At 38.0% G+C, this 63,838-nt stretch overlaps 1 protein-coding gene and 2 pseudogenes across 1 annotated transcript; 1 reads left to right on the forward strand and 2 right to left on the reverse strand.

The window, feature by feature from the left end:
• The first annotated feature begins 8,275 nt into the window (after window positions 1-8,275).
• Window positions 8,276-10,656, forward strand: LOC124094365 (olfactory receptor 1-like; annotated as a pseudogene).
• Window positions 10,657-31,372: 20,716 nt separating this feature from the next.
• Window positions 31,373-32,301, reverse strand: LOC124094364 (olfactory receptor 1A1-like; annotated as a pseudogene).
• Window positions 32,302-50,153: 17,852 nt separating this feature from the next.
• LOC124094363 (olfactory receptor 3A1-like) lies at window positions 50,154-51,113 on the reverse strand. Its single transcript, XM_046447039.1, has one exon. It carries the CDS (start codon window positions 51,111-51,113, stop codon window positions 50,154-50,156), a length of 960 nt encoding a protein of 319 aa, XP_046302995.1.
• Window positions 51,114-63,838: the final 12,725 nt, after the last annotated feature.

Below are 63,838 nucleotides of genomic sequence, written 5' to 3' on the forward strand. Positions count from 1 at the left end.
CTTTATTCCGCCATCTTCCCGCCCTCCGCTGATCTTGCATTGCTCTTAAGAGTAATGTAATTACTGTAATCTTAAGATTACATTCCTTTTGAAGGCACAAATATTGCTCTATTTCCTGACCAGCATCTACCTCCACTGTCTCACCTGTCCCCACAGTGACACTTGCAATCCACTTTGAAGCAATGCTGGACTTAATAGCATTTCGTATGCAATTGTTCCTCCTGCCTATCACTTTATCCCTCTGCTCTCTCTTCACCTGGCTTACCCACACTTATTTTCATGCATATTGCATGACACTTGCTAATCTAAAACTCCCTTGTGTCTACTCACTAAGTGAGTCCTGCGGCAGTTTTCAGAGCATCTTGTTTTCATGTAGTACTGCTCATGTCTTGATCACAGGTCGATATGTGGCTTCTCACCAGGTTGTGAACTCCACACATGAAAGGCAATGTCTGCCTCATGCCTGCAGCAGGGCAGCTCCTGGCATGGTGCCTGATGTGGCCAGTGCTTCATCCATATTTGTTGGCTGTCCCTCAGGATGAGACATATCCCTTCAACTTTAAGGAAGTCAAATTCCCTTAAATAGAATAATTGCTACTTTCATCCTTCCAGAATACAAAGTCTCTAGACTTCACCACCTAGTGTTAGATTAGACCAGGATGCAAAGAAAAGACCACTGACTCCAATTAAAATCAAATTAAAGCAATTTTATTATTTCAACCAGCCAGGCTACCTCTCCCAACAAAAACTGCGGGAACAAGACAGCACTGCAACTTTCTTGCAGCCCAGCTTTATAGCCCAGAAAGTTACACAAAGGGGGGGGGGTGTTACAGATAACAAAACTCTGATGAGCATAACACAAAGACTAGTTTACATTTTTGCTGCCCCTGATGTCAGAATTTATGAAGGTCATTAGAGCCTCAGAGAGGGTCATTATCTGGCCAGGGAAGGCCAAGATTTATGAGGCATCACTAAAGTTTCAGAGAGGGCTGCTATCTGGTCAGAGAGAGCCAGTCATGGGTGAGTTCAAGGCATGGGCAGGCATTCCAAGCTAGTTCAGAATTTGCAGTAATTTATAGTAAAGCAAAAATTAGCTTTTCATGTCTTTGTTTCGAGATGGCTCCCAATTTTAAGAGGGAATCAGACTGGATCTATCACCTTAGCACTACATTTCGTCACTGCATTACCAACTTCTCTGATGTAGCTTTCTATTCATGGAAAATATTAGAGTATATCAGATGCCCTGTTCTTTTCAGCAATACTGATGTCGATGAAACATTCTTATGCTTTAATACACAGATTCCATTGAATCAATGTGATTAAACATAAGAGCATTATGTAAATTATTATAAAAGAGGAAAGAAACATAATTTTTAAAGCTCTCCCTTCAGTTCCTCCTCAGATATCTATACCATATATGATGGCTAATTTTATGTGTCAACTTTGCTAGTCCCGAGGCCAAGTTTTCATCAAATGTGACTTTTACATTGCCATGAAGATATTTTGTAATGTGATTAACATTTAAATCAATAGACTTTAACAAAAACAGACTACTCTCTATAAGAGGAGCCTTGTATCATCAGTTGAAAAACTTACAGGAAAGAAAGACTTTATTCTCCTGATTAAGCATTCAGTCTCCAAAAGACTTTCATCCCAGAATGCTCTGCATTCAAGAGTGTAACATCCATTCTTTCCTTCAAAGTCCACTGTTTTTCACTGTAGATTGTGAACTTAGAAATATTCAATATCAATGGACTATGTTCTTAAAATAAAATTGCACACATAATCATACATGTACACATAATATTGATTCTTCTACTTGGCCCTGACTAATAAACCCCAATATGTCAAAAAGCTGTGAATGAAAGCAGAGGGGTGGCTTTAACAGATGTGGGAAGCTCATTTTGCTAAAATGAAAGGAATGAATACAACTGCTGGTAATTTCACCCTGCTGCTGGTGCTCAACACTGCCACATTAACAGTATGTGCCTTGAATATTAGGTGTTGGCATTACAGTGGGAAGAAACATGTAGATTATGTACCTGGTCTCTCAGAATGTTGAATTCCCTGGTGAATGAATGGGTCGATCTCATGTATCAGAAGTACCTACAGGGATTACACTATAGACATCACCTGCTAATGTCATCAATGATGATCCAATGAACTTCTACAGCTGTTAAGTCTATAGTTCTCAATCTATATGAACATAAGAATCACCTAGGGCAGTGTCTCTAGTATTTAATATACATGCAAGTCACCTGGGGGCTCTGTTAAAAACCTAATCTGGTTTTAAAACTTCTACATTTTAAATGCATCCAAGGTAATGTCAGTACTTTTGTCACTGAACTTCACTAAAGTAGCAAACTCATACAATGTCATTAAATTAAGGTTAGTTAGCCCCTTCAGATAAATTTAATCATAATGTATGACATGAGGCCTATGCAAAGCTTTTTAAAGCTCCAGAGGTGAATGTAAACTAAAGAATGCTCAAGAATTATTACAGCACTGAACTCTTATTCATAAGACTATTTTTATCTGCAAATAATACAATCATTGCAAATACATTGTACCATAAGTTTCAGTAATGAAAGTTATTATTAATAAAATATGAAAATATTGAAAGTTAATTAAATTATTTACACTATGTGACAATGTCTTCAGAGGCAAAAAGATGGAAAAGAAGAAACTTAACAACCTAAAAAATTATTCTGCAGAACATCATACAACCTGGGAATTCAAGACAATCACATTTGAAAGACAGATAAGAGCTCATTCACCCACCTACCAACTTACCCAGGGTGGTTGTGATTCCAGGGCCCTGATCCTGCTCCCCTTTATTTGTTAGAGGCAAGGAAGTAAAGGCCTCTGTAGTTTTCACCTACCTGCACCATCCCTTCTCATTCTTCCCTTCTACACACAGGAGGCTGAGGAGCTCAGCATCCCAGAGGAGTATGAATGCCGGAGGAACTCATTAAAAACAAAATAATAAGCCAGGACCCATCAGGGACAAATTCTCCCAGAGTCCTGTAGTGGTGACTCATGACAGCCTCTGTTTACACCTGACCATCCTTTGGGGAAGTGAAAATGCCAAGCATCTCAGGACAGATGCTTTCTCATTGCCTGTGTAGGGAAGGGTCAGGAGACTTGTGTGGCTGCAGCCTACATTTCAAGATCTGAAGGTGGATGGCTGCAGAAGCCAGCAGGATAGTCAGGGATCATATTGTGAATGTCCCAACCTATCTTAGGAGTTTAAGAGTTTAGGCTTTATCCTGTGGATAACAGGGATCCATATTACCATACAGTGGTCTTCGAGTAGAGTACTGCCATGAAACTCATGTTTCAGAAACATTGCAAGGATGGCAGAACCTGTTATTTCTCCCTATCTTGCTGCTCACAGTCAGTAAGAGAGGAAGAAATGCATTTAACAAGGCTCAGACTTCTTTGATTAAGGCACATGCAGATACAAAGAAATCAGAAGAATAAGAAAAAACAAACTATCCAGACCATGTCCAATTCTTCCTCATGTAGGGTTGAAAAATTAATTGACTTTTGCACCACATTTGGCTCATTTTCTATGGAAATCATTGAGAGCACCCAGCACAACCATCACCCCTTCCTCCATCTATATCATGTCACTTCCTAATGCCAAGATTATTCTCTCCTAGCATTTGATTGAGAAGGCAGGTTTGGCATATATAATTCACTTTCTCACTGTCCACTCCTCCTTGGCCATCATCAGCTGGAGGATCTTCACTTAGTGACACGTTGCAAACTTCCTTCTTAGGGACCTGCATCCTTACTGATGTAACCTTTATTGGGTTTTATAGTTTTCATTATGTTTATTAATGGACTTAGAAATATAAAGTGTCACCGAAAGTATTCACAGGATTGCAGACATCACGTTCTCAATCCCAGTTGTGTAGAGTAACCATGTTTCCCCTTGGTGATCAATATAAACTACCCCATGTGCACCAGCAACCCAGCTATTTGCAACATTAGCTTGCAAATGAATCAGAGAATGGCCAAATGGTAGACTAAAAAATTGTTATTTGCATAACAACATGTCCCTTAAGAACTACACACTGATGGTGCACTGTTCTAAGTTTTCTCAGTCTCTTATTCCAATCAATCTCAACTGACTTCAGTGGCTACCACTTGAAAGCACTGCACATCCATCCTGTTCCATCCTCACTTTTGCTTTGAGACATCTCTGGCTCCACACAGCAGGATGTCATGGGAAATCTCCTCAGCACTCAAACAAACATTAAGATCTAATCATTTTCTATGAACTGTTGTACAGAATGTGAGGTGAAGATCAAAATTTTAAAATTTTGACTATGGAAATTCAATTTTTCCAGTATTATTGATTAAAGAGACTACTAGATTTAAACCAGTAAAATGAAATATCTTAGTACAATCAACTTAGAAATAGGTTCATTAGCTCACAGTTTGAAGGATTCAAATGCCAAATGGCTTAGTGCAGCCTTGGCCAGATCACCTCTTGCATTATCTGCTCATGGTGCAGGATAGGGATGGCAGAGCACATACAGAGGAAGGATCACATCTCAAACTAGAATGGAGTTCTATAATCCTTTTCAAAGTCATCCTCAATGACCTAAGGACTTTCTATAAGGTCCTGCCTCTTCACCATAGCAACTATTAATCCTGCAATCTTGAGTCTAGGCCTTTAGGTATGGACCTTTGGGGAACAGTCAACATTAAAACAGTAGTAAATTATGCACAGGGAAAGATCAACAACAATATTTATTCATAAAACATGCACACTGTGCTACTTTGTGCAGGCCAAGCAGGTGTTCTTGGTGTCACACTGTATTATGATAAATGCCTACAGGGTGAGATTAAGTGAGGTGAATGACATATGCTTTGTTATGTAGCATTATCTCCATAATATAATGCTCACTTGAAGGTTCACTTGAACCTTACCAAGTAAGTTTTATTATGTAAGGTTCACTTATTGCACAGCAGTGCAATAACATGGAATCGGATGCCACTTGTATAAACTGCTATCCTCCTAAGATATTTTAAAACATTCAGAGTCTAGTACTTGATTTATTTTTATGGACTGTCCAACCATTTTTCTTCAAGTCCCCAGTGTAGGCCCCACTAGCACAGGATTCCTGTCCATTCCCTAAATGGGAAATGAGTGATCATTCATGCCTGGGTTCTTCAACCTCACCTTTTCCCAAAGTACACTCAGGTGTGATCAGAGGCTGTAAAGAGTCACCCTACAGTACTTTGAGAATTTGTCTTAAACAAGTCCTGGATAATTAGTTTGTGCTTAATGAGTTATGCCTGAATCAAGACTCTCCTGGGATGCAGAGCCTCTCGGGTCCATGGTTGGCTAGAAGGCAAGACATGAGAAGGGATGGTATAGGTATGAGATGACTACAGAAGATGTAACTTCATATGTTTATAATGAGTAAAGAGGAGAAGGATCTTGGGTCAAGGCCCCAGAGTCACCCTCAGACACTTTGGGTAAGTTGTCAGGATGGAAAATGATCTGGTATCTTTTCAACCTGAGGGTCTTGATTTGCCCAGTTGTATGATGTTGTGCAAGGTAATTTTTCAGGTATAATGACTTCCTCTTTCCATCTAGCTCCCTTCCAAGACTTTGCCATATTATAGAAATATTTTGACTAATGAACATTCATCACTTATAAATTTTTTATTGATAACAGTGCTCATTAATGTTACATACTCTGCAGTGAATCCTCAAAGATCATAACATTTTGACATAACAGGCCCTTAAAGTAGGGTTCAGGGCAGTAACAGTTCTTAACTTTTCACCTAAGGAACTTTAAAAAACTTTGTACAGGAAACTTCTCAGAGATTCCAATTAAGTTATCTGAAGGTGCTCAGATATCTGAGTTAAATGGCAATGTGTGTATTTGCTATTCAAGTGCAGTCCAGTGATCACAGTATTGACACCACTACTACAGCACCAGAACGAATGTCTTAATGATAGGCAATCTGTATTTGTGTTAAGTGTAGAAACACTGCCCACATGATCCTTATGTGCTGCCCAGAGTGAGGACATTGGATTTAATGGCTGAAGAAGAGGAAGCTCAGTGGATTATCTGTGAAAACGTCTGCAGCTGCTATCTCTGGTTTTGTGATCCCTGCACAGGTTCTTGACACAAAGATAGTCCCACAAACTCAAAAGGTAAGCAAAAGGCTGAGAAACCAGGTACATGGTTTTCTCCACATGTTTCTTCCCACTATGATGCCAACACATGGTGTCCAAAGGTATGAACTGTTAATGCGGTTGTGTTAAATACCATCAGCAGTGGGGTGAACTTCCCAGCAGTGGGACTCATTTATATCATTTTAGTGAAGGAGCTTTTCACATCTCTTAGTGCTCCTCCTCTGCATTTTTGATGGCTTTGAGACATACTTTTTTAAATTGTTTTGTTTTGTTTTGGGTACTAGGAATTGAACTCAGGGGCGCTGAAACACTGATACACATCACCAGCCCTTTTTATATTTTATTAGAGACAAGGTCTCACTGAGTTACTTAGTGCCTCTCTAAGTTGCAGGGGCTGGCTTTGAACTTGCAATCCTCTTCCCTCAGCATCCCGATCTGCCACGATTACAGGCAAATGCCATGGCATCTGGCCATACTAGGCTTTATGAGTCAGGTTATCCAAAAGAAAGTAGTGTGTGTGTGTGTGTGTGTGTGTGTGAGAGAGAGAGAGAGAGAGAGAGAGAGAGAGAGAGAGAGAGAGAGAGAGAGAGAGAGAGATTTATTTTTAGGATATAGCCCACAGAAAACTAAAACTATTAAGTCTGAAATCTGTAGGGCAGTCCTGTCTATAGGAGTTCCTGGGAAGAGTAGATAGTACAGTCTTGAGACCACAGCATATTGGAGGTAGAATTCCTCCTCTGCAGGAGAGTGAAGTCTTTTCTCTTATGAACTTCTACTGACAGTAGCAAGGCTCATCACATTTTGGGGGGCAATCTACTTCACTCAAAGTCTACTGATTTAAATTTCAATATATTATAAAAAACCTTCATACCAACATTCAGAACTGGTATTTTACAAAAGCCTGATAGCAGAACCTAGCCATGTTGACACATAAAACTAATCATCACATGTGATATGAACATCTGAGGAAGACCTCAAGTGAGACCTTGAAAAATATGTAACATTTGTTTCCCCCATACTTTATAAAATGCTCATCATATTTTTTTATCATACTCTTGAAACACCCTAATATTTTTCATAAATATAAAATCACATCTGAGAAGTTGGTAATGGAGTGTCAAAATTTAGTGTTATATGGTGAAGTCTAGTGAGTTTGTACTCTGGAAGGATTTAATAACTGTGGTTATTTTACTTAATGGGAGTTTTCTGACTTTAAAGTTGAAGGACTCTGTCTTTCATCCTTATGGACAGCCAACAAGTACTAATAAGCATTGGTCACATCAGACACCATGTCAGGGGCTGCCCTGCTGCAGGCAAGAGGCAGCCATGGCCTTTCCTGTGTGGAGTTCACAACCTGGTGGGAAGTCAGCCATCTACCTGTGATCAGGACATTTACTACTATGGGATGAGAACAGGAGGCTGTGCAGACAGCAACAGAACTCACTGAGGGTGGGGATACAAGGGAGTTGTTGGTTTCACAAGTACCATCTAATGTCCCTGAAAGATAAGTCAGGATAAGCTAACAAAGAGGAAGCAGAGGGGAGAAGGTAATAGGTTGGAGGAACACCATGTATGAAATTCTAGAGGCAACAGATTATGATTTGCGATCCAGCAGTGTTGGAGAATGGAAGACTTGTATCACTTGGGGGCCAGATGAGACTGTGGAGGGAGACGAAGTTCAGATAATGAAGCACCATTTGTACCCTTCAGAAGAAACTTCACCTTGATCTTAAAAGCAATGAAAATATCCCAGATCATGAATCAGAAGAGATGATCCAATTTCCATCTCAGAATGACACAGTGTGAATGAAGCATATTGAAGGAGGATATTTAAGGTATGGAAAACAGGGAACTGACTTGAATCTTGATATAATTAAGAAGATTAACATTAAACAGGGACGAAAGGTGGGAGGGAAAGGGAGAGAGAAGGGAAATTGCATGGAAATGGAAGGAGACCCTCATCATTATACAAAATTACATACAAGAGGAGGTGAAGGGAAAGGGGAAAAAAACAAGGGAGAGAAATGAAGTACAGTAGATGGGGTAGAGAGAGAAGATGGGAGGGGAGGGGGGGGGAGGGGGGATGGTAGAGGATAGGAAAGACAGCAGAATACAACAGACACTAGTATGGCAGTATGTAAAAATGTGGATGTGTAATCGATGTGATTCTGCAATCTGTATACGGGGGAAAAATGGGAGTTCATAACCCACTTGAATCAAATGTATGAAATATGATATGTCAAGAGCTATGTAATGTTTTGAACAACTAATTAAAAAAGAATGATGGGGCTGTTAGGGTGATGGGAACTTTTGTTGTTTTTCTCTATTTTCTACGTTTGTGTGACGTGCTTATATTACTTTTAAAACACAAATGCAATTAAAGTTTTTGATTGTGGAAAAAAATAAAATAAATAGTCCAGATGAGATTAGATATCACAAAGGTCTAGGAATGTGGTTTTGTGATAAGAAGTAGAGGAAGTAGCAGAGGAATAAAATGTAGAATATATGGGATGTGGTAGATTCAATTTGCATTGATGGTGACAGAGAAGAATGAAAGAAGTGAAGTTCACAGATTTCTGATTGGATCCTGCATTCCTTTTACTGAAAAGTGAGAGATTAAAAGAGGAGGAGAGTAGTATGGATGCAACAACACAACATGCTGTTTCATTAGGAACCTGTTGAGCCTAAGATGCTTGTGATGATACATCCAAGGGAAGAGGACCATTAAGCAATGGCATACAGAGTTCTGTGGGTGAAACATCTCTGTCTTAATTTAAATGGTAATCTACATATTTGGCATAAATGAGATGTTCTTAGGGTTACACATAGAATTACAAGAAGATAGGGTTAACAAAATATTTGAGGACTATCACTCTAAGATATTATAAATCAGAAACCAATTATAGTTCCTTAGGATGAAAATAGAGGTAAGAGAAAATCCAACACTCCTTTTGTGATAGAAGCAAATAGATAAGTGTTTAGGAAAGAATGACTACTTGGACATGTTTAAAAGAGGGTGAGATGCAGTAATACATGATCATAGAAATTAAGGACACTTGTAAGATGATACTTAATATGATGATGGTGAGATCAACTAGTGTAGAACACATAAAGACTGTGTATGAGAAAAACATGATCATTTTCACTGGGTTTTTAAAGGACCTTATTATTTCTCTTAAAGGTATTGGAGACAGACAATAATGAAAAAAAACCAAACTCACATCTCAGAGTTCCTCCTCCTGGGCCTGCCCATCCAGCCCGAGCACCAAAACCTATTCTATGCCCTGTTCCTGGCCATGTATCTTACCACCATCCTGGGGAACCTCCTCATCATTGTCCTCATTTGCCTGGACTCCCATCTGCACACACCCATGTATTTGTTTCTCAGAAACTTGTCCTTCTCTGACCTCTGCTTTTCCTGTGTCACCATGCCCAAATTGCTACAGAACATGCAGAGTCAAGTTCCATCCATCCCCTATGTAGGCTGCCTGACCCAAATTTACTTCTTCATTTTTTTGGACACCTTGGGAATTTCATCCTTGTGGCCATGGCCTATGACCGCTATGTGGCCATCTGCTTCCCGCTGCACTACACCACCATCATGAGCCCCAAGCTCTGTCTCTCCCTGGTGGTGTTTTCCTGGGTGCTGACCACATTCTATTCCTTGTTGCACACCCTGCTTCTTCCCAGATTATCCTTCTGTGCAGACAATGTGATCACCCACTTTTTCTGTGAAATATCCGCCCTGCTCAAGCTGGCCTGCTCTGACACTCGTGTTAATGAGTTGGTGATATTTGTTGTAGGAGGAATTTTTGCTGTCATCCCATTCTTACTCATTCTTTTGTCCTATACAAAGATCGTGTCCTCCATCCTCAAGGTCCCTTCTGCTCGTGGTATCTACTAGGTCTTCTCCACCTGTGGCTCCCACCTCTCTGTGGTGTCACTGTTTTATGGAACAATTATTGGTCTCTACTTATGTCCATCAGCTAATAATTCTACTGTGAAAGACACTGTCATGGCTCTGATGTACACGGTGGTGACTCCCATGCTGAACCCCTTCATCTACAGCCTGAGGAACAGACATAAAGGGGGCCCTCAGACGGGTCCTTTGTAGGAAGAAAAGTCTCTTCTGAGTATAAAACAGTTTTATCATAATTTTTCATTAGCATTAACATTGATATGAATATTGAAATATTTTCCTAGAATTTTCCCTCACCATGGGAACTTCAGTTGAAGTAACATAGTACATTATTGTTCAACAGGCAAAAGAAAGAAGATTTAACTGAGTGCTGAACTATGAAAGGTCGTTTTGGGACCTGACTTTGCCTTCTTCCTTGTCTTTCCCAGGTGATGCTGTGAAAAGCCTAGGTGAAAGCTACATTTTATGTGCTTTCCAGTTCTTACATTCCTTAAATTATTCCTAGATCTTTCAATGTTATCTCAAATCTGGTTTGACTATGGTACAATTTTTAAATAGTGCTCCATAATCTTATATTGATACTCAGTAACTTCTCTATATCTCAATCTCCCAGCAAAGCTCTAAGATCTTGTACATAATATCCCTGCACAAATTCTGTCATCATTTTATCTCCTAATTTTTCTGTACCCCTTATTTATTTTCATGTCTACCTTGTCTTTTATTCCCTGTCCTGACAATAAATTTTTTCTAATCTGCTGTGCAATAGTGTCATTGAACAATTTTGTGTTCCCTTGTAATTAACTAATCCAGGAACCCTAGAATTTATTGACCCAGGATGGGGCAAAAAGTTAGAGGCTTTGGGAAAATTTTAGTTTTTAAAGTTACCTCTGTTTTGTTTGGTAGTTTTACTTTGCAAAGGATCCTTCTATGTTTTATTGTACCCCCGTGACAATTCAAAGGAAACAGAGAAGATATTATCACTTATTTTCAAACTAACATCTATGAAGTTCAACACTTTCCAGGCCATGCAGTGGGTCAGTTATTAAGGCTGTGTAAGATTAGAGACTGAAGATCCTTTTCATTTTCTCTCACTTCCAAATGAAGGATAGCATCCATTGTTTTTTTTTTTTTTTTTAGTTTTAGCATAACCATGACATGGACTTTTTCTGGCCTTGGTCCGTTCCTTTTCTTAATTGTCTCCTCTGATGATTTTCAAATCCATTCCTTTCATATAGTCTCCTGACCTCACTAGTTTATCTGAAGGTCAGATCTTTCTCCAAAACTCTCAGCTGTCCTTAAAAAAAAAAAAAAAAAAAAAGGTTTGATGCTATATTATTTATTCACTTATTTTAATTTGTTCTTTTTAGGTATACATGACAGTAGGGTATATTTTGACATATTATACATGCATGGAGTATATCTTAGGATTCTATTCTTGTGGTTGTACATGACATGGAGTTTCACTGGTTGTGTATTCATATATGAACATAGAAAATTATGACCAATTCATTCTACTGTCTTCCCTCTTCCTATTCCCACTCCTTTCCCTTCATTCTCCTTTGACTAAACCACTGAACTGGTATTCTTTTATTGTGTGTTAAAATTTACATATCAGAGAGAACATTCAACTTCAGTTTCTTAGGAATTGGCTTATTTCTCTTAAGCATGATAATCTCTAGCAAATTTAATAAAGTCTCCCGGGCATATCTCTGGCTCTGGGGACCACCTTAGTAACAGAAGAAACTATACTTTGCAGGTGCTATTGGGCACCTAGATGTCTCTAGCTCCACTAATGCTCGAAAACAGCGGCAGAAAAACTTGAGATGGAAGGCCTTATCAAGAGTTTCTGTCTATGCTAATGAATGTCAAATGGCATTTCTTAGAAAATATTATATGGTTCAGTTTTTTGGGCATAGTCTTGATGCACAATCACTCTGTCCTCTTTTAGCATCTTATTCAACCATGTCATGAGCCAAATGTGAAACCTTAGCCCCAGTAGAGCCACTGCCAACTAATGGCAAAGCTGAGACTAGAACTCACAGACTGGGGTTTTTTCCTTTGCACTGTTTTTTTTTTTCCTTTGTATGACTGAAAGAGAAAGTGACTGTACTTCCAGGGATCCAGGTTTGGGGGAGGCCAGGTGGCTGGGCCTTGGCACTGGCTGGAAGGTGCCAGCAGCCAAGGCTGCTGGTGAGTCCTTGGTCTATGCTGTTTTCTGTCAGGAGGGCTTGTCTCTTAGGTTGGACTGCAAGGACTCTAAGATCGGTGATGAAGCTTGAACAAAGAAAACAGAGAGGGAAAGGGATTCCAGGGAACTGCTCCTCAGTGCCCTCTGCTCTTCAGCTCCAGTCTATAAGGTGGCAGAGGCCAGGGCACAGATGCAGTTCACCACCCTCAGCTTCGTTGCTGCAAATTAAGACAATGTGGCAAGAGAAAACTCTCTCACAATTTTCTCCTATTCTTAAAGAAAAATGGTTAATAAAAACCTAAGTTTAAATGATGAGCCGGGACATGGCCTGTTCCACTTTCCTTACCTTGACCCTAGAAGGTGCCAACTCAAACGCCACCTTTTTCATTTGTTTCTTAATCTATAGATACGGCTGTATTGTGGGGAATGGTGGGGGATTCAAGTTGATCTTACAGCTCCAGGGGCTGGAAGGGACCAGACCAGTCAGCCATGCTCAGGACCCCATGGCTCCTCCCCCACTCCAGCTATTCCTTATCAAAGTCAAGGGCAGGACAATGAAGTTTGCCAAGGCTGCCCCTGCAGCTTGGTGGGGGCCTGTGGGGGCATTCCTCTACCCAGTTCCAGTATCTGTTTTACCATCAGCCCCTCGTCCACCCCTATTCCCACCCCTCTCCTTTCAGCTGGGCCATGTACCCCTTTGAGAGGAAGAAGATACCCCCACTTAGGGCCACAGGCAGCAGAGTCCTGCCTACTGAGAGGCTGTTGGGAAAGTGGCTCTGTCCTGTACCTTATCAGGATGTTTGGCTGGAAGACTGGAATTTAATTGCCATCATCTTTGATTTTGTGATATTTCTTCTTGGAGGGGTGAAACCCCCTTCCCACTCTTTAGCATGTGTGCCAACTCTCCCCTGTCATGGGTGTTACCCTTCGACACTCCAGCTCAGGGAGTGCTGATGTCCTCATGTGAAGAGATTCCTGTGTGATAGAACCTAAGAAATGTAGCTTGGAAGTGACCCCTGTGACGATGATGTCTCTTTCTTTCCTCTTAGTGAGGAGGTGATTTGTAGACCCTGACTACCTATGTAATGTAAATAGTGTACATTTAATTTATTGCTATGGTAGCATATTGTATTTGTTAATGTATAAAACAAATTCTAAAATGTTGACAAATGTATATTTTGTTGCTTAAATGTGTCTTTGCAGAAACTGACAATAAATAACATATTTTGTGTCCATCAGTATTCAAACTTCTTTGTGTGGGGCCCCAGGCCTGGGTATCACCTTTCAGTTCACTGGAGGTTGCATATTATAGTGTTAACTTTGGCCTGAAAAGCATTTAAATTTTTAAAAAATGAGTCATCAATTTTAAAACTAACTACAACTTTCAAAAATACACCTAGAAATTTTAAGTAAAAATCTCAATTTTCTGTTTCTCTTTAAAAATCAGATGCTGGATCCATTTTTCACGCATAAATTCATCAGAGCTCACTGGAGTCTGTCTTTTTTGGGCGGGACATGATTACGCCACAGTTTTCACTACTCCTTTTTGTCTACCTCTGGAGAATTTTACTCATTGTTTGTTTGCATCTCTAGATATGAGTTTAGATCACACATTTGACTTCATTGTGTCATTTTTTTCCTCTTCCCAAATTCTGAAATTACTGATTTTTTCCTCTTCCCACTTATTTAAGGATTCTTTCATAACTAATAACTTTCTGATTCTATCCTTCTTTGACTCCTAAATTGCCACACTCTTTTTTATACATTGCTTTATACTGTTTGGGTCTATATTTAGAAGTAATATAAAAAATACATTTTTTTCAGAAGTTTGAAGACAAGGAACAAATCTTTGAATATCTGACAGGGATCTTGGGCAAATTACTTCACACAATTTGCATTTTCTTTTATGTATTATCAGAAATCTAACCCACATGCCAAGCATGAGGATAAAAATGAGTTCATAATTGGGGAAGAGCTTTTAAAAAATGGCAAGTATTATTTAATCACCAGAAATTCAATAATATCAATGGTAGCAGATGACATTTATTGCAACCTGACCATGTGGTAATTGTTTTACATATATAGTCAATTTTTTTATAACATACTAGTTCCTAAAAACAACACTGTTTGAAGTCATGCAACCACAGAACTTATAGAAAAAATGGGGATAGACGCATAACACTCAAAAACTTTATCAGTGGCACATAAACATAAAAGGTTATATTTATAACATACTTAATAAAAATGCTAATAATTTTATACATATTTATGATTAAAAATACATAAATATTATAATACACAGACATTTGAGCTTGAAAAAGTCTTGAAGTTTGCTTGTGGAAATGGGTGTTAAAAGGGTTGCCATTTATGAATTATATGAAGACATGGAGGGGATATATTTCTGAAATTGGATGTGTGCCATGCATCTCAGTTTAACTAGGTTCAGTTTTCTACTTCTACACATTTCTCATGGGTTAATTATAAAATCAAAAGTACACTTTGCATTATACTCCAGTCATTCCCTATTGTATCGATTGTGTTGGCATCAATTTCTATTTTTGTTTTTATTTTTTTTGTGGCATTAAAGATTAAACCCAGGAGATCTTTACCACTGAACCACAATCCCAGCCCTTTTTATTTTGAGGCAGGTCTCACTATGTTGACTAGGCTGGCCTCAAACTTGAGATTCTCCTGCCTCAGCCTCCTGTATAGTTGGGATTAGAGGTATGCATCATCATGCTCAGAGAAACCCCTTCTTAAAACTGACTCTATTCTCATTTAGTCATCCAAACAACCCATTAAGATGTGTTATTATTTCCATTTAATGTAAGGGCTCAGAATCAGTTCAGTTTGGGACCCAAATTTCGTAGGCTAATGTCAACATGAAGGTAACAGAGTGTTGACAGTTCTGGATGCATAGAATGCCCCAGTTAAAGTGCATCCCAGTTTTCTCTGGTTTCCCTGCCCAGCTGGCAGTCCCTGTCTTGGAACCCATGTCTGTACCCTTCTGGGCAGCACCCACATTAAGCAGCACCTCTCTGAGCCTGTGGTTTAAGGCTTCCTATTTCTCAGCATTTTAGATTCCTGCTGTTCTGTCACCATAGCTGCAAGTGAAGCATCATCTTTCACACAAATACCCCAGATCTGGCTGTACCTCATAGTTTGGCTGCTTCCTGGGTTCAGCCTTTCTTTCCAGAAGCTGAGATGTCACTTACAGCTGGAGGATTGTGAGGACTAAACAGTTCCTGTCTGTGTGGAAAAGTGCTGTAGGGGCATGGATGCCATTCAGCTGGGCCAAGGACTGTCCAAATCTTCAGACCCTTTCAATGCTCTGAAAGCTCACTTGCTACTCTAGGTGTCTGTGTTCAGATGTTCTCTCCCACCAGGAAGGCACTCCTCTAGGATGAGGGCTCAGTCTTAAGACTCTGAAACCTGCTCACCCACCTCAGGGTCCAACAGCTTGCAGCAATCATTGGACATCTTGTGTGTGTGTGTGTATGTGTGTGTGCATGTGGGGGGTGGTGTGGAGAGGCAATTATTCTACCTACTACACAGGGGAAGGCTTTACTGAGGAGTATGGTCAGGTTGTGCTCAGGTTTCCCCTGAGTCTTATTTTTTTGAGTGTCTATTGGGTCCAAAGATGCTACTGACCTGCTGAGCAATGATGAGCCTTTCTCTGCCCCCTGGGCTTCTCATTCCAATAATGACTTCACAGTCTAATTCTGTAACGTTGCACTATCAGTTATTAATATAATCCCATTTCATTCAGGCCCAGTCTTGTTTGTTAAACGTCACATTCAATTCAGAGCTGTCCCCACCAATCCTTTGGCGTAGGCTGGCCTGGTAGGACCAGTCTTTTGCTTTGGGACTCCCTTGTTTACTGAAGTTTACTCAGGCTCCTCTGAGTTCTCTTTTTGACTCAGTCTTACCCTTAAGTCCAGTTTTAGCTGAGACTCCTACTAAACCATTTTGAGAATTCCCTACCCTAGATATCCAAATCAGGTACCCACCCTTCACTCTTGATACCTAACCAAGTTCCTCTTAGTAATTTTCCACCTTAGAATTACCCTGAAAATTGGTTATAAATCCTCACTTGTCCCTGTCATGTTTCAGGTTGGGTTTAATCTCTCACTGCTGTCTCAACAGTTTTGAATAGAGTCTTCCTTGCCTGTTTAACTCTGGTGACATTTCTCTTTCCTGAGTGGCTGGAAAAAAACAACCTTTGTCTCCTCTGCACTTCCACATTAGAGAGGAGAGGAGCAAAAGAGACCTCTCATTTTGTGACTGTCCCTGGAAAAGTCACAGGTTATTATATGAGTACTCTGAGAAGCAGACACCAAGAAAAGAGTGACACATTTATTTAGGGAAAGGCCCATGAGAGTGAGGAAGGAGCTGGGGAAGGTGGAAAGCTGTCTCCTGTGAGGAAGGTCTAACCTTGAGTGAAGGAGAGATGGAGGATGGATGGAAGGTTGGATTGAGGTGACTGGGTTCTAAGATAAGTTCAGCAAGGTCACTGGGGTGTCCTCTAGCCAGGGTTCTCCAACTGAGGTTTCCCAAATATTTCTAAATGGAGCCTAAAATAACTACTTCTGCTACACTCAGTCATTGGGTGGGAGCAGCAGGAAGCCTGGCTTTGGTGGAGTTCCAACCCAAATCCAAGGCCCCAGAACTGGCAGGCTGATGTTATAAGTCCTGGTCTGAGTCTGAAGCCCTGAGAACCAGGAGTGTTGTTTGATAGCAAGAAAAGATGGGTGTTTATGCAGTTTTAGCAGAGACAGCAAACTGCCCTTCCTCCCCCTTTTGTTCCTTCCAGGCCCTCAACAGATTGCTGATGCCCACTTGCATTGGTGAAGGTGATTATTACTCAGTTTACTGATTCAAATGCCAGCCTTTCCTGGGAGCATACCTCATAGACACACCTAGAGATAATGCTTGCCCAGCTCTTTAGGCACTCCTTAGTTAAGCTGATACATAAAACTATCATACAAGTAAGATTCAATCCCTTCTTCATAGAGCCAGTCCTCCTCTTGTGTTGCCTGGGGAATGAGGGGGGAGTATGGCTGGAGGAGGTGGGCATTGGGGACATGCCTTTGGGATACATATTTTGAATCTTGTGAGTGGAGTCTCTGTCTGCTTCTTGATCATCATGTGAGCGACTTCCCTCTACCACACTTTCCCCCCTTGATGTCCTGCCTCACCTTGAGCCCCAAAGAATGGAGTTGTTTATAGACTGAGACCTCTGAAACCCTGAGCCCTCAAATAAACTGTTCCTCCCCTAAAGTTGTTTTTCCCCTACTACAGAATCCTATTCATTAAACATAAAAAGGACATATGGGAAACTTTATGCTCATAAACTTTATGCTCATAACCTAAAAAATATCTGACTGTTTGATGAACATGGGGACATTAGTGGTGCTAAAGTAATACTGATGGTATAGCCTCCTACTGATTACTGTTTTTCCCGATGACTTTGTCTTTTCAGTTCTGGAGATTGAGCCCAGGGACACTCTACCACTGAACTATAGTCCCAGCCCCTCCCCCTATTTTACATTTTGTAAAATTTAGAGACAAGTTCTTGCTAAGTTGCCCAGGCTGGCCTTGAACTTGTGATTCTCCTGCCTCATATGGAGTCACTGGGATTACAGGCATGCAACACTGTGCCCTGCTGCCCTGATATCTTTTTTTTTTTTAATTTTTTTTATTGGTTGTTCAAAACATTAAAATGCTATTGACATATCATATTTCATACATTAGATTCAAGTTGGTTATGAACTCCCAATTTTACCCCAAATACAGATTGCAGAATCACATCGGTTACACATCCACATTTTTACATAATGCCCTATTAGTAACTGTTGTATTCTGCTACCTTTCCTATCCTCTACTATCCCCCCTCCCTCCCCTCCCATCTTCTCTCTCTACCCCATCCACTGTAATTCATTTCTCTCCTTGTTTATTTTCCCATTCCCCTCACAACCTCTTATATGTAATTTTGTATAACAATGAGGGTCTCCCTCCATTACCATGCAATTTCCCTTTTCTCTCCCTTTCCATCCCACCTCATGTATCTGTTTAATGTTAATCTTTTCTTCCTGCTCTTCCTCCCTGCTCTGTTCTTAGTTGCTCTCATTATATCAAAGAAGACATTTGGTATTTGTTTTTTAGGGATTGGCTAGCTTCACTAAGCATAATCTGCTCTAGTGCCATCCATTTCCCTGCAAATTCTATGATATCTTCAATAGTTGCATGGATGCATGAGAGTTTATTTAACTTGTTTCATCCAGTCTTTTGTAATGGCAAGAAGTACAACAAAGAACTTTCCCTTCCATAATGTCTTAGTTCACACAGGCAAGTATATCCATAAGATAAATGCCTAGAAGTGGTACTACTATGACAGAGGACACCTGCCCTTAAATATTTTTAGGTTTTTGACAACTTATCCTTCAAACTAGGTGTGTTAATTTATCCCTCTATAACAATGTGTGAAATTCCTTATTTCTTTACCCTCAATGAACTTTAAAATTCTAGTCTGATAGGTGATATAAAGTATTCCATTGTAGCTTTAATTTACACTTTTCAAAACTTATGGGGACAGTTGGATATATTTTTTGTATTTAAAGGATATTTGCATTTCTTTTCCTGTGGAATTGATAATACTCTTTGTCATTTTGTATTGGGTTGTTAGTCTTCTTACTGGTTTGATTTTTAATATTAGGGAATTATCTTGTTGTTTAATTTTGTTGAGACTATTTTTTCAGTTAAAAATATTGAGGTCTTTTTGGATTTTTGAATTCCGTGTAACTGTTTTAAAAATGTATATAGCAAAATTGATCAGTTGTATCAGGAAGGAAGATGTTCAGGTACAGGAAATAAAAACACAGCTCACTATGCCCTTTTTAAAATTAATTGATTTGTTCTAATTTTTCATACATGACAACAGAATGAATTTCAATTCATAGTACACATATGGAGCTCAAATTTTCATTTCTCTGATTGTACACAAAGTAGAGTCACACCATTTGCATATTTACGTATGTACCTAGGGTAATGATGTCCATCTCATCCCACCATCTTTCCTACCTCCATATCCCCTCCCTTCTCCTCCCTCCTTTTCCCCCTATCCAAAGTTCCTCCATTCCTTCCATGCTCCCCCTACTCACCCCTATTATGGATCAGCATCCACTTATCAGAGAAGACATTGGCCTTTTTTTTTTGATTGACTTACTTCACTTAGCGTGATAGTCTCCAACTCCATCCATTTACCTCCAAATGCCACGATTTTATTCTCTTTTAATGCTAAGTAATATTCCATTGTGTAGCCATTGTGCTTTGGCTATTCTGGGTCCCTTATTTTTCCAGATGAATTTCATGATTGAAATATACCAGTTTCTTTATCCACTCATCTATTGAATGGTATCTAATTTGGTTCCACAATTTAGCTAAGGTGAATTGTGCTGCTATAAACAACAATGGGCTGTGTCACTGTAGTATGCTGTTTTTTAAGTCCTTTGGTTATAAATTGAGGAGTGGGATAGCTGGGTCAAATGGTGATTCCATTTCTAGTTTTCCAAGGAATCTCCATACTGCTTTTCAGTTTGGTTGTACCATATTGTAGTCCCACCATGAGGTCGGAGAAGACCACTGTGGGCAGCCCCTAACTTTCTGTCCCCGACTAGGCGGGCTGGAGTCAGCCCCAGCCAGGAGCTCCCAGCCAGAGCAGAGATCTTCTAAGGTCTCTTAAGTGCTCACTGTTGGAGACCCAACCCCACGTAATGTCAAACATGGATGGAACTGGAGGACCTCAAGCTAAGCCAAATAAACAATTCAGAAAGACAAGGATCGTGTTTTCTCTCACGTGGAAGATAGAAAAGCGCAGCAGCGGTGGCGGGGATTGGATCTCCTGAAAATAGAAGGAACACCTTAGAGTACAGGATGAGGATTAGGGGAAGGGTGAGGAGAGGGAAAGGGGGGGTGGGATGGGAGCTGCAGGGGAATGAAATAGACCAAACTGCTATTCAAACTATTATCATGTATCATTATGTTAATAATATATTAATAAAATACTTTAAAAAATCAAGCACATTAAATGGCAGCTACACTCCAGAGTAAACATTATTGGTTGGTGATGCTCTAAAAGATTTGAGTTGCTATCGACAAAACTGCCTTACTAGTTTTTGTATACATGGAAAACGTCAGTGGCGTGCAGCCTGTCTGTGGAAACACAAAGATGAAATTTAAGGACGGTTCTCCCTTCAACAAATTTCCATTCATTGTAGGAAGTGTGGTCAGCAGATCGCCCAGGCATCAGGGTTTGCTTTAGCCTCCTTTCCCAAAGCCATACCTTTTCCAAGGTAGCTCAAGCTGACTGAGCGAGGCAGGTGTGTAAAGACTGTCCATTTGGGCCTATATGGAATAACTCTGATGTTCACTATTCACTCCAGATCTCCCTGTTAGTTTGATTCCTTCGAAAATTCATGTGTTGAAACTCAATGGCCAATGTGATAGTATTAAGAGGTGATTAGGCTTTGAGAGTTCCTCCTTTTAATGGTGTCAAGGCCCTTATAAGTGAGGTGTCATGTTAACTTTCAGCTCTCTTTCCCTTCCACCTTTTGCCATGTAAGGGTGCAGCATTCCCCTGTTCTGAAAGATGCAGCAACAAGGCACTATCCTGGAAACAGAGATCCAGCTCTCACTAAACAGCCCTTTATTTAGGATTTCCCAGTATCCAAAATGGTGAGAAATAAACTTCTACTTTAATAAATTACACAGTCTTAGGCATTCTGTTATAGCTGCACAAAATGGACTAAGAAAGTTGGCCAAGGCTCCTTTATGCTTGCCTGCAATTGCACTTGACTAGACATGTTCTATGTCTGTTAAGTGCATTTAGTCTAAAATGTAACTCAGGTTCAGTGCTTATATTAATATTCTATCTAGGTGTTGAAAGAGAGGCATTGAGGTCCCATAATGTCATAGCATTGAGATCTATCCTTGCACATCAATTAATGATGTTGGGTGCACATTCACAATTGTCTTCTTGGTGAATTAATCCTTTTTTCCTCATGTAATGACTTTGTCTGTTTTTACAGTTTTTCACCTAAATCCTATTTTGACTAACATATCCCTGTTCTCTTTCAGTTTCCATCTGCCTGGAATATCTTTTATTATTATTTTTAAATCCCTATGCTTCAGTTTGTGTATTTCCTTAACAGTAAAGTGAGTTTCTTGTAGACGACATATGGTTGGATCTTCACCCTCCCCTTATCTATTTAGCCATTCTATATCTTTTGATGTCAAAACTTTACATTTATTTTTTGTAATTTGTATCTCTTAATAAATAATTCTAGTTGTGATTTTGTCTTTTTTCTTTTGGTTGGCAGTCCTAGGCCCTACACATACTACTAGGCAGGCAAGTGCTCTACCACTGAGCTTTGTTCCCAGTCTGGGATTTTGTCTTTTAACTCTCCTGATAGGGTTTAAATTGTTTTACACACACCACTCATACAATAATAGGAGATGCTTTTTTTTTCATAATTTTAAGCAGTCCTTTATCATTGGACATAAAAATTTCCAATTTCTTCATACTATAAACAATTTTGATGAGCTCTATCTGTTATTTTATTTTTATTAATTATTATTTCATTTGTACAATTTTATGGGTTATATTGTGATAATATTTTACATTCTATAAATAATTCTATAGATTATAATGATCAAATAAAGGTAGTTAAGGTTTTTATTAATTATTATTTCATTCATATAAATTTATGTACAAATTAAATAATAATTAATAAAATATCTCCTTAAGCATTAAATTTTTTTAATTAACATGTAATAATTGTATAGATTTATGGGATACAGTGTGATATTTCAATATATGTATGCTATCTGTATTGATCAAGTCATAGCAATTAATGTTTCCATCTCTTTATTACTCTGTGTTTTGAAGCTTTGAGCTCCTCAGTTTTAAGGAATTCTGAGTATGACTATGTATTACTCAATCCATTGAGGTTCTCACTTTCATGTTTTTGTTATTAATTAGCAACCTTTGTTTCAGCTTAAGGATTTTCCTTTGGCAGTTCCTATAAAGCATGCGTAGTGGTGATGAACTCCCTTAGCTTTTGTTTGGAGGAGTTTTTATTTCTTCTTCATTTCTGAAGGACAGTTTTGCTGGGTAAAATGTTCCTGGTTAGCAGGCTTTTTTTCTTTGGCACATTCTCCCCTGGCCTGCAGGGTTTCTGCTGAGAAATCTGTTGGAAGCTTTACTGAGGGTTCCCTTGAGTGTGATATGTTTTGTGTCTCCTGTTGCTTTTAGTATTCTTTCTTTGTCTTTGATTTTCGACAATTTGAGGGTATGTCTTGGTGAACTCCTCTTTGATTTGAATTTGATTGGTGGAGATTTCTGGGTTTCCTGTCCCTGGACATTGGCATCTCTTTCCAGATTTGGGAGGTTTTCATCCATTATTTTTTAAAATTTTATTAGGTATTATTTTAGTTACACAAATTTATGGGGGACACTGCGATACTTTGATATGTGTATAGAGTGTGTAATGATCAAAGCAGGGTAGTAAACACTTTCACGAATAAGGAAGAGAGGAGCCCAAAGGCTCCAGACACAAAGTAATGATAAGGAGTATAAATGATAATTACCCTGATTTGATTAGTACCTATTATGTACATGTATCAAAATACTACACTGAATCCCATTACTCCTTTTATTTATTCACATCACTATTTAAGTTTTAATATTCCTTTTTTAAACTTTTTTATTTATATACAACAGTGGAATGCATTACAATTCTTATTACACATGTAAAGCACAATTTTTCATATCTCTGGTTGTATACAAAGTATATTCACAGCAACTCATGTCCTCATACATGTACTTTGGATAATAATGACCATCACATTCCACCATCATTTCTAACCCCATGCCCCCTCCCTTTCCCTCCTATCTAGAGTTTTTCTATTCTTCCCATGCTCCCTCTCCCTGTCCCACTATGAATCAGCCTCCTTATATCAGAGAAAAAATTGGCATTTGGTTATTTGGGATTGGGTAACTTCACTTAGCATTATCTTCTCTAACTCCATCCATTTACCTTCAAATGCCATGATTTTATTCTCTTTTTATTGCTGAGTAATATTCCATTGTGTATATATGCCACATTTTTAATCCAATTTTCTGTTGAAGGGCATCTAGGTAGATTCCACAGTTTAGCTATTGTGAATTATGTTGCTATAAACATTGATGTGGCTATGTCCCTGTAGTATTCTGTTTTTAAGTTCTTTCCGGATAGACTGACGAGTGGGATAGCTGGGTCAAATGGTGGTTCCATTCCCAGATTTCCAAGGAATCTCCATATTGCTTTCCATATTGGCTGCACCAATTTGCAGTTCTTCCAGCAATGTATGATATATCTTTTCCTCCACATCCTCACCAACACTTATTGTTTTTTGTTTTCATAATAGCTGCCATTCTGACTGGAGTGAGATGAAATCTTAGAGTAGTTTTGATTTGCATTTCTCTAATTGCTAGAGAAGATGAACTTTTTTATATATTTGTTGATTGATTGTATATCACCATCTGAGAAGGGTCTCTTCAGGTCCTTGGCCCATTTATTGATTGGGTTATTTGTTGTTGGTGTTTTTTATGTTTTGTTTTGTTTTTTGGTGTTTAACTTTTTGAGTTCTTTATATACCCTAGAGATTAGTGCTCTATCTTATGTGTGAGGGGTAAAGATTTGCTCCCAAGATGTAGGCTCTCTATTCACCTCACGGATTGTTTATTTTGCTGAGAGGAAATGATGTATGTGGAAACACTCTGAATGTTAGAGACTTATTGTCAATTGGAGGGACTATCATGGGGATGACTGAGGGAGTCCTCTTCTTGATCAACTCCTCAAGTTTCTGGTATTTTTCCAGCCCTTTTCAGTATTTCCTCTTCATCCTGGGCTTGCTTTTGTCCCTCTTTCAGACAGAAGCAGCCTCAGCCAGGATATTGAGCTGGTGATTTATTTGGGTCAGGTCCTGAAGTACAACTGCACAGGAGAGAGGAGAGTGTGGGAAATCTGGGCTTCTTGTACAAAGGGGTGTGAATTGTCCAGGTCAGGAACAAGGACATGACAGAGAGTCAGAACGACATGAGGCTATTACCCAGAGGACTTGAGGGAGGAGAAAGCAAAGGGTTCTGGGGAAGAAGTGAATTTCCCATCAGAAAGAACACACAGTCAGGCAGCAGGAGCCTGTGGACTGAGAGATTGTTTCAGAGCTGATTAATACTCTCAGGGCAAGGAGGTGATGATTGCGGTCTCTTTATACAATAAGGTATCGAATTATGCAGTAATGATGTGGTGGTCTTTTGGCATTTGAGTGCAAACTAGAGTAAGCCCTTCTAGAAACTGTGTATCCTGAATCTTTTATTTGTTACTCATATACTTCTCCTGTGGTTCTATACCATTATTTCTTGCAGTGGGCAAGTGCAGCTTTGAGCTGAGGATCTGCCCAACATCACAGTGTGATTTGATGGCAGAGAAGAGTGGTGACTAGGAGTTCCATGCTGTGTATTTGCCTTGTGTTAGCCCACCACCTGGAGGAAGGAGAAAACCTGGAAACTTGTGACCAGCAAAAAGGAGGCTGCTTGCCACTTAGAAAAAAATAAAGAATTGTAGCTGGGTGTGCTGGTGCATGATTATAATCCTGGCTACTCTGGGACAGGAGGATTGCAAATTTGAGGCCAGCTTTAGCAACTTTGTGAGACCCTCTCTCAAAAATAAAAAGGATTGAGGATGTATCTCTGTGATAGAGAGCCCCTGAGCTCAATCCCCAGCACTGGAAAAATCAACAATGACAAAACACACAAACAAACAAAAGAATTACAACAGAAGGGACTGGAGTATAGCTCACTAAATGCCTTGGATTCAATCTCCAGGACCACGAACAACCAAAACCAAAACCAAAACCAAAATTAAAAGATGACAACAACAACAAAAAGAATTTGCAAATTAAAGAGGAAACTTTCACTCCCCACAGTGACCTAAGTCTTGGGCACCCTCAGCTGCCATGTCTGTTTCTGCCATGGAGAAAGGTCTTCCACCTCCTTAGACTCCAGCAGAAACTACTTTCTTCCAGTCAGATTCTCTGGGACATCTGCCTGACAGAAGGGAAAGTAGGGGGCAGATGACAAGATCTGGAAAGCCAGAGGACCTTCAGAAGAACAGAGGCCTCTGCTTTCTAGTGCTTAATGCAAGAGTCTCCTGCACTTTACTGAGTGCTGGGGTCACTTGTGATGATTTAAAGCAAAATGCTAATCCCCTGTCCTTTTCCCATAAAGTACTGGTTCTATTCTGAGAACCAAGTCCGTTTTACCAAGCACCTGGCAGTTCTAATCCCTTGCTTAGGAAGCTTCTCTGAGTCTGGAAGAGTGAGTAGGTTCTGGACCTTGGTGTGCTCAGATGGTCCTCAGAGGCACAAACCCTTCTATTATGTGGCTCAGCTGTGAGGGGGAGATTGCAGGGGCAATATGGGAAAGGACTCCAGACTCGCAGTAGGCTCTGGCACCTCCTCCATTCTGTCCGTTCTACTAGAGCACAACCTCCCTCACTCACCTGAATAGCCGTTCTTGCAGGTGGTGGGAATCACAGGCAGCACGGCATGTGGTAGTAATTTGAAAACCTACAACACTTAAAAGATTTGAAGATACCTTTAAACACCAAGAGGTTAGATTACATATTATGTGAAAAACAAAATAGAGGTGAGAGGGAGTGGGGGGGGGCTGGAGAGAAGTGTGGGGAGCCACTCTGAATGATTTGCATCTTTCGTTTAGGAGCAGAGAGGCTTTGACTGTCACTATATCTCATAGTGACTTGGACATTGCCCTGATCCTGGAAGTTTGAGGATGTGTCTTCAGACATAGGTGTTGCCCTACAGCCCTTGGGTCGAATGACACTCACCTGTCCCTTGTAACTCCGCCCCTTCTTACCTTTTTTGGATAGAATTTTCTAAGAATGAGGGCCCTCCCAATAAAAGCCCACTTCCAAACGTGCTCTCTCTCTCTCTCTCACTAGCCTCTGGAGACTATCCCTAGCTCTCCCATTTGGGAAGCTTGAGGCCAAGAGTGGAGGAGCCTTCCTGAAGCTTGTTTAAAGGTAAAGTGTGTGTCTGTGTTTTATTTGGTGTCCCTGGAAATTCATACAAGCAACCTTAAGTTCAGCTGCCTCTGTGGGCCGGGGGTGGCAGAGACTAGAAGAGAATGTAAGCCTGAGACCTTACCCACTGCTCTGTGTGGTTCTTGGAGTTCTCTGGTTCAGCTGTCTCCACTTTTCTCCTATACAGGCTAAAAAGTGCATAAGGGACTCTAATGCATAATTTTCTGAACAGGGCTTAACCACTTATGTTTTTGACTAAAGATGAGGAGCAGGAACTTGTTCCCTGGGTTTCAGTCCCTATAAAAAGGGAGACAGAATTTAAAGCTCTTTATGCCCTAATTGGTCTGGAGGATCTGAGAACTGAGGCTTGGATCCCAGTTTCATGTAGAATGGGGCTGAACAGGGCCCATTTATCAGTTTTGGAGAGGCCTTGGGGAGGCAATCCCAAGATAGCTTCTTGAGATGAACACAGACAATTGCTCTAATATTGATATTTATAGGCAAAGATCTTGGGCAATGAGTCTAGTTTACAAGAAGTAAACAAACCATTACCGTGCATCAGTCCTAAAAGTTGCCCTAGGAGTAAGGGTAAATGAAAAATAAAGAGGAATCCATGCATTCTGTAATCCAGCTTTGAACCATTAGAGATCTGGAAAATCTCAGACACTAATCTTGGATCAAGATGATTTCAAATACTAAGTAAAAGCAACTGAAAAAAAATTGTTTGGAGGAAAACAATGTCCCTTAGACTTCACATTATTTTTCTCAATATTTTTTAAGGATAATATTCAACACATAAACAAAGTAGACATACAAGGAAATAAGATTCCAAAAGCAAGAACCAACACATGGAAAGCATGTAGGAATTCTGTAATTAACAGACACAGGCTGAACAACAATGATGCTAATGTGTTAGGTAATAAAATGAAGCTGGGAAGTTAAGAAAAAATTTTTAAAAATGGAAACATCATGGGTACTTAGGATAAAGGCCCACTGGTAGCACTCCAGAGGTTAACCTGCATTTCCTATAGTGATGACTTCCTGTAAGGGTACCTTCATGTTCCTTCACATCACCCCCTTCCTATCCTTACCAACATTTATCTTGTATTTCTTTGATAATGGTCATTCCAACAGGTGTGAAGTGATATTTCATTGTGGTGTAATATCTGTTCTTATTAATTTAATATTGGCTACATTCTCTATTGTTTAACAATTGTTATATTGTGTATGTCTATTATATTTTGATATAGTGTATATTATATAATATATCTACTACATTTTATTTTGAAGGTTATGTATTTGAAACAACTCCACCCTAAACTACCATCAGACCCATGATTTCATCAGCATTATTTTTAGCTAAATAAAAAAAAGTGAGCCAATATGAAGTCAGTTTAAATACCTGTCACCCTTTTTAACAGTCACTGTCTCATGGCCAGATTTGCTTGTTTTTATCTACAATTTCCTCCTCATCCCCTAGCCCTTTAGATTAGTTTGAAGCAAATTCTATATATCATATCATTTCACTGGTAAGTGTCTATGTGTATTTATAAAAATAGAAATGCTTAAGAAAGAGTTATATATTTATGTATTTCTTAAGGAAATAACCACTAGGCCATTATGTCACTTAAAAATTTAACACTGATTTATTTGTATCACCTAACATCTAGTATGGTTCACATTCCTAACTGCTTTACACTGGTAAAATAATTCACTGCTTAAGAATTAGAAAATAAAAATAAAGAACAAATGAAACCCCAAATCAAGAGAAGGAAATAAATATAAAAAAGGGAAATAAAATGAAGAATTAAAAAAATATAAAATATCAATGAAATACTTTTTTTAAAAAAGATGAATTTGACAAGATTTAGCCAGGTTACCCAAGGGAAAAATAGAGAAAGAGAATTCAAATAAATAAACAAAGAGATGAATAAGGAGACATTATAATGGATACCAAAAACTATAAGGATCATTAGAAACTTTTATTATGAACAATTATATGAGAACACGTTGAAAAATCTAGAAACGGATAAAATTCTGCATAGCACAGGAAAACAATTAATAGGGTAAAGAGGCAGCCTACAGAATGGGAGAAAATCTTTACTAGCTATTCATCTGACAAAGGATTATGACTGTGGTCATATATTTTACCTACCAACGTAGTACCCCTAGTTTCATTCCCCTGACTATCTCATCTTGAATTTCCACTCATCTGAGCCTGTGGTCATTTGTTTTTAATGTGCTTCAATGGCATACGTGTATATTCTTGAAAAAAATATTTTGTTGTTTTCATTCTTTATAGCCTTATAAAAATGGTATCAATAATAATCTTTGGGAATTTGCATTTTTTAAATGTAGTATTTTGTTGCTAAGATTCAATCAAATTGTAGTATGTCTCATGAAAAAAGAGATTTCTCTGTTGATGAGGGTGATTGACCCCAATGACCAAGGGCATCATGTTATTGCTATATGATGGAGGACAAAGAGGACTGTCTGGTGCTGTGTCTGGGATTCCTTTTAATATTTCCATGACTAACAAATAAAACAAATAGCAACTCCATAAAATAATCTTGCCCCTAAATAGTGCTTTTGAGGATTTAGATTCCCCCCAAATAGAAGTCACCTCTACAAGTGAAGACTGAGGGGCAGCTGAGTGGTCCTCAGAGATTAGAGTATCAGAGATATGGTCATCCCTCCTCCATGTCCCTAGGTCCGGATGACCACCACCACCTTTCCCTTTCATTACTCTGGTCCTACAGGAAGTCACTTCTGCACTCAATAATCATTGGGCAACCTCAGCATTCTTTTCCCTTCTGTTAATCTTTTTCAGAATACACCTTTGTATCAGATTCTTTGTATTCAGTGTTTTGGATTTAAATATAACAGATGTGATTTCTGTTTCCTTAAACATCCTAAGTAAACTTCATTGACGTATCAGCTATCAAGGCTTTTCCAAACTTAGTCAATCCTAGGGTTTACATGGAGAAACTTAAATTACTGTGTTAATATTATTTCAGGACAGCATACTTGACAGAATCAAAGGGAGATAGCTCAGAAAGATAGGGGTAGTAGTTTTTATTTGCAATGAAATCTATACGTATACACATAGATTCTTATGATTATTATAGGAAATAAAAAAAGAAGGTCAACTTCTCTTATCTAACTTAATGCAGAGGAATAATATGAGTTTGATTTCAGCAGTTAGGTGTTTAGACTTCTTCTAAGAATATATATTTTCTCAGCTCTTTTTCTGTAGTGTTCTCTTTGGCACTTAATATTTCTCTATAGAAAATATTTGAAATATTATATTTGACCTTATTGAGTTATACCCATAGCAGAAATATTAACCTTGTATATATTATTTAAACATATTATTGAAGGATTCACTTATTCATTTAACACAATTTTATTAAGTAGTTACTATATGTCAATTGTTCTAACCACTGAAGTAGAGCAGGGAACAAGATAGATCTCCAACCTTCACATTCAGGCTGGGAGAGACAGAGAACAGATAAAATTTATGTGACATTTTCATTGCCTAATCTTGAAAATGCCCTAATAAAATACCTTTATTTATTGCATCCTGTGATCATTAATTCATACAAATTTATAATTTGTAATCAAATCCTTTTCAGTTTAAAAGAAGAAAATTGTGATAGTTCTCATCCTTGGTGTTTTAGGGTCCCAGAAGATGTTAAAATGTGAGTACCATCATTTTCAAACATTCATGGACAAATTCTTGGCAATATGAATTAAATATAGAAGATAATAATTTTATATTTTATCTTGCAGTTAAAAAGTGGATAATAAAACAACCTGTGTATTATTCTAGGATATACTCAAGCCATCTTTTAAGAACATTATTTTATTGGAAAAAATGAGATCGATGAGAGATCATTTATATGTCATTAATGTTTTGAGAAAGTTTTCTGATTTTATCATAAGTAGAACAAAACTTGGATCATAGGGTCCCTTAGTGGGTATTCAGTGATGTGCTGAGTTAACTCTGTTTTGGGAATGTTACCTACATAATCAGAATTAATGGCCAGAATTATGGCCTTGTCTTCCCTGCGCCACTCAGGAGAAACCCAGTCATGTCATTATCAACACTGGTCTTTTTTCTTCATTTATTATATGCCACCTAAGATTTTGATCATTGTAGCTTTATTTTGTGTTGGAATGAATTTATACCAGCATTGATTTTATTTATTAGATCAGAATCATTATTCCTTTAAACCATGAAAAATCTACATTACCATCATTTTAGTAAAATTTTAGGGAGAACTCTATGATCTTAAAAGACAGTCTATTTTAATCAATATGAAGGAAACATAAAAAGATATTCCCAAATTCCTCAAAGATTTTAAAGATGGATAAATTATGTCCACTCCAATTATTTGTAATCTTTATCTGATTGCATATCAGAGACATTATTGTCATTCACCCATTCTACCTCTGCCAGCGTTTACTGGGTATACCTTATATGACCAGGATTGTGAAGATAGTCTTATGTGAATACAGCTCTTGCCCTCAGAGGCTTGCAAGCCTACTAGGCAGGATTAAACATAATAGCCACATAAAAATGCTGACTTGTAGTCTTCAAAGCATGAGCTACTATGACCACTCTCTGTGACACCAGCAGGGCAGATACTGTTGTTTCAATATGTAGATGTAGAAGCCTAGGCTCAAACTTTTTTTCGACTTTACTCTGCTAGTCAGTTGCATAGGGGGAATGTAAACCCAATAGCTTGTGCTGCTGATCAGCCAACCAAAATAGAAATGTGGTCAAAGTGATAATTTCCATAAGTTGTTTCACTAAATGGTTATAAGACTTTGGAGACTAGAGATTTATGGCTGCAAAGTTTAAAGGAAGTTTCTTGTAAGAGATAACATTGAAGGTGATATTCCAAGTTCCTCCCAGTGGTGAGCACTGTGTGCAATGTATGACCTCACATTGGTTATGAAGAGCTTCTTCTCTGAAAGAGTTTCTTCAGAGCAGCCTTCATGTCTTGGTTTCTCAGACTGTAGATGAAAGGATTTAGCATCGGGGTCACTGTCATGTACATCACAGCAAGCACAGCATCCTTTAGGCTGTAACTCATCAGAGGTCAGAAATACATGCCCATGACTGTCCCATAGTATAAGGAAACAGCTGTGAGGTGAGACCCACAGGTGGAGAAGGCTTTGCGTACACCCTTCGTGGATGGAATGCGCAGGACCGTGGAAAAGAACGAACATAGGAGACAACGATGCACAGTAATGGCACAGAGAAAACACCAACCCCTAGGTACATCATCTTCACGTTCAAGTGTATGTCAGAACAGGACAGCTTGAGCAAGGGGGAAATATCACAGTAGAAGTTGGCCACTTCCTTGCTGCCACAGAAGGACAGACTAGCTGTGAGCAGAGTGTGAGGAAGGGCATTGGCATTTCCAATCACCCAGGATGTAACCACCAGCAGGACACAGGACCTTGGACTCATGATAGTTGTATAATGAAGAGGGCGGCTGATGGCCATGGCTCGGTCATATGCCATTGCTGCCAGTATGTAGCTTTCTGTGTTGACCAAAGCTATCATGAAATACATCTGTGTCAGGCATCCCCCAAAGGAGATGGCTTTGCTGCCCAGGAGATGATTGGCCAGCATCTTAGGGATGGTTACAGAGGATAAGAAGTTTTCAACAAGGGAGAGGTTGGCCAGGAGGTAATACATGGGGTTGTGGAGGTGACTGTCAGAGAGAATGGCGAGGATGATGAGTAAGTTTCCCACGACTGTGATGGGGTAAATGAACAGGAAGAGGATGAAGAAGAAATCCTCCTGATCCTGCTGACCTGTGACTCCCAAGAGGATGAACTCCATGGTAGAAGACTCGTTTTCTTTCTTCATGGTTCCTTTGACATGAAAGGTGAGGAGAGTCCATAATAATTATTAGTGCCATTACTGTGCATTATGATGTTCTGTATGCAACACTTTTGACTCTAGTGATAGGCTTTCTCAATACCTGCCTTCATAAAATCCAGAGATACTCAAACTTTGGAGAAACATTTCTGTTGGTCTCTGGAACTAACTGACATTTACCAGGACACTCATGTCTAAAAAATGAGCAGTGTGTGAATCAGAAGTATTCATCCTCTGTGGGAGAAAGGTACACTCATACATGGCTGGTGGGGCTGCAAATTGGTGCAGCCAATATGGAAAGCAATATAGAGATTTCTTGGAAAACTGGGAATGGAACCACCATTCGACTCAGCTATCCCTCTCCTCGGTCTATAACCAAAGGACTTGAAAACAGCATACTACAGGAACACAGCCACATCAATGTTTATAGCAGCACAATTCACAATAGCTAAACTGTGGAACCAACCTAGATGTCCTCCAATAGATGATTGGATAAAAAATGTGGCATATCTACACAATAGAATAGTACTCAGTATTAAAAGAGAATAAAATCATGGCATTTGCAGGTAAATGAATGGAGTTAGAGAAGATAATGCTAAGTGAAGTTAGCCAATCCCAAATAACCAAATGCCAAACGTTTTCTTTAATATAAGGAGGCTGATTCATAGTGGGATAGGGAGAAGGAGCATGGGATGAATAGACGAACTCTAGGTAGGTCAGAGGGGAAGGGAGGGGGCATGGGGCTATAAATGATGGTGGAATGTGATAATCATTATTATCCAAAGTACATGTATGAAGACATAAATTGGTGTGAATATACTTTGTATACAACCAGAGATATGAAAAAATTGTGCTGTATATGTGTAATAAGAATTATAATGCATTCTGCTGTCATATATAAATAATTAAAAAGAAGTGCTCATTCTCCCCTATTAGCATGCCATAAACACCCAAGACTCAATCATTTCATAATTAAATCTCACATTCCATGGTCTACAGTCTTTGTTAGACCTTAGGGAAAAATTGTAAGCATGTGACAAATACAGTTTATTCATCCATTCATCAGTGTATATGTCATAGTCCCTGCTCTCAAGGACCTGACAATGTAATGGAGAAGCCAGAATCACACACTGATTGTATTATACATGATAGGGAACAGACGGCATTTTGGAGTTTTTGACTAAATTCTCCAGGGCAAGGATTTCTTAGTGGAGGGACTGGCCTGGAAATGTGGAATTGTTCTGTAGACCAAAGAGTGATCCCAGACCCCATAAGGTGATGGGTCTGTAGGGGCATTGGGAGATTGTAAATCACAAGGATCACTGGGTTTAGATTCCACCAAAATAGACCAGTGAATTTTCTCCCTTGGTGTCCCATTTTGGAAGTAGACTTTACTACTGTTACAGAGTGTGAGAATCATAGGCCACCACACTTATTGAGCAAAATTGAAAGGGAAAAAAGTCCTTTAGTGAGCAAGACAGGTAAGCGACTGGGAGCAGGCTAGTGCCTCAAAGAACTCCCAGCACTTGAATTGTGGAAGCACAGCGTTTATAAAGACAAAAACCACCAAAACCACAAGGAGGTAGGTGAGAAAAGACTTTATTGAGACAGATATTTTGATTACATGAGAGAATTGTTTTGATTATACATTTCAGAGCCATTTTAGTTGTATATCAGGGCCATAGTCACCTTTATATTGTGTGATCAATTAGTTGCAGTAATCTGAGTTTTCATAATTAACTCACCAATTTTCCTGAAGAGGTTTTCACTTAAAAACTAATTAAATCTATGATTAATTCAATCACCAAATCTCAGTGTTTCTGATAGTAATATGTGAATTATATGCTAGGCATGAGAGATGTAGGTCTACTTATCTCTGTCATATCTAATCAGGATGTGCATTCTTGTATCTACATTTAAAGCAGTTTGGGTTTGTCTTTTAAGATGTCTTTTTTTTTAATCTTCATCTAGAATTACTATACCTTTGATTTCAAAGGGTCCTATGAGCCCAGAGGCTCAGAGACTATGTTTATTTCATATAATACAGAAATGTAAGATCTCAGAGGTTGGGCTCTAAGAAACATGGCACACTAAGCTGATGTTGACAGGTTCCATTTTTAATAAAATATATAGAAAGTTTAGAAAATTGCAAACACAAAACTCCCACCAAAAACATAACCAAATGTAAAAGAAAGAGAGAGGCATACCTGGTTGAGGGGCAAAAAGAAAACCCTGATAAAGAAATATAAGCCATAGTCAATGCTGTGGTGGCCCCTTAGGGTTTGTGATCAGCAGTTAGGTAAGCCCTCATGGTTGGGGCTTGGGATGTTTGTGCCATTTGGTAGAGTAGATGTGGCCACAGAGCCACATAAAGCATGGAGATTAGTAGTCTGCATAAAATGCTTGAAGTATTAGCCTATTTGTGGAAACATCAATAGAAAGAATTTGCTAAGTAATGATTGTAAACAAAAGATATTACTCATAGAAAATATGATTATCTACAAATAAATCCATGAACTCTCTGGATGACCAAAGAGATTTCAACAATTTTGTTAGTTATAAGCCACTATGTAGAAAAATTGATGCTGTATAAATAAATTAGAAAATATAATTTCAAAGAGACTCCTCAAAAAAAAGGAGTTGTAAAACCAACCTAGATGCCCTTCAATAGATGAATGGATAAAGAAACTGTGGTATATATACAAATAGAATATTACTCAGCATTAAAAGAGATTAAAATCATAGCTTTTGCAGGTAAATAGGTAGAGTTGAAGAATATGCTAAGCAAAGTAAGCCAATCCCAAGAAATCAAAGGCGGAATGTTCTCTCTGATAAGTGAATGCTAATTCATAATGGGGAAAGGGGATATGGGAAGAATGAAGGAACTTTGGATTGGGCAAAGAGGAGGGTGGAGGGGAGGGGGCTTAGGGGTAGGAAAGATGGTGGAATGAGAAGGACATCATCACTCTAGGTACATGTATGATTACACAAATGGTGCAACTCTACATTGTGTACAACCAATGTGTGCTCCATTTGTGTACAATGAAACAAAATGCATTCTGCTCTCATGTATAACTAATTAAAAACATTTTTAAGTAATGATTTTTAAAGTAATGATTGTTAAATGTTAAAATGTTAAAATGATTTTTAAATGTTAAAAAAAGACAAAAAAATTTTAAAATAGTTGTAGAAAGTTTTGAGTCATCTAGAAATAATTCTAACTAAAGAGGTCCAAAAGAAGTTTCCAATATCAATAAATTTTAATAAACTTTAATGAAGGACCAAAAAAAGGAAAGGAAATATGGGGCTATAGAGAATGTTCATGGAAAGTCTCACTATAGAAACCTCAGTTCTTTTCCAGTTAATGTGTGAATTCAATGAAGTCTCAATGCAAATGCCACAGGTTTCCTTTACACATAAAACTTAACAAAATGATTGAAACTAAAACAATTTGTGGAAGGGATTGGCAAACAATGAGCCTATATGTAGGGAAGCTGAAATCCATACACCTTCCACACAGCAATTAATCTTCCTAACTAGCCCCAGAGAAACCCCAGGACATGGCCTCAAGAAGACATGCAGGAGATGTGTATTGCTACAAAGGAAAGTTATAAATGGGCCACTCAGTGAGAGATGAATAAGAAAATTGTGCTACATTCTTACTAATGGATTCCTTTCAATGGTTTTTAACATGAATTCACATAGATACTTCAGACACAAATTAATGTGGTGAGAGAAAGTGGGTTGCTGGAAGATATATGGCACATCAGAAAATATATGTACATGTTAATCTAAAGTAATATATCCAAAATGTAGCGGGAGTATAAGTCCTGAATGTAAAGTATCTTACTAAGAGTAGAAGAGTGATTATCTCTGAGTGGGAATCAGAAAGATTTTTGGATGGGAACAAGGACATTTCAAGCGTATCTGTAATATTTATCTTAAAAGTTGGAGGAAATATGAAATTCTACGCAATTAATTTTACACAAATTTTTGTCATATTATTCTCTGCTATTCTGGCATTTTAGTAGTATAATAATTAATACATTCAATTCAAAATAGATATTTCACATGTTTGGTGATGATTTCATTAGTAGGGTAGCCATGGTGTTGGCGAATCAAGTCCATTTTTTCCCCCAGTACTAGAGACTGAACCAAGGGACACTCTACCACTGAGCTACATTTCCAGGCATTTAAATTTTGAGATAGAGTCTCATTGCCAAGTCTGAACTGAAACTTGTAATCTCCTGCCTAAATCTCCAGAGTCCCTGGGATTGGGTGTGCAGTACCATGCCTGGTTTAAGCCTCTGACTCACTGAAGGTAGGAGATAGAGTTTTCTTTGTGAGTAAGCTGAGAACAAAAAGTGGATACATGGGGAGAGAAATCCATACATTAAGCTATGTGAGAGAGAAAATGCAGTAGTATTTTCGTTATCTACCTTGTACCAGCTCTTTCCCATTAACTGACAAACATATTGTACCCTCTTCAGTCATTCAATGAATCGTCCTCAGTCCTGTAACTGTAACCACCACTCCTTTTCTTACCTCTATTCTTCCTTTCTGAATTGGTCTTGACTATAGAGATGTCATCTGTTGGAATGAAAAATATAATACACAGATACAATTGTGTCCATTTCTTTAAAATCACTAATTTTTATGCATGAAGTTCAACATCCTCATGGAAATAACCTCAAGTACCAAAAATTCAGACAGCAGAGGATGATTCCAGGAAAAAAAAATGTGTTGTGTATCTATCAGAGCAGAGAGAACATGACAGGACAGGGAATGGGAAGATATCAGACTGGAAAACTAGTTGTGGTTTTGTTTTAAGGAGGATTTTCATCTAATGCAAGGTCTTTATTCTTTATTAAGTACTAAGAATTTATAAGGTGGTTGTGGGTTCCACTAACCATTTTTCGTTTGTTTAGTTGTAAATGTATGTGCTTGAAGGTATACACTAAATGACCAATGAAGATGGAAATATTCTGACTGACAATCCAGTATAAGGACAACCTCAAAGGGATAAGAAAAAAAAAGTGTGGTGGGCTAAGAATGTAAGAAAGAGAGGCGCAAGAATAGGAAAAAGGGTTGAAATAATCAATGCAGCAACCAAAGCAACAGGGAACCAAAAGATCTGAGCACAGGGATGGTCTTCAGGATAGACAGTCAAAGGGTGTGATAATACAGTGTGGTTACAGGGAGAGAGGATTTATGTCGAAACCAGGGAAAAAGAGGTGAAAAGACCCTTATGCTACCATGGAGATGCATCCACATGAATGCTAGAGGCAGAATCAGAACCTTGAGTTCACTGGAGGGAAGTCAGAGCCTCAGACACTGCTGACCACCAATATCCACTTCCTGGGACATGTTTGTGCTCTGAGAAGTCAGTGACATGAGTGTTATGGTGCTGAGGACAATTGACAGAAGAGGCCAAGTGCTTCCCCTTGTCTTTGGGGGGCGGGGCAACAGAGATGTCAAGGAGGTATCCTTCATGTGCTTTAGATTCTCACCTGTGCTTTGACAAGGAGACACCCCCACCTTGTGAAGGGCCCTTTCCAGTGCTGCTGAGTGTGCAAGTGGACAGCATCTCCTCTCTAAGGCCATGTAGGTGTGTGAGTGTGCATGCACACAGCACAAAGCCACACAGATTATGACTTCAGGAGATAGATAGGACCTAAGATCTAGATAACCTGTCTTGCCTACTTCACCCCGATCCTGTGTGCATAGACAGGAACCCTGGAGAAGTGAGATCAGTGGGGAGGATACCATCTCTGTTTTATATCACATCTTGGGAACTTTAGGATCTGGAGTCAGGCTGAGGCTTGTACCTACCCTGATTTAACTACTGCAACTCAATGTGACTTTTGGTCATTTACTTCACCTGGTAAATTATATTTTGTAAAATGGCATAATAATTCAACTTACCTTGTGGGGGCTTTTTAAGGGTCAAGGAAAAGAATGCTTGTGGTGAAGATGCTGGCGATCTACTGCTTGATATTGGTGTTATAAACCATCTGTAATGTCCACAGCCCTCACCTGTGGAGTCAGCTCAGAGGTTGTCAAGAAATGTCCTGGCCAGGAGGCTGTTAATTTTCCACAAGTGGGAAGTTTGCAGGCAGCTGGTATACCTTCTGCTAGCCTTCCTTTTGGAATTCAAGCTTTCCTGGGTCTCTGTGAGCGAGGTAGAGAAGACAGGTCCAGGATGGTTTGGAAAGAGGCACTCTTAGTTGACCTATGGAATAGAAGGGATGGAAGGAACTGTTCAGAATGGAGACTGAGAATGAGAGATCTAGTTTCCAATTCTGCCTTAGCAGAAAGATGGTTAGGAAGAAGCCACCAGGTTATAAGTCTCCTAAACCATGACTCTCTTGTGTCTTCATTCAGGTCAAAGCGTAATTGTTGGGACTCATTGACACTCCTTGAGTGGGTCCCTGAGGGGATATAGTGGCTCCCAACAGTAATCTTCCCCAGAAGGAAGGATGGTTAAAAAGACTTCTTGGAGACTGTGTCTCTAGGGTCTGAGCTGTGGGCTGACCTATTCCACCTTCTTTGTGATCTCCTGTCTTCTGTTGTTCAACTTAAACTTGAAACCACCTCTTGGGAGTTGCAAGGACTATGGTTCAGTTGAGCTGCTGGTATTTCTTTCCTCCTATCTTGTTAAGTTTGACAAAAAAGAAATATACTTCATCTTTTCCACTGAATTTGACTTGGAGAGTTTTAAGGTGCAAGGTATACTCTCTTTAATATAGCATGCTGAGAGTTGGTCTTCACATTTTCTAGGTACTTAAAGATGGAAAAGATCTAGATGTTGTCTAGTCCACTTTATGTATGTGTTCCCTTATAATAGCTCTGAATAATTGTCATTGTCCAATGATTTAGCACCTCCTATGGCAGTGAGCCACTATCTTCTGTAGAAGGTAATGGTGAAGACTGTAAGCCCTGACAGCATGACCGCTGACTGACTCTGCAGCTTACTGAGTATAACTGGCCTTGAACAGTTATTTAACTTATGCACTACTAAAATGGAAATAATCATGATAGTGAGAACAATATTCTCACACAGTAATAAGGATTGAATGGATTAATAGCTGGAAAAATTCTGGTATTTTAGAACTAAAAAAAGTTTTTCATTTAGAATATGAAGTTATCCAAAATAATATAGACACATGTTTCAAACAAGTAAAGTTATTCAAAAGCCAAAGACCATAAATCTTAAAAACCTATGAGTGTTAGCTTTTGTTCTTAGAATGTTTTGGGTGCAAGAAACCTTGTAAAATTATTTAATCCACAACTTCATCTTTAAGGTGAAACTGCTACTGTCAGGAAGAAGTTTCCTTTTTAAAAAATTTGTTCTTTTTTTAGATATACATGATGCTAGAGTGTAATTTGATATATTATACATACATGGAGTATAACTTCCCATTCTTGTGGTTGTACATGATGTGAAGTAACATCAATCATGTATTCATATATGAACATAGGAAAGTAATGTCCTAGTCATTCTATAGTCTTACCTATTCCCATCTCTCTCTCTTACATTCACTCCCTTTGTCTAATCCAGTGAACTTCTATTCTTCCCTCCCAATGTGTTTTAGCATCCACATATCAGAAAGGACATTTAGCCTTTGTTTTTTGGATTGGCTTATTTCACTTAGCATGATAGGCTCCAGTTCCAACCATTTACTGGAAAATGCCATAATTTCATTCATATTTATGGCTGAGTAATATTCCATTGTAAATATGTACCATATTTTCTTTATCCTTTCAACTTTTGAGGGGTACCTAGGCTGGTTCCATAGTTTAGCTATTGTGAATTGAGCTGCTATAAATATTGATATAATATGATGATTTTTAGTCCTTTGGGTATATGTCAAGGAATAGGATAACTGGGTCAAATGGTGGTTCTATTCCAAATTTTCTGAGGAATCTCCATACTGCTTTCTAGAGTGATTGCATCAATTTGCAGTCCCACTAGTAATGTATGAGTGTATCTTTTCCCCCACATGCTTGCCAACATTTATTGTTACTTGTATTCTTGATAATTGCCATTCTGACTGGAGTGATATGGAATCTCTTTGTCATTTTAATTTGCATTTCTCTAATTGCTAGAGATGTTGAACCTATACTTGTTGACTGATAAGATTTCTTCTGGAAAGTATGCAGAGAGCCATCCATGAACTGTGCATGAACTAAAATGATGTTGAAGCCATTAGGCAGGAAAGTCTGCTATCAGGAACTCCCAGCCACAATCCTGCTGGTTTGAGAATGCCTGGTTCATGTGGCTTCCTACACAGCTCCATCACAAGTTCTGCAGAGCACCAGAGATGGGCATGACCTGTTAAGAACTGAACAGCCTGCTTACCTCCACCCATATCCTGTTTTTTGGAAGAAGCTCCTGTGGATCCATTTTGGTCTATACTGGTATAAATAAAGCAAGTGGGGGCTCCTTCATTTGTTAGAAGCCGTATGCATTTGGTGGCCTAAACTGTCACTGCCCCCATTCTGAAAACTTAATTATGGTCTCTAATGTTTATTTCATGGTACTATTTTCCTAGCTTTTTTATTTTACAGCCAGCCCATTCCTTTCACAGGAACCTTTTCCCTTGCCCAAGTGGTACGTGGGTGAGAGAAGTGCCTGTTCAGTTCCTTTGCCCATGTATTCTTTTTTATATATATGACAGCAGAATGTATAACAATTCATATTACACATATAGAGCATAATTTTTTCATATCTCTGGTTGTTTACAAAGTAAATTCATACCAATTCGTGTCTTCATACATGTACTTTGGATAATAATGATCATCACGTTCCACCATCATTTAAAACCCATGTTTCATCCCTTCCCCTCCAACCTCTCTCCCCTATCTAGAGTTCATCTATTCCTCTCATGCTTCCTCTCCCTATCCCACTATGAATCAGCCTCCTTATATCAAAGAAAACATTCAGCATTTGGTTATTTGGGATTGGGTAACTTCACTTAGCATTATCTTCTCCAACTCCATCCATTTACCTGCAGATGCCATGATTTTGTTCTCTTTTGTTGCTGAGTAATATTCCTGTGTATATATGACACATTTTAAAAAAAATCATTCATCTATTGAAGGGCATTAGGTTGGTTCCATGGTTTAGCTGTTGTGAATTGTGCTGCTATAAACATTGATGTGGCTGTGTCCTTATAGTATGCTTTTAAGTCCTTTGGTTATAGTCATAGGAGAGGGATAGCTGGGTCAAATGGTGATTCCATTCCCAATTTTCCAAGAAATCTCCATACTGATTTCCATATTGGCTGCACCAGTTTGCAGGCCCACCAGCAGTGTATAAGTGTACCTTTTTCCCCACATCCTCACCAACACTTACTGTTGTTGTATTAATAATAGCTGCCATTTTGACTAGAGTGAGATGAAATCTTACAGTGGTTTTAATTTGCATTTCTCTAATTGCTAGTGATGATGAATATTTTTTCATATATTTGTTGACTGAATGTATATCATGTTCTGAGAAGTGTCTCTTCAGGTCCATGGCGCATTTATTTATTGGATTATTTGTTTTTTTGGTGTTGAGTTCTTTATATACCCTGGAGAGTAGTGCTCTGTCTGATATGTGAGGAGTAAAAATTTGCTCCTAGGATGTAGGCTGTCTATTCACTGATTGTTTCTTTTGCTGAGAAGAAACTTTTTAGTTTGAGTCCCTTCCATTTATTGATTCTTGGTTTTAATTCTTGTGCTATAGGAGTCTCATTAAGGAAGTTGAGGCCTAATCCCACATGATGGAGATTAAGGCCTACTTTTTCTTCTATTAGACACAGGGTCTCTGGTTTAATTCCTAAATCCTTAATCCATTTTGAGCAGAGTTTTATGCATGGTGAGAGATAGGCACTTAATTTCATTTTGTTACATATGAATTTCCAGTTTTCTCAGTACCATTTGTTGAGGAGGCTATCTTTTCTCTAATGCATGTGTTTGGCACTTTTGTCTAATATAAGATGATTGTAATTTTGTGGGTTAGACTCTGTGTCCTCTATTCTGTACCATTGGTCTACCAGTCTGTTTTGGTGCCAATACCATGCTGGTTTTGTTACTATTACTCTGTAATATAGTTTAAGGTCTGGTATAGCAATATCACCTGTTTCACTCTTCCTGCTTAGAATCGCTTTAGCTATTCTGGGTCTCTTATTTTTCCAGATGAATTTCTTGATTGCTTTTTCTATTTCTATGAGGAATGTCATTGGGATTTTGATTAGAATCGAATTAAATCTGTATAATGCTTTGGGTAATATGGTCATTTTTATAATATTAGTTCTGCCTATTCAAGAGCAAGGTAAATCTTTTCATCTTCTAAAGTCTTCTTTGACTTCTTTCTTTAGGGTTCTATAGTTTTCATTATATATATCTTTCACCTCTTTCATTAAGTTGATTCCCAAGTTTTTTTTAAGGCTATTGTAAATGGGATAGCTTTCCTCATTTCCCTTTCTGAGGATTTGTCACTGATATGCAGAAATGCCTTTGATTTATGGGTATTGATTTTATATCCTGCTACTTTCCTGAATTCATTTACTAGTTCTAGAAGTTTTCTGGTGGAGTTTCTTTGGGTCTTCTAGGTATAGAATCATATCATCAGCAAATAGAGCTAATTTAAGTTCATATATATATATATATATATATATATATATATATCCCTTTAATTTCTTTCATCTATCTAATTGCTCTGGCCAGTGTTTCAAGAACTATGTTGAATGGAAGTGGTGAAAGAGGGCGTCCCTGTCTTGTTCCAGATTTTAGAGGGAATGCCTTCAATTTTTCTTTGTTTAAAGTGATGTTGGCCTGAGGCTTAGCATAGATAGCCTTTATGTTGTTGAGATATGTTCCTGTTATCCCTAGTTTTTTTAGTGTTTTGAACATAAAGGGGTGCTGAATTTTGTCAAATGCTTTTTATACATCTATTGAGATGATCATATAATTCTTATATTTAAGTCTATTGATGTGTTGAATTACATTTATGATTTCCATATATTGAACCAACCCTGCATTCCTGGGATGACTCCCTCTTGATCATGGTGCACAACCTTTTTTGATATATTTTTGTATTCGAATTGCCAGAATTTTATTGAGAATTTTTGCATCTATGTTCAGAGATATTTGCATCTATGTTTAGAGATATTGGTCTGAAGTTTTCTTTCTTTGAAGTGTCTTTGTCTGGTTTTGGAATCAGGGTGATATTGGCCTCATAGAATGAGTTTGGAAGTGCTCCCTCTTTTTCTATTTACTGAAATAAATTGAATATTATTGATATTAATTCTTCTTTAAAAGTCTTGTAAATCTCGGCTGTGTATCCATGTGATCCTGGGCTTTTCTTGGTTGGTAAGCTTCTGATGGCGTCTTCTATTTCCTCACTCGATATTGGTCTGTTTAAGTTGTGTATATCTTCCTGACTCAATCTGGGCAGATTATATGACTTAAAAAATTTGTCAATGCCTTCAATATCTTCTATTTTATTGGAGTATAAGGTTTCAAAATAATTTCTAATTATCCTTTGTATTTCTGTAGTGTCTGTTGTGATATGTTAGGGTCTGTAAACAAGCCAAGATGGCACCTGGCATTTTGCCAGAGGGAGTGGTTTGTGAAGTAATGCCAGAGAGCCATTAAGTGTGGAGATTCCTTATTGGTTGACTGCTGTATCTAGTTTATGTTAATTAAGATAAGCTGTGTGTAATGTATATATACCCTTCCTGTCCTACAATAAACGGCTCCCACTCCTGCTGTATCAATGTACACAAGTTGCTCGTCACCCCCCGGTTATTTTGCTGCAGCCGGTCTGCGGCAGTGATATTGTCTTTTTCATCACATATGCTGAGTTCTCTCTCTTTTGCTCTTCGTTAGCATGGCTAAGGGTCTGTCAATTTTATTTATTTTTTCAAAGAACCAACTTTTTGTTCTGTCATTTTTTTCAATTGTTTCTTTTGTTTTGATTTCATTGATTTCTGCTCTAATTTTAATTATTTCTTGCCTTCTACTGCTTTTGCTGCTGATGTGTTCTTCTTTTTCTAGGGCTTTGAGATGTAGTGTGAGGTCATTTATTTGTTGACTTTTTCTTCTTTTAAGGAATGAACTCCATGCAATGAATTTTCCTCTTAGTACTGCTTTCATAGTGTCCCAGAGATTCCTATATGATGTGTTTGTGTTTTCATTTACCTCTAAGAATTTTTTAATCTTCTCCTTGATGTCTTCTGGAACCCATTTTTCATTCAATAGCATATTGTTTAGTCTCCATGTGATGCAGAAATTTTTATTTTGTCATTGATTTCCAATTTCATTCCATTATGATCTGATAAAATGCATTGCAGTATCTCTACTTTTTTATTTCCTAAGAGTTGCTTTGTGACATAGTATAAGGTCCATTTTAGAGAAGGATCCATGTGCTGCTGAGAAGAAAGTGTATCCACTTGATGCCAGTTGAAATATTCTACATATGTTAGTTAAGTCTGTTATTAATTGTGTTATTGAGCTCCATAGTTTCTTTATTCAACTTTTGTTTTGAAGATCTATCTAGAGTGAGAGAGGTGTGTTAAAGTCACCCAAGATTACTGTGTTGTGGTCAATTTGACTCTTGAACTTGAGAAGAGTTTGTTTGATGAACATAGCTGTGCCATTGTTTGGGGCATATATATTTATGATTGTTATGTATTGTTGGTGTATGGTTCCCTTGAGCAGTATGTAATGTCCATCTTTATCCCTTTGGTTAACTTTGGCTTGAAGTCTACTTTATTTGATATGAGGATGGAAACCCCTGCATGCTTCCACAGTCCATGTGAGTGGTATGATTTTTCCCAACCTTTCACCTTCAGTCTGTGTATGTCTTTTCCTATCAGATGAGTCTCCTTTAGGCAGCATATTGTTGGGTCTTTTTTAAAAATCCAATCTGCTAGCCTATGTCTTTTGATTGGTGAGTTTAAGCCATTAATATTTAGGGTTACTATTGAGACATGGTTTGTATTTCCAGCCATATTTGTTTATTTTTGTTATTTAACTTGACTTTGATTAGTTTTTCCTTTAGTGTACTACCTCCCTCTGCTGGTTTTCATTTCCTCTTCATGAGATATTTTTCCAAGGATGTTTTGTAGTGCTGGTTTTCTAGCTATAAATTATTTTAACTTTTGTTTATTGTGGAAGGTTTTTATTTCATTTTTAAATATGAAGCTTAATTTTGCTGGCTACAAGATACTTGGTTGGCACCCATTAGCTTTCAGAGCTTGATATATGTTTTTCCAGGATCTTCTAGGTTTTAGGGTCTGTGTTGAAAAATCAGCCATTATCCTAATTGTTTTACCCCTCTATGTAATCTGATTCCTTTCTCTTGTGGCTTTTAAAATTATCTTCTTATTCTGTATGTTGGGTATTTTCATTATTATGTGTCTTGGTGTAGATCTTTTGTGATTTTGCACATTCAGCGTCCTGTAGGCTTCTTGGATTTGGATTTCCAATTCATTCTTCATGTTTGGAAAGTTTTCTGATATTATTTCATTGAACAGTTTGCTCATTCCTTTGATTTGGGCCTCTGTGCCTTCCTCTATCCCAATAACTCTTAAATTTGGTCTTTTTATGCTATCCCATATTTCTTGGATGTTCTGCTTGTGGTTTCTTATCATTTTCACTGTGCTATCTATGTTCTTTGCAAGATGATATGTTTTATCTTCATTGTCTGAGGTCCTATCATCTAAGTGGTCTACTCTGTTGGTGATGCTCTCCTTCGAGTTTTTAATTTAGTTTATTATTTCTTTCATTTCAAGGATTTATGGGTTTTTTTTAGAACCTCTATCTCCCTGTTGAGGTGATCTTTTATTTCTTAGATTTGTTTATGTAGCTCATTTACGAAGTTGTCTTTCACTGCTTGTATTTGTTTTCTTATGTCTTCTTTGAGTTCAAGAGCACTTTACCCATGTATATCCTGAAATCTTTTTCTGTAGTTTTTTCTGCTGTAGCTGCCAATGCTTCTAATGAATATTGTCTTGATTTGTTTGTGGTACTTTCTTCCCTTATCTTTTCATGTTGCTTGTGTGTCTTCCTTTCCAGCTCTGTGGATCTGGTGTGTTATTGTTTTTATCCTGTAGATTTGTAGTGCTCTTGTAGTGTTCCAAGATCCCTCCTTTGTGAGGAAGGACAATGTTAACCGATCCCAATATCAACAATACATCACCTATGAACAAATTGTTATTAAGACATTTATAGTTAGTCTCAATGCCCAGAAATGTTGGATTCAATTATTATTTAAAATATAATCAGTAGTTTCATGAAAGGTGTACAGTTTCTCGTGGCGGACAGTGAGCTGGAGGTCGGGTGTAGGACGATATGCTAAGAGGGAAAGATGTGAGGGTATGGGGTTAATATAACTTAGGAAATTTGGAGGAGAAGTCTAATGAAGAGAGTAAGTAGCAGGGGAATAAACAGGAGATAATTTAGGGTAGACAAGTACGTGAGACGACAGTAGAGTACATAAAACAAACACACATATGTATTTAGAAAATTACAGGATATAAAAATATTAAAATTTGGAGGTTAAAAGAGGAACAACGAGAAGGAAAAAAGGGAAAGAAAGAAAGAAAAAATTAAAAAGGGGTGGGGCTTATGCAATTCCTCTATATTATATTATTCAGGTGACTCAGTTCTCAAAGTTCTGTTTCATGCAAAATTCTTGGTCTCACTTATGTTGGGATTGTGAGGGCCAGAGGATAGAATGGTAGAGGAGAAAGAAAAACTATTAAGAAGGAAAAAAAAATACTCTTAGAATTACATTTGTTTCCTGCTTCTCTTCTCTTCCAGTAGGTGGAGTTGTCTATTTTAAGCTTGAGTGTCTGCCCTCAGGGTGGTGTAGGTAACCAGGGTGAGAAGATTTGTGCCCCCGGTATCATATCCCTCTCCTGCCTGGAGCTTCCCCCGATCCTGGTCTCTCTGTTTTGCTCCAGGTTTAGACCCCTCCCCTCTCTTGCCTATCAGGTCCCAACTGCAGGACCTCTCGCCCTCAGGCTCACACCAGGTGGGCTGCTTCCTGGTCACACTGCGCTCCTGTTCAACTGAGAGTGGTTTTTGTGCTGTGCAGTCACTGTGCCAAGTTATTGCAGCAATTTGAAGTTCAAATTGATTCAGTACCTTACCTGAGGGCACATAGGAATTTGAGGAGTAGGGCTTCAAGCTAGCATTTGCCTGATTTCAATGTATATAATCTCAACACCTATGACATGTGACCTACTCTCCACATCCTTCTATTAGCTCCTATTGACCAATGTAAGTTTTGCTTCTGATTTTGGTGACTGTTGCTGTCACATAAACCATGGAATATGTTCTAAAATGAACCTAAGACATCCCTATTTCAGTAATAACAACCTGTGCACCATCTATAATAGCCATCTGTAGCACTAAATCTTACTTCCAGCTGCTACCCCCAGTCTAACTCTTTTGCTTTTCCATTATATCTGCTACTTACTCTCAATGAAACAAATCATAACTGGTAGTGTGGGAACCTGACATCAAAAACATAAAACTTCTAATTGGTGGAAGATATTAAAAACCAAAGGACTTTACATATATGTTCCAAGCAATAAGAATGATTTAATTTGGGAGAAGAATGAAATATCTTGTGAATGGATCAATAAAAGGTCACTTTATTCAATTAAAAAATGAAAGAATAATAGCATATTGGGAGATTGTGTGGAATTATTTGCAAAATAGTGGCAAAGGATTAATATCCACATTATATAGAGTTCCTGCAAATCAATAAGCAAAATTAATTAGCCATTAAAAAAAGAGGCAAAGGACATGAAAAGCTAATTATCAATGATGAAATACAAATGGATTATATTAGTCCACTCATGTTGCCATAACAAAATACAATAGATAGGATAGATTAAATAAAATAATTTTGTGAGAAAATAATTTTCTCACAATTCTAGAAGCAGGAAGTCCAAGATCAGTGTGTCAGCATGGTCAGATTCTGATGAAGATTCTCTTTCTGCATTGAAGACAGACCTTCTTCTGTATCCTCATATGAAAAGGAGAAAGAGAGAGAGAGAGAGAGAGAGAGAGAGGGAGAGGGAGGGAGAGGGATTATTCATATGAGGCCATAGCTCTATTCTATTAGGGCCCTACCCTTATAATCTCATTTAACCAAAATTACTTTCTAAAGACTATATCTCCAAATAAATTGGGGGTCAGCACTTCTACATGAAATTTTTAGAGAAACACAATTCAACACACATCCATGAATAATAAATATTTGGAAATACATTCATTCTTATATGAACATAAAAATACATATCAAATAATAAATATAATGTTCAACCACTATATTATCAAAAATTAGTAGAATTTATTTATAATAGCCACAGTTATCAAAAGCTTGGAGAATAAGCAATTTCTTTCATCATTGGAATAATAAAATAATGCAAATTTTTTGTAGAATAAGAGGAAATTATATATAAAAATCTAAAATTTTATTTCATTAAACTCAAGAATTTTGCTTATCACAACTTATGGAAATGGTTGCAGAATAATAAAAACACCCTGGTGGTTCAGGAGGCTGAGGCAGGAGGATCTCAATTGAAAGCCAGCCTCAGCAATGTAGTGAGACCCTGTCTCAAAATAAAAAAGTAAAAAAGAGGGCTGGGATGTGGCTCAGTGCCCTGGGGTTCAATCCCTGGTATCAAAAATAAAAGTAAATAAAAAAGAAAAATATACTTCTAAAGAATATTCTACATGTTATTGATTGTAAATGCAGAAAATCTAGAAACAGTTTAAATTCTAAAAAAAAGGCATATGGCTAAATAAATTTTTATTTACTTGTAAATTAACACTGGGCAATCAATAAAATGGAAAACATAAGATTTTAGATATTTGACAGGTTAAAAAATCTACCTACCATGTACTGTGTAAATAACAACCATGACATAACATACCCCTATTGATACAACATATGCATAAACATATTTATATTGATATAAAGATACACAACATGTTTACGTATGTATTAAAAAATTAAAAGAATAGGCACCAAATATTTTTTAAGAATTTAACCTTTATTTATTTGTTTATTATTATTTTTTATGTGGTGCTGAGTATTGAACCCACGGCCTCACCTGTGCTAGGCAAGCGCTCTTCCACTGAGCCACAACTCCAACACAATCACCAAATTTTTAACAGTGGTTATTATGAAGAGTGGGGGCAGAAAAAGTAAAGGTTTTGATTTTCTACTGTTAAAATTTTGTTTTCATTTTCATGAGTGCAATTCCTAATCAAAAAAATTTAAAGTCAACGGATATTTCCATTTTGAAAAAAAAAGAGAAATCCCTAAGGAAATATAAACTCTCCACAGTTAAGCACCCCAGAATCTTGCAGTGTTGACAGGCTAGTGGAAATCAATGTCTCAATTCATACTGTACTGGATCTAGGTCACTGTGTGACCTTGTGTGAAAACAGGTGGTGGGAGCTGCTTTGGGGGAGCTTAATGGAAGGGTATGCTGATTCTTGGCACTAGGCTGTGACTTGTTATGTTCCAGTTTAGAGACAATCTTTGCTGGTGCTTTTGGGGACCTTAGCAAAATAAATAAACAAAAGATTCTTCCTGCAGGACCAAGAACCTCCCAAGATACAGATATCTTGGGTTCCCTTTTATCTGGACTAGGAAGAGTTCAGAGGACCAAATGGCAAGTACCCAGGGCTCTGGTCCAGGACTGTATACTACCATCAGGTAAAGCATCCTTGGGGAGCAAGAATATTACTTCCTAATAAAAGTCATCTTGTTCAAGACTCTAGGAGGGACTACTCCCATGGTTTCTACCTTCCTGAGACACCCTTCATGACAGTGCTCGCTTTCCGGTGAGCACCTTCCACAGAGCGCCCTGCACATCGGGATTCCTGAGACTGTAGATGAGTGGGTTCAGCATGGGGCTGACAACAGTGTTAAGGATGCCAATGCCCTTGTCCTTGTCTGAAGGCTCCACTGAACCCAGACGCATGTAGCTGAAGACACCTGTCCCATAGAAGATGCCCACCACTGTGAGGTGGGAGCCACACGTGGAGAAGGCCTTCTTCCTGCCCTCAGCAGAACGGATTCTCAGGACTGCAGCTGCCACATGGACATAGGAGGTGACGATGAGAATCACAGGTGCACCTGCCATGAGGATACCCAGACCAAATAGCAGCAGCTCATTGAGCTGGGTGCTGGAACAGGAGAGCTGGAAGAGCTGGGGGAGGTCACAGTAGAAGTGATTGATCACATTGGGGCCACAGAAGTTGAGTGTGGATATGGCCACAGTATGGGTCAGTGCATTGGTGAAGGCACAAGCCCAGGACACAGCCACCAGTATCCTCTGAACTGTCTGGCTCATGCGGGTGCTGTAGGTAAGGGGCCGGCAAATGGCCAGGAATCGGTCATAGGCCATGGCTGTCAACAAGAAGCAGTCCACACCAGCCAACAGATGGAAGAAGAAGAGCTGTGTGAGGCAGGCTCCATATAAAACTGTATGCTTGTGGGACAAGAGACTACTCAACATTGAAGGAACAGTGACAGTGATGCACCCAACATCCAGCACTGACAGATTCCCCAGGAAGAAGTACATGGGGGTGTGGAGTTTAGGCTCCACCAAGATGGCTGCCAGGATGCTGAGGTTTCCCCCGATTGTGACCAGGTAGGCAAAGAAGAAGAGCACAAAGACAACTGGTCGCAGCCCAGGTGTCTCCACCAAGCCCAATAGAATAAACTCAGTCACTGCAGTTCTATTGGCTCCAGGTAATGAGCCCCTGTAATAAGACATTCCAGAGTGGAAGGGATCAGCCTCGATTATTTAGTTAGTCAATAAAAAATATATTGACCTACTTACACTTGCTGCTCCAGGCAAAACCCCCAAATTCCCTAGTGAGTATTTCTCACTCTTCAGGCCACACCTCACTTATTGTCCATGTTCTGCCTTCACCATAGTATCCTTACCTGACTTCCATGTGCATTGCCCAATGCCACCACTACCTTGGACTTCTTTCTTCTCAAAAGGTATTTAAGTCCTTTCTCACTTTGTTCCCTGGAGTCAATGAATGAGGTCCTTCTCTCAAGGTCCTATATGAGATCTGAGGGAAAATTATGCTAAAAGTAAAAAAGAACAGAACACATGAATTGATCATAAATCATTACAAATCTATTAGAAATAAAATAAAACAAACCTCTAGCAAATATAAAGAAGAAAAAAATAAAATATATAAAATTAGTAATCAGAAAGTCACAGTATTCATAGATGAAAAAGAAATTTAAATAATCATGGAACACTATCTGCTCCTAAATTTGGACAAATGATTGATTCTTCAACCATCAGAACCATTCCCAAATGAAATAAACCAATAAATAAATAAATTAAAAGAAAGAAACAATAACAACAAAACATGGTCAGAAATGTACTTCCAAATGTGCAGGCTCCAGTTTTATTCCATTTATATGCAAATTATTTTAAATTTGTCAATATAAAGAGAATGTCTACATCATGGACACCTTCTGTAGCTTAGAAATAAAGAGAGCCTTCCCATTCATTTTTCATCATTACCAAATCCTGATACTAAAATGTAACAATGATAAAAAGTGGAATTATTCTATCCTACCCTCATTTGGCTAGATGTATGCGAAAACCCTAAGTACAACAAATTAAGCCTATCATAATCAAATTTTATAGAAAAGAGAGAATAATTTAACGTTAGTAAATTTACCAACATATCATATTATTAGATTAAAAGAGGAAATCTTTCTAAAAGGCAATTCATAAGTGTCTACATCCATTTGTAATGTAGGGGAAAAAAAGTAAACACTTCTATAGCTCCATGGAATGGAAATATGTAATTTATATGACTTTATATAATAGGAAATGACCACTGAAAGCCTGTATCCCTCCTAAAGGTAAAATAAAAGTGATATTTCTATTAAAATCAGGAGCAAGAGAGCCCTGGTCTTCATTACTACAAATATTTTTCATTATCCTAAAAGTTTCAGGCAAAGAGACACAAGAAGTTTAAACATTAGAGGAGAAAGAAGAGAATAATTGGAAATGACAAAGTTGTCTAAATGAAAACCCAAGAGAGGGACAAACAAACAAACCTAGGAAATAGAATTGTCAAGAAATTGGCAAGTCAGATAAAAAGTAATTATACACAATCCAGTAGATTTGTGAAACACTGATAATAATTAGTTAGAAAACTAGAACATTCTAATTCATAGTAGATAATATCTTCTGACATAAAATTAAGAGTACGTAGGAAATAAGTTTATACCTGAAGTATGGACACAGGAGACTAGAAAATGGCAGGAAGGAAATAACTATGGATTCCACCAACAGTGGGAACATGGGAGCTTCTCAGCTCCTCCTTTTCTGTTTTCCCTCAGGTGATCTACAGTGAATTGGATTCTTTTTATAATCATATATATTTTATATCAATATAATTGCATATTTTGGTTCCTTAAGATTACAGAGTTCCTTAATGGGCAAAGATATAGTGGTTCAATGATTGCTTTGTTGATTCTCCTACAGATTAAATAAAAGCGTACAATGCTACATATATTTGCTTCGTAGCTCTATGAAATAATAAAATAAAATTTAATTCATTATGTTCTCTTCACAGAAAGTCTGCTAATAACAAATCAACTAACTAGTTTATCAGTTTCCACCAAAATTAACTACTGTGGTGTCCATCAATGGAAGCTGAAAGCCTGTTTTACTTTATTCTTGTGTGCATGCTTTACCATACTTTGTTTTCTTTGATGGATGTTTCAAAATTTAGTAACTAGATAATATTTTTGGTGCCCATGAGTATTTAGATCATTTTAAGAATATAGCTAAAACCCTCATAGATAACAATAACCAAAGGATGTGAGCTCTGAAACTTTCATTGCCATGATCTAGAGATAATGAAAATAAATTCCTGATCATTATAAAATACATGGTGTTAATTTCCTACTGGTAATGTAGACCTCCAGTTACTATGGGGATGCCACATCTAGGGTCATATTTTCTGGAATCCATTGGCATAGAGTACCAGTTTGAACAGTTTCTACACACAACAGTGTCCTTGCTAGTGCCCATAACTATATTCAGTATACCCCATGACATTGGTCCCATGGACACTGGCTTAAGTTAATTGGGATCTTGGAGACTATCTATTCCTTATTTCACCAATAAGGAGACTAATGTGGAACACAATTGAGGTGGAATTATAGGGTTTAGAGTGAAGAAATTTAATCCACTGTGTTCTCTTCACAGAGATCTGTACCTATGAGATGTACCTATGAGATCTCTGGTTTTATATTTTCCAAAATAGTACCCATTGATAAGCCTACTCACTTTACGTTTGTTAACCCCCAAATAACTAGGAGGCCATCAGATGAGAGGCCATTAGATAAGAGTATCTAATTCAGTACCCCAAAGGCACTTCCTGATACCTAAGGAAGCATTAGAAAATCCATCAAACATACACAGAAGAATGAAACTACATCCTTGTCTCTCATCAAAAATCAACTTAAAGTGGAACAAAAACCTAAATGTAAGACATGACACTAAGAAATTCTAGAAGAAAACATATGGGAAACACTTCAAGATATTGATATAAGCAAAGACTTTCGGATGAGACCCCAAAAGGACAGACAACAAAAGTAAAAATAGACAAATGGAATTGTATCAAAATAAGAAGCTTCTGCACAGAAGAGAAATAAAGAAAAAACAATCAACAGAGTGAAGAGAAAACCAACAGAATGCAAGAAAAGTTTTGCAAACTATTCATCTGACAATGGATTAATATCCAGAATATATAAATAGCTCAAACAACTCAACAGGGGAAAAAAAAACAATAATCTGATTTTAAAATGGGTAAATGATCTGGATAGACAGTTCTCAAGACACACAAATGTCCAACAAGAATGTAACATAAACAGTCCATTCTTGGCCATCTGATGTGTAGGCGACTTCTTATAGGTGAGACATTTGATATAGTGTTTCCTAAACTTTCCTAAAAATCCTTAATCTTTTCTGAAACTGTTTAACTGGAATATCCTCTTGCTTCCTCCAGGCTCTCAAATCCTTTGACTCAACTAAAGTGTTCCTCCTCTGCTGAAGTTTTCATGATTTTTCCCCATCTCAGGCTCCTTTCACTAAACTTCCACTACACTTGAGTTGAATACTTCACAGCTCTTATCTCTGTTAACCCCTTGCAGGGTCATTCCTCTATAGGACACACCTCTTCTACACTCTGGCTTCAGAGAAATGTATGCCTGATTCAGCTTTGCATTCTCAATGCCTGCCACTGTACTTTGCATATAGTAGGTGTTTGATATTTCTGAAATAAATGAGCGAGTGAACTTAGAAACCAAGACCATAAGATCAACGAGATCAGTGGAAGAGAACATAAGGTTGGGCTGTAGAAGTTGGGAAAGTTTTTTTTTTATGAGCTGGAGTTTATGCAAGATGATGAAAAATTGATATGGTTTTACAGTATACGTTTAAGTCTAAGGCACAGATGTACTGCTGTAGGAAATTCAGCTCCCTTTGTCTAGATGGGGGCATTTCTAAGGACTCATTTGGGAGCAGTTAAATCTATCCATTGATATGACATTTGCCTTTTCACAAAAACAGCCCCAAAAGATTTGGCAATAAGGGGTAGGCCCTGTGAATAAAAGGGGTGGGTGTGTGTATAAATTATATATATATATATATATATATATATATATATATATATATATGCCAAAAAAAAACCAAACCCACACACCTCAGAAAGAAGCTCTATGATTCTTACTCTGTTGAGGTGAAACTTGTCTTTACCAAGAATCTAGGATGAGCATCATCTATGCACCTAAGACAGTGATGGCCTTGAGTAAAGAAATCCTCCTAGATTAACATTCCTAGGTGGCTAGCATGAGCTTCAGGCCACCCTTATACAACATTCATGGTCCTGTGCTCTGACATTTCAACAAAGCCCTTTATCATTTGATGTGACCTTCTGATGCAGGCTTCTGGTTCCAGGTTGCTTCCTGAGGAATGGGTCCAGGCAGAAGGCTGTATGCTCTGAATTCCCTCATAAATCCAATAGATACATAAACTGTTTCCATCCAAAGACTTTGTCAAGGCAGACAGAGTGCCCTGACATAGGAGGGTCCCAGCACTTTCTCTCTTTTGATGTGTTTCCCTGAGCAAGACTCTCCCTATTAAATCCTCTGTGAAATGAGAGGTTCAGCTCACTTAGGAACACCCTGGGTGCCTCAAGTTGCTGGAGAGTACTCACCTTGTTACAGGTGTGATAGCCAGCAAGGTTTCTGCAGAGGGGAAATGAAGAATTTGAGGCACTGTTCAGGCCCTAGCCCCAGAGAACAAGGAAGGACCATATATAAGAGAATAAAAGAGAGATGAGATCATCCTGTCATGGAGCTCCATCTTCTGCAATGTTATGCTCTGGGGACCTCAGAAATTAGCCCCCCAGGAAGGAAAGGACCTTGGGGAGCCACAAACATATAAACAATCCAAGCATTTAATGAACCGAATAATGATTTTGTGATGCTTTTGATTGTTCTTAAAAATTTTTCACACCCATTCCCTACTCCACCTCTCGTATTAGTTCCATGGGTAAATAGAGGGTCATTAAGACATTTATTACACAAGGATAATGAAGCCCAGAGAGTTTATTCATCGTTCTAAAATCACCCATGGAGTTAATGGTGGTGCGAAAGCCAGACCAGAGTCCCCAGACCAAACAGTTTGTTTCTCCAGATTCCTGGCCCGGTGAGATATTAGCAACTCCCAGGCTTTCCTTGCTGTGGAGGTGAGAAGGAGGTAGAGAAAGAGGCAAAGGGGAGATGCTCTCTCCAGACACAGTTTCCTGTGAGTCCTCAGGGATGCAATGCTTCCCTCTCAGAACCTTGTTAGTGCAGACTACTGGGATTGCATTCTGCAGGCGGGGGATCCCATAATAATTTTGGAAGTGGTAGTGGAAGAGCTGAATTGAGTTAAGAGGGTTCTAGGGGTCCCCAGGGATGTTACCCCACACTGGGATTTTCTAGGCCTAACTAGAAGTTGAGGGTCCTGTGATGAGATTAATGGACAGAAAATGTGGAGAGGTCATCTGGCTCTCCTTCAGTGACCTGCTCCATTTCTGATTTCCCACCAGATGGAGAACATGCATTTCCCTAGCTCTAGGAGCCCAGCTCCGATACTCTCCCAGGGCAGCCTGGTGCATCATGAAGTACGCTGATGGGGTCTACTGTCAAACTAATTTGTGAATGGTGTGACTTAGGACCAGCTGCTGAACTTCTTGGTCATCAGCCTCCTCATCTGTGAAATCAAAATAATATTTCCAACCACCCAGGTTGGTCTGAGAATTATATAAAATAACAGATGTAAGGTACTTAGTAATGATCAAACAGCCATCACTGATAGTTAGTTTAAGTTGTGGATTATCTCACCTAATCTTCCTGACAAGTCTTTGATGTGATTTGACTATTTGCTGTAATTTACAGAGGAGGAAACTGGGGCTCAAAGAAGGTTAGTAAGTTGCTTGATGTTATACATCCAGGAAGTGGCAGAGCTGGAACTAAACCCCAAAACAAGATTTTAACAACTTTTCCCCAAGATTTTCCCTTCCCTCTTCCTCCCTCTGCTAAGCAATTAAGGCCCCTCATCCCACCACTGGGACTCTGTTTTTTTCCTCAAGGCTCTGATGTTGGTGCCAATCCTTGGCAGCTCCTTCATGATACAGTACGGGTTATCTCCACCTACAGGGTGCTAGCCAATTGGAAAAGGGTTAGTGGCCTTCAGATGTTTGCCATTAGACTTGTCAAAGCGCCTGGTACCTGTTAGATAATGAACAAGTCTGGGAGCCACATCCTGGGCATGTTCACTCCGGCAAGCCCAGCCCTCAGCTCTGGATTCCAACTCCAGATAAAAACTGCCACCACCCATGGGTAACTCTGTTTTACCAGGTGGCTCCTGCCCATTATAATGTATTTTAAAGGCATGGTAATTAAGACAAGTCATGTTTGAGCAAAATTAGAAAAATAAACCAAAACAGCACAACAGACAGCCTGTAATTAATATGTGGAAATTTGACACAGGGCACATGGCATGGCTAGCCTGCAGATCGGTAGGAAAGAGGCCTCTTGGTAAACAGCCCTGGGGCAATCAAGGATCCATGGAGAAAAAGATGATACTCTCCTGCTCATTGCACATTCAATGCACAAAGCCCAGTTTCAGGTAGATGAGATACTTATATTGCAGAATAACAACATACAATCTTAAATATATTCTAATAATACATTCCTAAATATATTCTATGGAGTACTCTTATGACCTTTTAGAAGGTACAGATTTCTTAAAGAAGCCCCCACAATATTAAATATATTTTAAAAAGACCAATAAATTAGCTTTAACTCAAATTTCAAACTGTTTTATTAGTAAAAAGACAAGCCAAGGATCAAAAAGAACATTTTGGCACATATAGCTATTCTGAAGTATCCAAAACATATTAAAACTTTTGCAACCAATGAGAAAAAGATAAAGACTCAATAGAAAAACAGGCAAAGGATATAAATAGAAATCTCACAGAAGATGAAACAACAATGGTCAATGAACATAGAAAGAAAACTCAGACTTATTGGCAATCTAGCAAATGCAAGGTAAAATCACAATGGAAATGTCACTGTACAATTACTATCTTGAGCTGAATGAAGAAATGAGATAATATTAAGTTTTAAGGGGAACAGAGATAAACAGACTCTTACACACTGCTGTTGAGAGCAGCAAATTTTGTGCTACAGTGTCTCTCTAATTATTTTTGTTTGATTGAATATACCTTGCCTCATTCCTTTTATTTTTATTGAATTTCATAAATGCAACACTAATACAGGCATAGCAATATTGCATATGCAGTGAAGCTCTCAGCTTGAGAATCAAAATTACTTTACCTTGGAATTCAGACAAATTTGGCAGCACTGGGAAGGTCCCAGCAAGTTCAACATACATGAGGGGCACATTGGAAAATGATTTTTTTTTCTTTAAAACTAAGTTGTATTGATTCCAATCCTAATTAGAGACCTTAGAGAAATTCTTGTGTGTGTGCACCAGGAAATGTGTGCAAGAATATACACAGAAGCAAACACAATACCTTCAAACAGAAAAGAAATGATCCATCATGGAACACTGATGCAATGCAATCATGGAATTAAGTGAATAGCAGCTGTAGGCACTGGTATAGAGAGCCACACAAACAATACTGGGTGAAATAAGCACTACAAAAGAGAATGACCTGTGACTTATCACTCTTATATAGACCATTTATATAGGTGTTGTTGCTGAAGTTCTTTTCCTTGAATTTAGCAGGTGGGAGGTTGACCAAAGAGGACTGGCACCAGAAGATGAGCTCTCTCTGGTGTTCTATGCATTGTCACTGGACTTGGGCCTATGAACTTGGTCTACCTTCTTGCAGGAAGCTCTCCCATCCCCATGCATGTTGACCTTGGTGGGATCCCGTGCTGCAAGGTCTGTCTGAATTTCAAGGTGAAGTAATTCTGATTCTTAAGCTGAGAGTTCCACTACATATCTAATATTGTTAGGCCTGTATTAGTGTTGGGTTTATGAAATGCATTAAAAATAAAATGGTCCATTCTGCCTGTGCCCTCCTGGAGTCAATCTATCTCTGTGCCTCAAGCATCCAGAGGGGCCCACCTTGTACCGATGGAGTGTACATGGGTGGAGTGATGGTCGCCAGGCTGGGGTTGCAGCTGCTGCTTCTGGCATTGCTCCTATTTACACAGATTTATTCAAACCAAACAGCTGTTGTGACACTTTCAAGAAACTCCTCACAGAGTACCTTGGCTGCTCCCAATTCAACTAATGCTACCCACAAGGCAGCTGGCAGGGCCCTGCAGTCAATAGCTAGTCTCCTTGTGATCTTGCTTTCTCTTCTATATCTCTACTGTTACAGTCTCAGGCCAAGAAATGTCTCTACTTCCTCATCTTTTAAACCCAATCCAAATGGTGACTAGAAATCCAATGTGTCGAGGAAGAAGCAGGTCTGCTTTAAATCTACCAATTCCACACCCGACTTTATTGGCACAGAAAGCACTGAGAATTCCAGATTGATTGGTTTGAAGGACATGTGAAGGGTTTCACAGGTGATGCATTCCAATATTAAATCTGCTGGAGTGTCACATATGAGATAAAAAGAGATAACATCCAAAATTAAGATGTGATTTTCTCGAATGAGGCTTAAGAAATATGAACACTTAAAACTCAACCTTGAAAAACAAGAATAGATTTTATCTAGAGATAAAGGATGGAATGTGGGATGAAGATTCAGCTTTCATTTGGCTCATGAAATCTATAAGACCATAAAACAGGTAATATAAAAAGCTTCCATGATTCTATTTATATATATATATGAGAAGGAACTTCCTGGTGTTACTGTAAATTGTCAATGTTTTATTTCGGCAATACTAATTTAATGCTGATATATTCTAGATAAAGTTCCATATTGTTAAGTTATTTCTGATCCCTTGGGAACTGTTTGAACTTTTGTGTGGTAATTGGCATGCGTCAGGGCAATGATAGATTGGAATCCACCCCAAATCCAGGCATCATGAATAAATCTTCTTATATTCTCAAAGTCAAATGGTAGGTGTCCCCATCTCCTGTTTTCATTCAAGGAGAGTACCAGATTCCTTTATCTAAACTGATTCCAAAGAATAGAATTGCATTGACCTCAACTAATTTAAAAATGCTGATTTTTATTTCTGCATCTGTTGAATATTTTTCACAATTTAAAACTGGTCAATTTTGAAGGTAAAATGTCAAGTCTTAAAATGAGAAAGGCAACTATGAGAAAAAGCCAAAACTATAAATCAAGCATTTGGGAAGTGAAAACTGGAAGTGCAGCTTGGAATTTAATTCACACAAACTTTTGTACTTTTTCTGTAAATATATATTTTTTAAACTATGGATCAGAAATGCCACATTTGGAACACTTTCTGTTATTAGTTAATATTTTTAAGTAGTTAGAACCTGATCTTAAGCCTAAAAACAGTCTTGATACTCTAAATCTTTTATAACTGCTTTGATACACAGAAATCTTTTAAAAAGGAGACACTCCCTGAAATCTTTTGTTCACGATGGTCATACAATGATGCTTACATGTTGCAGTATCTAATATGACCACAGTAGTCTTGATAACCCAAATCATTTTTTTTTGTCTTCAGAAACCTGCACAGGAACAACCAGATCAAACAGATCTAAAGCTACTGTGAATGTGAATGAACACGCACCTTTGCTTCATACCTGAATGTTTGTATGTCTATTTGTGTTGTATATTGTGTTTGTGTATGTATGCTTTGATTCATAGTAACTTCTCATGTTATGGAATTGATTTGCATTGAACATAATAGAAATAAAAATAAATAAATGTCTGAAAAAGCAAAAAATAAAATGAAATAATAAAAAATAAAATGAATGGGGCAAAGTATTATTAGTCAAATAGAAAAATAATCATAAAGATAGACATTATAGAATCTTTTAGCACTATGGGGACCTGAAGTGTGGGCATTGTAGCAAGCTCATGCTCTTGAATAAAATCCACATCCCTGTCATCTATAATTAAACATTATATCACCATCACTATCATTATCATCATCATCATCATCCTTATATAGATTAAATTGTCTAAAAACTCAAAGAAATTTGCTTCATGAGCGCTCTGAATTTGCCATATTTATCAAATAAATGTCTTTTCCCCTTTCCTTCATAGTTAACTGCATTAAAATATCTCTGCTAACAAATAAGCCAACACTTATTCTCATTGTATTCTTGATAATTGCCATTCTGATTGGACTGATATGAAATATCAGTATAGTTTTAATTTGCATTTCTCTAATTGCTAGAGATATTGAAAATTTTTTATCAAGTATTTGCTGACAATTTGTATTTCTTCTTCTGAGAAGCATCTGTTCATTTCCTTTGCCCATTTATTGATTGGGTTATTTATTTATTTGGTGCTAAATTTTTTGAGTCAGAATGGCAATTACTAAAAATACAAGTAACAAAAATTATTTGTAAAGACGTGGGGAAAAAGGCTCACTCATACATTGTTGGTGGGATTGCAAATTGGTGCAACCACTCTGTAAAGCAGTATGAAGATTCCTCAAAAAACTTGGAGTGGAACCACCATTTGACCCAGTTATTTCTGGGATTTAAAATCAGCATACTACAGTGATACAGCCACATTAATGTTTATAGCAACTCAGTTCACAATAGCTAACCTATGGAACCAACCGAGGTGCCCTTCAACAGATGAATGTATAAAGTTAATATGGTATACATACACAATGGAATATTATTCAGCCACAAAGAAGAATGACTTTATATCACCTACAAGTAAATGGATGGATCTTGAGACTATCATGCTAAGCTAAATAAGTCCCCCAAAACCAAAGGTTGAATATTTTTGCTGACATGTGGAAGCTAATACACAATAAGAGGGATAAGGGGAAGAATAAATATTCAGTAGATTAGACAAAGGGGAATGAAGGGATGGAGCGATAGGAAAAGGAAAGACAATGGAATGAATCAGAAATAATTTTTCTGTTTTTATGTAAATCCATCATAGTAAATCCCACCATCATGTACATCCATAAGAATGGGGAACTAATTAGAATAAGATATATCCCATGTATTATAATTATATCAAAATAAATTCTATACTTATTATAACTAGGCAGAACCAATTAAATAAAAAAAATCAAGCCACGAGCCAAAACTCCCTTAAAACAAAGACATAGAAAAAGAATATGAAGGACTAGAGTTGTGGGTCAGTGGTAGAGCACTTGCCTTGCATGAGTGGGGCACTGCGTTTGATCCTCAGCACCATATAAAAATAAATAAATAAATAAATAAATTATAGCAATCTACAACTAAAAAAATTTAAAAAAGAATATGAAGACTATAAGTAGGGGATAAGAATAATATGTGTTTCTCCTTTCTCATATAAAAATAAGCAATTAAGTCATTTTTACTTATGTCACAAGTTAACAGGAATCTGATCTTGTAAATGTGCACTATTTTGGATGAGACAAAGTACTTGCACAAATTAGAAGGTAGTCACTCCTCAAAATATAGGACAAAATTCAGAGATGCAAAGACTAGGTTGCATTATTTTTTTGATAATAGTGAAACACTTGAAATTAGGATATACAATCAACAAATATATGAAAAAAATATTCATCATCTCTAGCAATTAGAGAAATGCAAATCAAAACTATTCTAAGACATCATCTCACTCCAGTCAGAACAGCAGCTTTTATGAAGACAAACAAAAATAAGTGTTGGCAAGGATGTTGGAAAAAAGGTACACTCATACATTGCTAGTGGGACTGCAAATTGGTGCAGCCAATATGGAAAGCAGTGTGGAGACTCCTTGGAAATCTTGGAATGGAACTACCATTTGACCCAGCTACCCCTATGCTCAATCTATACCCCAAACACTTAAAAACAGCATACTATAGGGACACAGCCACATCAATGTTTATAGCAGCACAATTCACAATTCACAATAGCTAAACTGTGGAGCCAACCTAGATGCCCTTCAGTGGATGAATGGATAAAAAAATGTGGCATATATACACAATGGAATTTTACTCAGCAATAAAAGAGAATAAAATCATGGCATTTGCAGGTAAATGGATATTGCTGGAGAAGATAATGCTAAGTGAAGTTAGCCAATCCCCCCCAAACAAATGCCAAATGTTTTTTGTGATATAAGAAAGCTGGCTCATAGTGGGGTAGGGAGTGGGAGCATAGGAGGATTAGATGAATTCTAGATAGGGGAAGAAGGGTGGGAGGGAAAAGGAGCGGGAAGGGGATTAGCAAGGATGGTGGAATGTGATAGACATCATTATCCAAAGTACATATATGAAGACATGAATTGGTGTCAACATACTTTATATACAACCAGAGATATGAAAATATTGTGCTGTATATGTGTAATAAGAATTGTAATGCATTCCACTGTCATTTATTTTAAAAAAAAAAAAATGTCCATTGATCAAGGAAATTTTGGCACATGCAAATAATAGCATATATGAGAAAGTCACAACATTTAATGTGCTTATTAAATGATGCTCAAACATAAAGATTGTTTTTAAGAAAGCTGAAAATAAAATTTTATGCAATCGCATGTATTTTCATAAACAAAATAAAATGTAAAAATGCATGTGTGTGAATAGCAGGATATAAAATCAACACCCATAAATTAAAGGCATTTTCTGTATATCAGTGACAAATCCTCTGAAAGGGAAATGAGGAAAACTACTCCATTTACAATAGCTTCAAAAAAAAAAAATACTTGGGAATCAACCTTAATGAAAGAGGTGAAAGACCTCTACAACAAAAACTACAAAGTAAGAAATTAAAGAAGACCTTAGAAGATGGAAAGATCTACCTTGCTCTTGGATAGACATAATTAATATTGTCAAAATTACCAT

This window comes from Marmota monax, unplaced genomic scaffold, assembly GCF_021218885.2.
Source record: "Marmota monax isolate L192 unplaced genomic scaffold, Marmota_monax_Labrador192_F-V1.1 WCK01_AAM20220418_F8-fsc01356, whole genome shotgun sequence".
NCBI classification, from domain to species: domain Eukaryota; kingdom Metazoa; phylum Chordata; class Mammalia; order Rodentia; family Sciuridae; genus Marmota; species Marmota monax.

Coding starts and splice junctions, on each gene's coding strand:
- LOC124094363 (XM_046447039.1), bottom strand. CDS start 51,113: ATGTCTTATTACAGGGGCTCATTACCTGGAGCCAATAGAACTGCAGTG.